Raw genomic sequence first — 72,089 nt, 5'->3', positions numbered from 1 at the left:
ATGAGTTGTAATTAGTTAACTCAGTTTATTGAGTTAAGTCCATTAAATTAGTTCCAATTAGTTTCAAGAACTAATAGTGAGTAAACAATCAGTTGGGACACTAGTGACCTAATTAGTGCTACTCTATTCAACTGAAGATTCCACCATCAGAAACTCATGCATGTTGATTATGAGAAAGACCTAGTTGAAAATAGAGTGTAGGGACAATGTACTATTTGTTTTAGATTTTTCTTAGTTGCACTGATAGTGCATGCATTCAGGAACTGATCCTTGAGGGAGTGTGCTATTTTTAGAGGCTTTATTTCCCTTTAAATACAAGCTATCCTTCATGTGAATTAAACATTCAAATAGAGACTCGGAGAGCTTGTGAATTGGCTAAGCTTTGGCCTTGAGCTTTCTTATAAGTTGGAGATTGAATTTGCTGAGTGTTGGGATTGTTCTTGAGAGAACAAGCATTGTAATTTCATCTTGATTTTCCCGATTAATACAAAACAGATAGTGGGGTTTGGAGTTGTGGCTTTCCTTGGATATTTATTGTGTTATGCACCTTTGATTCTCTTCCTCTATTGATTATTGTTTTCTTGATCCTTATGGGCTTCTATTGTAAAGTGTAGAAGTAGATTCTTGTCTCTTGCTTTAGCAAATTGCATTAGCTTGTGAATCTATAGGTTTTTCTACATGGTATCAGAGAAAGATTGTTTTTTAGGCCAAGAGTTTGCAGAGAAGATATGAGAATTTCTCTACAAAAGTTTTAGAAAAAAATTGTACATTTGGATACCTTGGGAAAAGATACCCAAATTCAAAAAAAAAAAATCAGCAGAATCAGAGTTCAGATGAGGGAGATATCACTGATTTAAAATAATCTCTCTAGAGGAGATTTCGAAGTTTTGAGTTTCTGGGTTATAGGTGAAAGTTGAATTTTCATACATACTTCAAGATCAGCAGATGGCGTTCCATGGGTTGAGGCTTTAGTATGCCTTGGAAGGAAGCTCGAACTTTATAGCCTAGAGGGATAGGATGGAGGTTATGCTAGAAGATAATAACTTGAAGGAATTCATTGATCAAGAAGTCCCCAAGCCAGCAGCTATGGATGCACAGAACTTGGCCAAATGGAAGAAGTGTGTGGTGAAGGCAAGGCGATAATCCTTAAGGGAGTTCGAAACCACATTGTCTCGAGTCTCCATGGCAAGGAAACTCCGCATACTATGTGGAAAACATTGACAGAATTGTATCAGAATAACAGTGATCAAAGGAAGTTGGCATTGAAGGATAAACTTCATAAAATCAATGCGGAGAAAGGCAAGATGATTCCAAAGTGCTTGAAAAAGTTCACTCAATGTCTGGATGAACTTGGAAGTGTTGGAATCACAGTTTCCGAGTAGGATATGGTGAGCCTTTCTCTTCTTGGACTCCCAAAGAGTTGGCATAGTTATTAGGACTTTGTTAATAGTCAGGAAATGCTGCCAGATTCAGAACGACTATGGTTGGATTTGATGCAGGATGAGATCAGTAAGAACACTAGGGATGGATCTTCATGAAAGACTGACGATGAAGAGAATTATTCTTTAGAAATTAAGGAAAGGAAGGGGTCGAAAGGTAAAATTTCTCATTCCAAATCAAATTCTTATCATGTAGGTAAGAAGAAGGACATGAGGAAAGTTAAATGATTTAATTGTCATAATATGGGTCACTTTGCTACAAATTGTCCATTCAAGAAGTCCAAGGACAAGTCCTCAGGAGGAGCAACAAGTGAGGCTTTGGCCTCCCAATTCGAATTGGACTTTTCCCTTATTGCATGCATGGTGTCTTCAATGATGGGAAGTGTCTGGTACTTAGTCAGTGGAGCTTATTTCCACCTGACTGGTGATAAAGAGTTATTCAGTGAACTGGAGGAGAAAGATCTCAAGATGCATATCGAGATGGGTGATAATGGTAAGTATAATGTTACTGGTGTGGGAACTATTAATTTTTAGAGGGAGCCTTGAAGAATGTTATGCATGTACCAAGACTGGCGAAGAAATTGGTATCCATTGCCATGCTTGAGGATAGAGGCTATGATGTGTTATTTTCGAAAGAAAAGGTGTTCCTTCGACACGTAGCCATGAGTCAAGTAAATAACATAGGGATTCAAGTTCAGGACCTCTATAAGATAGAGGTAAAGGATTGTGCTGCTTTGAGTTCAACAATGGAAAAGATGTTGAGTCGAGATGTCAGCAAGTTGTGGCACAGGCGATTGGGTCACTTGCATCATGGGGCTTTGAAGATATTGCAACAAATCTCTATCGGTCTTCCAAAAGGTACACTTGATCAAGTAGCTACATGCAAGGGTTGTACTTTGGGAAAATACACTTGGAAATAGAGACAGTTGAGCAGAGTCTATTCTGGAGAGAGTCCATTCAGATGTGTGTGGACCATTCTTGACAGTATCCACTGCCAAACACAGGTACTATGTTATATTTGTAGATGACTAATCTCTTAAATGATGCATATTTTTCATGCAGAGAAAGGATTAGACATTCACAAAGTTTTTTGAATTCAAAGCATTGGTCGAGAAAGAGTCAAGCAAGAAGGTTAAAGCTCTACGAAGTGATAACGGTGGAGAACAAGTCTCCAATGAGTTTAAGAACTTCTATGCAACAAAAGGGATTAAACGAGACTTGATGACACCTCATAGCCCTCAGCAGAATGGGGTTTCCGAGAGGAAGAACAGGAGCATAGTAGGGGCAGCAAGGGTGATGTTGCATGATCAGGGCCTACCACTACCCTTGTGGGCTGAGGCATGCAACACAACAGTTTATGTTTAGAACCGTAGTCCACATTGGATACTTGAGAGTCAAACACTAGAGGAAGCTTATTCCGGTAAGAGGCCAGATGTTGGTCACTTTAGGATTTTTGGGTCATCGGTTTATTGCCATGTGACCAAAGATGTACTAAACAATCTTGAGCCAACATAAGAGTTGGGGATGTTTGTGAGGTACACTGATACTCCCGACAACTATCAGGTGTACATGCAAACTAGTCGAATGACATTGGTTCGCAGGGATGTCAAGTTTGATGAGGAGAAGGTCATGCGAGTATCCCTTAAGAGGGAACTTGAGCTACATGCGGAGGAGGAAATTTTAGTTCCTAAGCTTGAGGAGCCTCAGATTGATGTGGAGCAACCACATCCAGAGGTTTTGGGAGTGGAGACATCCACTCAAGCAAAGTATTCCAGAGAGGGAAGCAATCACGCTAGAGAGGCTGATAGATTGTTGGATGATGCACTAGAGAATGTGGGAGCACCATCTTCTCATCGGAGACAGATGAGGTCACCAGAGAGGTACACTTAATACATGGCACTTATGGGTGCATGTGTTGTGATAGAGCCATCTTCCTTTCAGGAAGTAGTGCAACAGCCAGTTTGGGTTGATGAGATGGTGGAGGAGTATGACTCCATAGTTAGAAACAGTGTTTGGGATGTGGTCCAAAGATCGAAGGACAAGTGAGTTGTGAGCTCTTGTTTCCTTTACAAGGTAAAGAAAGCTGCAGATGGTAGTGTGGAGAAGCATAAGGCCATATTTGTGGCCTATGGCTTTTCACAGGTACAAGGGATTGAATATGATGAGACCTTTGCTCCTACTGCAAGGTACTCATCTATTAGGTCTATTTTGGCATTATTTGCATAGATGGGTTGGAAGATACATTAGAAGGATGTGAATTCTACCTTCCTCAATGGCATAATTGAGGAAGAGGTGTACATAAAGCATCCCGAAGGTTTTGAAAACTTTGACCATGATGCGCATGTGTACTGACTCAAGAGAGAATTGTATGGGCTGAAGCAGGCACCCCGTGCTTGGTACACTAGGATAGATAGCTACTTCATTGGGTTGGGCTTCACGAAGAGTGAAGCAGATGTGAACTTGTATCACATAGTGGTTGAAGGTAATATTTTGATCATTGTACTTTATGTAGGTGATCTCATACTGGCAGGTGATGAGAAGATCATCAAATATTGCAAGGAGGACCTTGCAATAGAGTTTGAGATGAAGGACATGGGGCTCATGCATTAATTTCTTGGCATGGAGGTATGGAAGGAAGATTAGGAGTTGTTTGTTTCTTAAGGAAAGTATGCCAATGAGATACTCAGGAGATTCCACATGGAGAGCAGTAAACCCATGGAGACTCCTCTAGCTGGTAACTGGAGGAAGGAGGATGCTACTTCAGGAGAAGTAGTGTAAGCTATTGTTTATAGGTAGCTTGTGGGTTCACTCATGTATTTTGTGAACACACAACCAGATATGTGTTATGCAATTAACTAGCTCAGCCAAGAGATGGTTAGGCCTACCAAGTTGTATTGGAAGGTGGCAAAGCATGTATTGAGATACCTCAGAGGCACTACTTAGGTTGGGTTTTGGTATAGACAGATAGAGGGAGTGAGCTTCAAGGCTTCATCGATGCAGACTGGGCGGGGAGTCCATCTAACAGGAAGAGCACATCAGGAGGGATATTTAGTATTAGGTCAGCTGTAGTTTCTTGGTATAGTAGGAAGCAGATATCAATTGCACTCAGTTCAGCGAAGGCAAAGTACATGGTTGCAAGTCAAGTAACATGTGAGGCTATATGGATGAGGAAGATCCTGGTTGGTTTGTTTGGTTAGCAGATGGATCTGACAATGATTTATTGTGATAATCAGAGTCATATCAAACTATCTAAAAGTCCAGTTTTTCATGATTGGTCCAAGAATATAGATATCCAGTATCATCATCTCAAAGATTGTGTATTGAGGTGAATCATGTTGTTAGATTACATTCCAATAGTGGAGCAAGATGCTAACATTTTGACAAAGGCATTGCCGAGATGTAAATTCGAGTTTCACAGAGACAAGATCGGGGTAGTGGATAATCCCTTTCTTGTGGAGAGGGAGTGTTAAGAAATGGCAATAAAAAATTCCAATTTAATTTTTCCTTGAACTAAACTGTGAATGAAAATAGAATTCTTTTCTCATAGAAATTTGAAAATAATTAATTAAGTTTAATTAACTTAATTAATTTTAGAAATTCAAATTGGAATTCCTTTAGAAGACATGTATATGTTCTCCATAACTTATAGGAGTTAAGGATGAGTAATGAATGAGTTGTAATTAGTTAACTCAATTTATTGAGTTGAGTCCAATTAAATTAGTTCCAATTAGTTTTGGGAACTAATAGTCAGTAAACAGTTAGTTAGGACACTAGTTACCTAATTAGTGCTGCTTTAGTTAACTGAAGATTCCACCATTGGAAACTCATGCATGTTGATTCTAAGAAAGACCCAGTTGAGACTAGAGCGCAGGGATAATGTACTATTTGTTTTACATTTTTATGAGTTGCACTGATAGTGCATGCATTTAGGAATTGATCCTTGAGGGATTGCGCTATTTTTAGAGGCTTCATTTCCCTTTAAATACAAGCTATCCTTCATAGGAATTACGCATCGGAATAGAGACTTGGAGAGCTTTTGAATTGGCTAAGATTTGGCCTTGAGCTTGCTTATCAGTTGGAGATTGAACTTGTTGAGTGCTGGGATTGTTCTTGAGAGAGAAAGCATTGTAATTTCACCTTGATTTTCCAGATTAATACAAAACAGATAGTGGGGTTTTGAGTTGTGGCTTTCCCCAGATATTTTGTAGAAAAATTATATATTGCAGAGCAATGGAACACATAAAATATATTGCAGAAATATAAACATAGAAAACACATAAAACAAGAGAGACACAGATATACATGGTTCACCCAATTTGGGCTACGTCCACAGAGAAACATCTAGTCCTTCCTTTTATATTATCCAGCAAAATGAAGAGGTACAACCTACAACAGATCCACTTTAATTCCCTCTTTGCTCCCACACAGTCTCCTCTCTCTGTCTCGCTTAGAATATAGATCTACATAGATGTAATAAAATTACCTCATATGTAGCAAGGGGTTTCCTTCTAGGGAAAAAAACCCAAAGTTAAACATAACTTCTGTCGTTAGATCTCCGCCTAATGAACGACCTAGTTTGTCTATGAAATTACAACATTTTACAATGAAATTTTACATCTATTTTTAGCTTCGGTGGCACTACCCCTGATCCCCCACCAGGAGGGGCCTCCAAATAATCATCATCACCCCCCCTGGACCCCCCTGGAAGCGCACATTTTATGGGCAGTGTTGGCGCCACATTACGAACTATGGTCCAATGTGGTGATACCTCTAAATAAAGAAGATAATCATCCTCCACACCCAACAATCTCCCACTTGGAGACTAATTATAACAAATCCACTGCTGCTTAATTTGCTAGGAAATGACTCCACTTTGGATTGGATTATTTCTCATCTTCTTCATCATACTTGAAGACCAATTGAAACTGAGAAGAATCTCATTTTCTCCCTGGTTACAACATTTGTTAACATATCTACAAGATTTTGGCTAGTGTGTATATTTTCCAGCTTCAATTATCCATCTTCCAACACTGACCGTATGAAATGGTACTTGAGCTGTATATGCTTAGTCTTGGAATGAAATGAAAATTTCTTTGCAAGATGTATGGCACTCTGGCTGTCACTGTATAACCTACAAAAATCCTTCTTCTTGCCCAATTCATCCAAAAATCTTTGTAACCAAATGATTTCTTTACTAGCCTCTGTAGCAGCAACATACTTTGCTTCCACTGTTTAGAGTGAAATAAAACTTTGCAGTTTTGAAACCCAACTGACATTTGTTCCACCTACAGTAAACACATACCCTGTTGTGCTCCTCCTGTTATCTTTATCATCTCCCATAGATGCATCACCATATCCCTATAGAGCAATGTTTGAACCACCAAAGCATAATGCTTGATTTTTGGTACCTCTCAAATACCTGAGAATCCACTTCACTGCTATCCAATGTTCTTTTCCTAGATTATTCATGTACCTTCTTACAACTCCCACTGCATGTGAAATATTAGGCCTTGTTCAGAGCATTGCATACATTAAGCTTCCAACTGTTGATGCATATGGAACTTTAGACATATAAGCCATTTCTTTTTTATCCTTGGGACACACCTCCTTAGTTTGAAATGGCTAGGAAAAGGTATACTAACTGGTTTTCATTCAGCATATTAAATCTTTTCAACACCTTTTCTATGTACTCACTCTTAGACAATGTGAATTTTTTATTCTTCCTGTCTTTAGTTATTCTCATACTAGGGATTTGTTTTGCAGCACCCAAATCCTTCATTGCAAATGAGTTCACTAATTTTATTTTGATCACATTTATTTCTTGCATGTTAGAACCTACAACAAGCATGTCAACTACATACAATAACAATATGTTGGGAATGGGTCCCTTGGGGTCATTTTTAGGACTAAAAGCCTAAGTTTGGGGCAGAAAGCCTGAATTTTGTACAAATGAATGTAAAGTTTCCGCATTTTGTGGCCGCGGAGCACAAAGATAGCAAGAGTCAAAAAGCGTTTATGCCCTTAGATTAGATAGCTTGCGTTGGTTTTAGAGATCTGCCCTTGGTTCGTGGACCATGGGATTGTATAAAAAGGGAGTATTAGAAGTAGAGTTCTAAGGAAGTTTAAGTGCTTAAGGAGTCTGTGAAGAGCTAAGGGAGAAATTCTTAGCATAGGAAGAGGCTCTGCAGGTAAGTGTGTGGACCCCTGCAGCTGTGTGCACAGGGCAGTTAGAGAATGTATTGGAAATCTAAACCATCAATAAAGAGAAGTATTCTGAAATTATTGTGTATTTTGCCTCCGTGGATCGCATGCGATTATGTTATGTTAAGTTCTGGGCTTATGTTATAATACTGATTTGATGCGCGAATTTATAAGTTTCTATATATTATACGAATGCAAATAATGATATATGTTTACGTGAAGATAATATTAATTACATGATAAAATTGGAGAACACTTAAGATACCTCGAGAAATTATACAATAACGCAGTAACAAAGGGACGTAAGTACCTAAGCCATTGGTTAGGGTTATGTGAAGTACGATCGTATACCTTCGCAGAGGTTCTAATAGATGGAAGAAAAAGTACATTGATAAGCCCTAAAGGTTTATCGATCTGCACGAAGGAAGGGTTTAAGGTATAAAACGACATCACAACCATCTCAGGGTGCAGAAAATTGGTTCCTACATCCCCCCATACTGCTTCGAGTGAGACTTCAGTCCGCACTCTGCGAACTCATGCCGAAAGGGCTAGTAGTATAGGGATTTCCTTGGCTAACTAACGCTAAACTTGGTTCAGGGCTCATCAAGCCAACAAATGGTTCTGTTGCCGAGATTGGGATCTGCATAACAAGATGTGTGATGTCGCATCATTGGAATCCAACTAAGAAGGAGATTGAAGACTGGTTGGATAGGAAGATCCACGAATTCATGGCGCAAGAAAATAAGAATCTGTGATTGACAAAGGAACAGTGGTTGGACATATATCTATACACAAAAATTCACGAAATCTTCTTCTGTTCTTTCCTGGTTGAATTATATGAGTGGATCACGAAATTGGTAGATGGACAGGGAAGGTGGAGGCTTGAAAATCTAATTGTTTGAAACCCGGAGTTAGTGCAGAGATTGGAAGCCTCTAAAGATAAGATTGCACATGCTATCAATCACTGGCTCGACCATATCATAGGAGGGTTTGTGACAGAGTTCGTGGTTGATACTTCGGTCAGCTACAATGAAGCAGAGTGCTGCTTCTTCAAAGGGCTGCGAGGTAAGTATTTGAAATCACTAAATACTCAGATTAAGATGATCTTGTGTTAAAAGTGGGTCATGCAATTACCTTGATGTTTGGAGCTACGGGAGGTGGAAGGTCTTCTAGGGACAGAGGAAGAATAGGTCCTGAGTATAGCCCGCTAATTGAGCCTCCTTTGAGTAACGATGAAGGAGCAACGCAGGCTTCCCCACTAAGCGCTATTCAATTGATAAGACAAGTGTTCCCATGAATACCTACACTACCTCCATCCTCATCTCATCCATCCACACTGCCTCCATCCTCACCTCCACCACTTACTCCATCACCCACACCACTGCCACCTCCACCACTATTCAATATGGAAAACTTTGTAAAGCTACATGTATTCAAGGGTGTAGGAAATGAAGATCGGGACCAGTTTTGGTTCGTCGCGAAGGCTGTATGAGAAGCTCAAGGTATCACAGACGATCAAATGAAGAAAGCAATGCTAGTTAGTGCTTTTTAGGACCGCGCACTAACGTGGTATATTAAGTATAGTATTGATAACCCAACGTCTGCATGGACAGATATCCAGATTGTGCTGAATAGGGAATTCAGTAGATCTAAGTCTCAAGTGCAATCAATTTTGGGATTCAAGGAGATCATGATGAAGCTCGGGGAGATTCCCTGGGATTTGGATCAAAGATTGAAGTGTACGATCCATGAAGCCAACATGAACCTAACTGATGGGCATCACCGCGAATGGTTCATGGCCTTGCTCCTACCCCACCTAAGGGTTGCGTTATCACAAAAGAAGATTGGGACCTAGGAAGAAGCTCTGTAAATTGTGATGAGACTACCTGAGACACTAATGTAGCATGCTAATCTAGGGGTTTAGTGGATACATGCATAGTTGCAAAACCTTTGCCTCGAAATGCAAAGTCTGAAGAAAGACAGAACAGCTTGGCTAGAGACGCGTGAAGAAGTCTGGTGCCTGAAATGCAAAGGTCAGGGCATGACAAGGATCACTATCCAGTCTTTACGAACTATGTTGCAGTAGGGGGACCAATGCCTCTAAGTCCGAAGGTTGCTTTAGGGCCAAGTATAGGGCCCACGCTATGGTGTGATATATGTCAGGTAGTTGGGAAACATGCGACTAACAATTTCCATTTGCTACAAAAATTCATAAAGACACTGCAACGACTCTTCTATAATTTCTGTCAATTAGTAGGTCATGATGAGTGCAATTGTCATAGTTACGAATTAATGATGGATGGGACACCTACATACAGGGTGCAGGCAGAAATGTGGCCTTCGGACCAAGGCACTAGGGGAGCGTGAGGTGAGTATCAGCGGTGTGGCCAAGGTTGAGGTGGAGGGGGGCCTGGTAGAGGCCGAGGGCAACTTATTTTTTACAATTGTGGAGGACCAGGGCACTATGCGAGAGACTGCATGAATCTGACGCGACTGTCATGCCGCTACTGCACTCAGTTTTACCATGCAACTGAGGATTGCCCTATATTGTTGGCTAAGATTCGCGGAAAGTGGGCACAGCCTCCGTAGCTAACGTAGAACCTCTAGATGATGAGGGTTGAGCCTTGCAAGGAAGACCCTAAGTTAAAAATTATGCTGCAGAGTGGAACGATGACTGGCAAGGATAAAGGGAAGCAGCCTGCAGAAGGTGAGTGGGTCTGCAAAGCACCAGAAAGGGAGACTGGGTTTGATCAGGAACGCACAAAAGAAACATTTATGGAAGCAAAGAAAAGCTTCACTAAGGCCTATACCTCAAGAATTCAGGAGAAGCGAATTGAAGAAATGGACCCATCATTGATTACCACGTTCTTAGAGACTTGCATGAAACTACTTCGTGATAGTAAGGCTGTGAAGGGATTGCAGGAACTAATCAATCAGTGCACTGGCAAGGACAACGCTACTAGTGAATTGCACATAGTCAGAAATCTTGGTAAGAATAAGGCGAGGATTGCACGTGAGATGAGACTCACTGTGCAGATAGGGGAATGCGAAATGGACCAAGTTATCTTGGGTCTATGGTCTGACGCGAATGCTTTACCAAAAAAAACATGGGAAAAAATGGGGAGACCTGTGCTCGAGTGGTCTCCGATCTAGTTAAGGATGACGAATCAACAGAAAATCATCACAATGGGGAGGCTGCAGGGGATAATAGTTGAAATCAAAGGTGCGAGTGCACTGGTGGATTTTGAGGTAATAGAGATTGTGGATGATAGATTCCCTACCCTGCTCTCCTTGGGATCGATTGGGCCACTGACATGAATGGGGTAATCAACCTGAAGAAGCAAAAGATGATATTTGAAAAGAAATCACTCCGCATAGTGGTGCCACTGGATCCTACAAAAGGACCACACTATACAGAACCGGTCTATGATTATGAAAGGGATGATGATTTGGACCAGATTTACAAGATAACGGTGCGAGAGAAATATTGGGTGAGTCTGACAACAGACGGGCGTATTGCATGGGACCGTGAGAGCTCCCGCACATTAGATTCAGATGAAGAACCAGAGCACTAGCAGAACTAGTTGCATGAATTATCTACGCTACACTATAATATGATGACCAAGTCATTGCGCTGCGTATCATCAGAGGTAAGGAATCTGTCTCACTATGATGGGTTAACTGACATTGATCACTTTTTGGATGCATTCTAAAGGGAAGTGCCTGAGAAGCATCACTTCTAGGCATTAGATTGGGTGCTACGTGCTACACTTGCAAGATGGTGGGGTATGCACAAGGGTAGTTTTGATGATTGGCGTGAATATATGAGGATGATGAGGATATGCTTTGGCCACCCGAAGGTACGACTAACAGAAAAATATGATGGGAGGAATGATCCGTGCGATCACTAATCCAAATGGACTAAAGCATATGGAGTAAAACCTTAGCTAGAGTGGGTTCATGTGTTTTTTCATACCTTGGAGGTTATACCAATGAATTGGTACTTGGAGACAGAATTTCGTCATGGCACTGAAGAATGGGATGTTTTACACCAAGAATTTCTGATGACATTCAATTTTGAAGATGGATTTGAGTCCATCGATGAAGAATTACCGGAGGTTAAGATAGCCATCTTTAGGATACCACAGGATCCTCTAGACCTCATTCAATCTGATGGGACTACCCAGTCGAGCCACACGCTGGAATGTTACAATGTAACAACAGAAGAAGAAGACAAAGACCCAAGAAAGGTTAATATCCTGGAGATTGAAGGTCACCACGAAGTTGAAGGACCATAGCTAGAGAACCCAGACATAATTGAGCCGCTCAAGCCCAGGCAAGTGAACATTGGCACGAAGGTACAACCAAAGTTTTCAAAGATTAGGGACTATTGGGACGAGATGACATTAGATAAGGTCACCGAACTACTCCAGGAATATCAGGACTGAAAGGGATAATAGGAGACCTAGGTGTCATGAAGATCACCCTAAAGCCATATGTGAAACCTATGAAGCAAAGATCGTACTGCCTCAACTCAAAGTATAAGGAAAGGATCCACGTTGAGTTAGATAAGATGCTCATGGAGAGTATTATTGAACCGGTGGAAGAATCTGATTGGGTAAGCCCAAAAGTGGTTTAGGAAAATAAATAGAAGGAAGAAATAAGGATATGCATAGATCTCAGGAAATTGAATGACTCTTGTGTGCATGATCCTTTCCCGACCCCATTCACTGATGAGGTCCTGGATAATGTAGGCGGCCAAGCAACATACTCTTTCACTGATGGGTTCTCTGGGTACCATCAGATCAAAATCGCACCTGAGGATAGAAGTAAGACGACATTCGTGACTAAATGGGGATGTTTCAGTACACCGTAATGCATTTTGGTCTGAAGAATGGACTAGTGATCTTTTCACGTGTATTCATTGCATCATTCAAAGACTTCATTCATAAATTTATGGAGGTATACTTTGACAATTGGACAGTGTTTGGATTGTTCAAGTGCCATGTGGAAAGTCTACGCTTGATGCTAGATACATTTAGGAGATATCAGATCATGCTCAATCTAAAGAAGTGTCTATTTTTTGTCCCTTTTAGGATCTTGCTGGGTCATGTGGTATGCAGACAAAGATTGATGGTAGACCCCACAAAGATCACAGTGATAATCAACTTGGAGGCACCAAGGAGTGTGAAATAGTTGCATGCAACTCTAGGGCATACCAGATACTATAGAAATTTCATCAAGAGCTATGCCCAGATCACTATGCCTATGGAGAAATTGTTGAAAAAGGATGCTACGTTCCGTTGGAATGATGAATGTTAGAAGAGCTTGGATGTGCTAAAAGAGAAAATGGTCAACGCACCAATCCTAGTTTCCCAGATTGGAAGAAGGAATTTTATGTGCATGTGGATGCATCATGTATTGCATGGGGGGATGTACTAACATAGACCGGTGAGGGATAACTGGATCATCCTATAGCGTTCACAAGTAGGAAGCTGTCTAAAGAAGAGAAAAATTATTCCATGACAGAGCACGAAGGATTAGCTATAGTGTATGCACTCCAGAAGTTTAGGCAGTATTTGTTGGGTGGACACTTTAAGATGTATACATATCATTACGCATTGAAGTACCCGGTCAACAAGCCTATGTTGGGGGAAAATTATGTAGGTGGTTGCTATTGTTCCAAGAGTACAACTTTGAGGTTATTGTGAAGCCAAGATGATTGAATGTGGGACCTAATCATCTATCACACATTAAAACTAGAGAGGAACCTATTAATTTAGAGGAAGGATTGCCTGATGCCCAACACTTTGCAGTGCGCATCACAGACAGTCACTTTAGAGATATTATCCACCTCCTGATGATAGGATCAGCTCTAGAAGGTTATAAAAGTCAACAAAAGAAGGAACTGGTAGTATGTGTGGCAAACTTTTCTATCATTGCAGGGCACTTGTACAAAATGGGGTTAGAAGAAATATTGTGACATTATGTGCCTAACTTTGAACAAAGCAGCATCCTCGCTGAGGCTCATGGAGGAGTTGCAGGAGGAAATTATGCAGGGAAAGAAACAATGCAGAAGATTGTACGCACTGGGTTGTGGTGGCCATCCATGCATAAGGATTCGAAAGCATATTGTAGGGTGTTGGGCATGGGATCCCCTGTAGCATGTTTTTGGGGCACAAAACCCAAGTTTTGGTCAATTGGATTGTAAGACTATGTGAATTGCGGGTGCGAAGCATGAAATCTAGGATGAGTCATAGGGCTGTCTGACCTAAAATATTGTAATTTAATGTAAATTTGTGTCATCCTATTGTATAAATAGAGTGAGGCTCTAAGTTGTAAGGGGAGTCGATGAAGAATAGAATAGTGAAGGCATGGTTCGAGGTTAGAGTTGGATCTGAAGTCTATTGGGTCATAGTAGTAGGAAGAGGCTCTGGAGCTAAGTGCACAGAGGCATATTAGAGTCCGCAGCTGAGTGTGCAGACCCCTACAGCTAAGTGCGCAGGGTGGAGTCAGGTCTGTACTTGGGATTGAAAGTTAATAAAGAGAAGCTTATTCTATGCATCTATTCCCTAATCTGTCTTTTGATGTTATACATTACTCTTACTCTGTTTATTTACTGCGTGCAATTGGTGAATACTTGTATGAATGCGTATATATGAAAATAATCTAAGTAATCAGCTAACAGAGCCTAATTAAGGAAGACTTGGGTAAATAACACAGGTCGTGCTGCAGCTAGAACTGCACGAAGACTATATCATAGGGCGTGGGGTGCCCACTGTTGCACGTAGCATGGTAAGTGCGAAGGTTGGACAACATACCAATCACCTCATATTAGAAATCCCCAAGGTGCAGAAACCTAGTTCTAGCACCCTCCCATACTACTTTAGGTGGGACCTCAGTTCGCGCTCCGTGGACTGTTGCCGAAAGGGCCCATAATACCTGGATTTGCTTGGCTAAATCACTTTTGAACCTGGGTCAGGCCCCAATAAGCCAGCAAATGGTTCCATTGCTGGGATCGGGATCTGTATAAGGGATGTCTGATGTCGTGCCACTAGAACCCAACAAAGAAGGAAATTAAAGAGCAGTTGGACAAGAAGATTAACGAGTTTGCAACAAAGGAAAACAAAACTCCACAAGTATCTAAGGAAAAGTGGTTGGAGTGTTACGTGTATACGGAAATCCACAAGATTTTCTTTGCATCCTTTCCTTCTAAGCTATATGAGTGGATCACGAAGTTAGCCGATAGCCAGGGAAGGTGTAGGCTCGACAAACCAATAGTGTGGACTCTGGAATTAGTGCGCAGACTAGAAGCATCAGAGGATAAGATCGTGCGAGATGTGGACCATTGGCTCAACTGGATAATAGGGGTATTTATTACTAATTTTGCGGTAGACACGACCGTGAGCTACAGCGAGGCAGAATGACGCTTTCTCAAAGGACCATGAGGTAAGTATATTAAATCTTTGAATACTTTGATTAAGATGCTATTGTGTGAAAAAAGGGTCATGCAAGTACATTAATGTTTGGGACTACGCAGAGTGGAAAGATCTGCAAAAGCAGCGAATAATTACAAAACAGTCCCCTAATTTCACCATCACGAGAGAGTGAAGAAGAGTTCACTAAAGTCTCTCTAAGAAGTGTGGCCAGTTTGATAAGGCAATGCATTCCGTGGTTTGTAGGTTTTAACCCCGTACAGAAATTACCTACATACGAATTCTAAAACATAGAAAATAAACAATGCGAGATCATAACACATAAAACACATATACATAGATATTTTCCCCTGGATCCCAAAACTGGGACTACCAGCTTGATTTTTAATTATGTTCCTTTCAATGTTACAATACATAGTTATACATGATGAAGCATCCAATACCATGGACAAAAAACCATCGCGTCCAAAAAACATGTGCGAAAATCACAAAACCATAGCTGGGTCCGCCCAACCTAACATAGGGTCCAAAACAAAATTTTATGGGGCGCTGCCCTGGACCCCATAAAGTGGGGTTATGGGTGCCCTTCAAACCCCCTATTAACTACATGGAAAGAATATAACAGAACCCAAAATTCTCCCACTTGTTTTCTTTCCACAGGGGGCCACAAGAGAGCTTAGTCATTTTCCTAGCCCTAAAATACCCATTGTCTCTCTACACCAAGAGAACTTCTCAGAGCTCACAGATTTTGTCAATGCATCTGCAGTATTCTTCAACGTGTCCACTTTTACCAGCAACACCTTTTTTTCTTCTATCATATCCCTGACAAAGATACTTAACATCAATGTGCTTTGTCTTTGAATGATATGCAAGGTTCTTTGCCAAGAAAATTGCACTTTGGTTGTCACAGTCTATCCTTATAGCTTCCTGTACTAACCCCATACTTGAACACAATCTCTGCAACCAAACTGCTTCCTTCCTTGCATGAGTGGCTACCATGTATTCTGCCTCTGTAATTGATAGTGCCACTACAGATTGTTTCTTACTCATCCAACTAACTACACCTCCAAATAGGTTAAACACATACCCACATGTAGATCTTCTCTGATCCAGATCTCTAGCCCAATCTGCATCAACAAAGCCACGAATATCCAACACTCTATCCAATCCTGGTCTTCCTTGGTAGCACAAACCATAGTCACTAGTGCCATGCAAATACCTAAAAACCCGCTTCACTGCTGCCCAATGCTCCTTACCTGGTTTTGACATAAACCTGCTCAATACTCCCACTGCATGTGCAATGTCTGGTCTAATATAGACCATTGTATACATTAGGCTACCAACTACACTTGCATATGGAACATGGGACATGTCCTCTTCCTCTTCTTGTGTCTTGGGACACTGCTCAGTAGACAACCTCACACCTACAGAAATAGGGACCTTCACCAGTTTACTATCCTGCATATTAAACCTCTGTAATATTGTCTCAACATACTTCCTTTGGTTTAACCAGAGCTTCCTCTTTCCCTGATCTCTTTTAATTTCCATGCCCAAAATATAGTATACAACACCAAGATCTTTCATGTCGAATTTGGAGGACAAATGGGTCTTCAAATCCAGGATAATTTCTTTGTCATTTCCAACCACAACATATCATCCACATACAAGACCAGATAAATAACACGGTCACCAATTAATTTAAAATACAAACAGTGATCTACTTTACTTCTAGTAAAGCCAAGTCCCCATATAAATGTATCAAATTTCTGATACCACATCCTTGGTGACTGTTTTAACCCATACAGAGACTTCTTTAACTTGCATACCAGTTCTTTCTTACCCTTCACTGCAAAGCCTTCAGGTTGCTTCATGTAGATTTCCTCTTCCAGATCCCCATGAAGAAATTTTGTCTTCACATCCATCTGTTCTACCTCAACATCAAAAGAAGCAGCAACAGATAAAAGTAATCTAATAGAAGTTACCTTGGCAACAGGAGAAAAAATATCACCAAAATCAATTCTCGGCACCTAGGAATAACCTTTTGCTACCAATCGAGCTTTGTATTTCTCCACTTTTCCTTTTGTATTTGTCTTCTTTTTGAACACCCATTTGCAGCCAATGGTTTTCCTTCGAGCCAGCAACTCCACCAGATCACAAGCCTCATTAATGCCATTTCATCAACCATGGCCTCTTTCTAGAGTTTTCCATCCTTTGAATCTACTGCGTCCTTCATAGTTCTGGGATCATCGTCAGTAATAGATAAAGAAAAATTTTAACAGAAAGCATATGGACTATACCTTTTAGGCTTCCTTCTTTCTCAAACTGATCTTCTCACAGCTAGAGTTTGTGGCTCTTCATCTTCTGATTCCTCCTCTGTTGTAGAGTCTGATTCTTCCTCCTTTAGCTCAAACTCTATCTTCTCAGGTTCCTTTTGTTGGAATTCATGTTAAATAACATCTTTCCCCTCTCTAAACCCCACATCTCGGCTATACACAACCTTCCATGTGACTGGGTTCCAAAGCTTATAACCCTTTAAACCATCCTTATACCCAATAAAGATGCACTTTTCAGATTTACTATCCAACTTGGTTCGTTTCTCCTTTGGAACATGTACATATGCATCACATCCAAATACCCTCAGATGTGAAAGAGAGGGTTTCTTACCAGTCCATATCTCTTGTGGAGTCTTATCCTCCAACGTTGATGAAGGTGACCTGTTGACCAGGTAACATGCAGTATCCACTGCCTCTGCCCAGAATTCATGTCCTAACCTGGCACCATTGAGCATTCTTCTTTCCCTTTCCATCAACGTCTTATTCATTCTTTCTGAAACTCCATTTTGCTAAGGTGTATATGGAGTAATCTTCTGCCATGTTATACCACACTTCTTACAAAATTCTTCAAATTCCTTACTGCAAAACTCTCCACCGTTATTTGTCCTCGACACCTTTATCTTATTCTCTCTCTGGTTTTCCACTAGAGCCTTAAATTCTTTAAACCTGTCAAAGTCTTCAAATTTCTTCTTAAGGAAATATATCCATGTATTCCTTAAGAACTCATCTATAAATGATACATAGTACATAGACTTACCCAGTAATGGAACCTTCCCAGGTCCAAACACATCACTGTGCACAAGTTCTAATATCTATTTCGCCCTCTTACTACCAGAGGGGAAACTCAACCGATTCTTCTTCCCATATACACAATTTTCATAGAAATCAAAATCCAGAGAGCTATTACTCATACCTTCTACCATACCTCTACCATGAAGTATCTGAAGTCCCTCTTCTCCAATATGTCCAAGCCTTTGATGGCACAGCATGGTCTTCTCTCCAGAGACCACTAGATTTTCTGCTCCATTTTTAGGAACCACAGAACTATTGCACCCATCAATAATAGTGCTACCTTGCAGCTTGTACAGAGTTCCAATCCAAACTCCCTGCATCAATACCAGTGCTCCTCAAACCATCTTGCATGTATCCTTCTCGAACACTATTTTTACACCTGCATCATCCAGCTTGCTAACAGAAATCAGATTTCTGGCTAATGCAGGAATATGTAGAACACCTGGAAGCGTTCTAACCCTTCCACCTTGCAATTTCAACTTTACTTTTCCGTGACCAACGATTCTAGCCTTCCTGTCATCCCCCAAGAAGACATCAACACCATCATATTTCTCATACTCATAGAGCCACTCTCTACGGGGAGTGAAGTTAAAGGATGCATCTGAGTCAATCAACCATGCCTCGTGATCTACATGTGTACTTGAAGAAGCCAAGTACACGTCCCCACCTTCATCTGAGGTGGTTTTCACCTCTACAAAAGGAGCCTCATCAGATCCCTTTCCTTTGTCAAGATCTTTATATTTACAGTCCCTTTTGTAGTGCCCTTCCTTTCTACATTTCTAGCACACCACATTTACAGGTTTTCCTAGAGATTTAGATCTCCCACTCGATGACTTATTTTTGCTTCTGTTCTGGGTTTGCCTTCGTACAGACAAGGCTTCACCATTTTGGCTCTCTATAGTTTTCCGTCTCATCTCCTCCATCAGCAAGGATGAGACTATTTCATCAAAATGCAAGGCAGTTGCATTGCTACCTATTGCAATAACCAAACTATCCCACGAATCTGGTAGAGAACACAACAAACTAATGCACTTATCTTCATCTGAGATTTTAATATCAATAGATGCTAACTGACTTACCACAATATTAAATGCATTCAGATGCTCTGTCACCTAGTCTCCATCTTTCATCCTCAGGTTATACAGCTTTTTCTGCAGGAACAATTTATTCACCAGAGACTTAGATTGGTAGAAAGTCCCTAACTTGTCCCACAAAGCCTTCGTCGTAGCTTCCCTTGATACATTCAACAATACTGAATCTGAGACACACAATCATATTGTTCTCTTTGCCTTCCTATCCAACTTCTTCCATTCTTCATCGGACACTCCCATTGGTTTAGTACCCGGATCTACCGTGATCCATTGATCTTTATCCACCAACAAATCCTCCATCTTGAGTTTCCACAACTCAAAACTCTGACCATTAAATTTCTTGATCTCTATCTTTCCATTGCTCGCCATCTTCTTTCACCACCAGAATCGATCTCGCAGATCTCCCACTGAACAAGGTCTACAATAGGCCCGAGTGAAACCCCTCAGCAACAAAGGCGTCCCCTTGAAGCCAAAACAACTTTGATACCAAATGTAGGTTTTAACCCCATACAGAGATTACCTGCATATGAATTCTAAAACACAACAAATAAACAATGCGAGATCATAACACATAAAACACATATACATAGAGATTTTCCCCTGGATCCCAAAACCGGGACTACCAGCTTGATTTTTCATTATGTTCCTTTCAATGTTACAATACATATTTATACATGCTGAAGCATCCAATACCATGGATCGAAAACCATCGCGTCCAGTGCCATGGACCAAAAAGCATCACATCCAAAAAACATGTGCAAAAATCATGCACAAAACCATAGGTGGGTCCACCCAACCTAACATAGGGTCCAAAACCAAAATTTTCTGGGGCACTGCCCTAGACACCATAAAGTGCGGTTACGAGTGCCCTTCAAACCCCCTGTTAACTACGTGGAAAGAATATAACACAACCCAACATGGTTACCACTTCCACCCTCACCGCTACCTGCTTCACCTCCCTCACCTCCATCTCTGCCCACTCCACCTCCACCACCTCCATGGTTCAGTATGGTGAGCACGATCAAACTACCAGTATTCAGAGGAGTAGGGAATGAAGATCCAGACCAATTTTGGTTTGTGGTAAGAGCAGTATGGGAAGCACAAGGTGTCATGGAAGACAATATTAAGAAGGCTACATTGGTGAATGCGCTGCAGGATCTGCCTTAACATGGTATATCAAGCACTCTAACAACCACCCAAACGCAGGGATAGCAGAGATCCATAATGCGTTGAATAGGGAATATAGCAAGCCAAAATCAAAAACACAATCAATCATCAGGTTTAAAGAAATCGCGATGCTCTCAGGAAAGACTCCCTGTGATATGGATCAATGACTGAAGAGTACGATCCATAAAGACAATATGACGTTGACAGATGGACAACATTACGCATGGTTTGTAGTATCTCTGACACCGCACTTGAGGATGGTGCTATCACAACAAAAACTTTCTACCCAGGCTGAAGTGTTGGAAATGGAAATGAGATTACATGAGACCCCTACACAAGACCCTGGGTTGGGAGTTCAACAAATCCACACATAACTACAAAATTTGTGTTTGGAAATGCAAAGTTTAAAGCAGGATAGGGCACTGCGGCCAGAGGTGCATGAGGAAGTATGGTGCATAAAATGCAAAGGCCAGGGCCATGACAAGGATCATTGTCCAGTGTTCGCGAACTGCTTGGGAGGAGGAGAGCCAATGCCATTGAGACCAAAAGAACAAGCAAGGACGAGTGCAACACCCGCTTTATGGTGCGCAATTTGTCAGATAGGAGGGAAACACACAATGGATAATTGTCATTTGTTGCAGAAGTATACACAGACACCCCAACAATTGTTTTGTAATTTCTGCAGGTCGGTAGGCCACGATGAGTGCACTTGCCGTAGTTATGAGCTAATGATGGAGCGAACCCCTGCCTATAGGATGCAGACCAAAAAGCGAGCCCTTGACCTAGATGTGGGGATGGTGCATGCTGAATTTCAGGGGTGAGGTTGAGGACAAGGAGGAATGGGGCCAGGAAGGGGCTGCGAACAATTAATTTGTTTCAATTGTGGAGGACCAGGCCACTATGCTCACGATTGTACCAACCAAACGAGGATATCCTGTTCGTATTGTGCTCAGTTTGATCATGAAAAAATAAACTGTCCTACGTTGATCACAAGGATGCGCGAAAAAGGGGTATTCCAGCCTCCCCCAACTCGGAATATACAAATGATGAGGTCTAAGCCACGTGGAGAGGACCCGAATGTAAACATGATGCTCAAAATCAGTACGACCATGGGATATGATATGGGGAAGCAGTCAGAGGAAAGTGCATGGGTTCCCAAGGCTCCTACAAAGGAACCTAAGTTTGACATAGAACGCGCAAAGGATACATTCATGGAAGCTAAGAAGAGCTTCGCGGAGGCATACACTTCAGGGGGTAAGGATCAATGAGAGCTTGGAATGGATCCTTCAATGCTTACTACCTTCCTGGAGACATGCATGAAACTGTTGCATGACAGCAAGGCAGTTAAAGGACCACAGGAGCTGATCACCAGGTGCGTGGGGTCAGGAGAACCATGCGTAGTCTAGAAATTGGGGAAGTATGCATTGCACACTAGAAGGGAAATGAGGTTGGCTGCACAGATTGGTGAGTATGAAATGGATCAGGTCATCCTAGATTTGGGTTCAGACGTGAATTCATTACCGAAGCAAACATGGGAACGCATGGGCAGGTCCACGTTACAATGGTCCCCTATTCAATTATGAATGCTGAACCAACATAATATTTTTCCCATGGGGAGGTTTCAAGGGGTAACAGTTGATATTGAAGGCAAGCGTGCAGGTGGATTTTGAAGTAATAGAGATTTTCGATGACAACAATCCCTATCCCACTCTGTTAGGAATAGACTGGGCCTGTTACACTAAAAAATGTCACCATGACTATTTGCAGTTAGTATGGCTCCATCCACTGTCATACTATCCTCCTTGGAAAGTCTCATGCCTCTGCTCTTCATGTCAAACTTCAAGAAAAAGAGAAAAGTCATTTAAAGTCAATTATCTCTAGTACGCAGTTTCTCTTAGCCTTACCTGCGTGTACGCAACCCAAGTTCACAATACCTGCGTACTTGCACGCCCTGTATGTAAAGAGGTGGGTGATATTCAGGTGCTATTTAATCGTTTGATTGTTAGTGAATGCAGGTTTCGAAGGGAAGGAGGAGCTCATCCGGATCAACGAAGCTGGACTACTACAACAGCGTTGGGTTACAGGTAGGATCTAAACACTTGATTTCTCATATTGTAAAAGCATATTTAGAGAAGGATTGCTCTTATTTGTCTTGTTTGTCACTAGAAAGTCTTAGGCTTCTAGGGAGGTCGGTTGTGTCCGCACTAACGACTCTTTCCGCATGACAAAATGGCAACTCCGCTGGGGATCCATTAATGTGAATGTTTTTTCCTTTGTATGAACTTTTGATCTGAGAAAAGTTATTTGTTTTCTGGTTTTTGGCTGTCTAACTGTGTATTTGGGTGGGCTAGCTTAGGGTTAAATAAGATTTTAGTTTTTCTTTGTTTTGCTAGAAGTACGCAGCCTCTGAGTTGAGCATAGTGCGTACCTGTACACACTGTCGCTTTGTGCACAGAGCGTACCCGCACCTGTGCAAACAGGTCACCTGCGTACCCCTGTCAAAACTAAGAAAATATCAATTTTCTTCTTTTTGCCTTTTAGATTTTGTTTTTAATTTGTTTTTACTGCCCAGATCCACTGTTCACCTGTCAGAAGCTTTCACCTTGGTTAATTTCATTGGCATTCCTACTCTCAGCTTTTATCAATTGGGTGTTTTGAGTCTCTTTTTGAGAAATTCTTGATTTGTTTTCCTTTGGTCATTACTTGGAGGTTTGTCTCAGTCTTTTCACAATTTTGCATCTTTTTTCTTTTGTTTTTGCAAAAAAATTTCCCCCTCATTCGCCGGGCGGGGGCTAAATTGTGTATGAGTATTAATCGCCTTTGAGTGTTTTTATTTTTTGATCTTTGGAACTCTCACCCAATTTTCTCAAATTGCACTTGATTGGTTCTTAGATTACATTAGAATTGTCTTGTGTTTGAGAATTCTCTTGCATAGATCACATTTGCATAATTATAATTCTCATTTTCAGAATATGAATGAAAAATGTGCATAGATTACATTTGCATACTTTTCAAGTGAATTGTGCTTAGATTACCATTGCATAGTTTACATTCTAAAAAATCAATCGTAGATTTAGATCAGCTTTCTTTGATTTGAATTTACACAAAAATAAAAAATAAAAAAATGGTTTGGAATTGATTTGCATTAGTTTTTCTTGATGAAATTAGTGCATTAGAGAATTTGTTATATTTTCTCTTAATGATCAATTTTTTGCATTGTTGGAAGTGAATGGAAACTCTCTCCTTACTTTAGTTAGGATTCATCGAATTGAAAGGATTACATTATCATATTCGATTGCATTTAGTTGAGTCGGGTCATAACACCATTGGTTTCGTATCCATTTACCCCTTTGAGTAATAACAGCCTTAATAACACAGCACTTAATTAAAATTCATCTAGTAATTTTTAAATTTCTAGGGCTCTGATACACCAACATAGCTTAGGCTAGTGTCTTGGAGTAGGAGAGTAATTAACTCTCCAAGACAGCAAAATCAAACAAGTAGCTCATCTTGTGGTAGGATAAATCCAACTATTACATTTATGCTCTGGGAAAGCTCCTCTTAAAGGAGAAGCACGAGACCGTGTCCGAACCAGTGAGGGGATCAATCCTCCTTCATTGGGAAAGACGCCAGATACGCACGTACTACAAACGGTAAACCTCAGATTATTGTCGAGGAGCCTGGGGTCACTTGTCGGTAAACCTTGGATTATTGTCAAGGAGCCAGCAAGGGGATTGAGCTTGTTACTCTGCCCTTACGTGCTATCGGGTCGTAGACTGTTCCCCCAGGTGTATTTGTTGCTGTTGGTGACCTTAGTGACCATTATCTTTAGGGTGCTACCCAAGGTGACGGTGGAGGGAAGATCCCACTGTACCTAGAGCAGACGTCGGCTAGACTCACTTGGATTTTCTGGGGGGTTCACTTCACTCGAGACGGTTAAAGTGGAGGAACTTGGTTCAGTCTATTCATTAAGCAGGTTGCCGGGGTAACTGTTCCACCCGCCACTTCTGTACTGAATTCGGCGATGTTGGATTTCATTACCAACTAGTGTTTTCGGTCTATAAGGTTACTGTTTGTGTATGGTTTGACTCCTAGATTTGATAGCGCGTGTTAATTTGTTTGTTTTTACTTTTAGAGACCATAGGTGTGAATTGTGAATTTTAATTGTTAGGTGTGAATTGTGAATTGTTAATTTTAGTTATAAATTGTTAATAAAATTCACTGAAGTTGAATATAATGGAAAACGTTCCGGAATTTACCAACCTAGGAACCCCTCCTAACGAAAATCCTAGTACTTTTCCTTACTTTGGAAATGTTGGTCCTCCTTATATGGCTACTTTGTCATTACCTAGATTTACAATAGGATTACCGATATGGTTATTTTCAACTTCGTTGGCCCAAAGTACTCCAATTGTTCCACCTCAACCGAATGCTTCACCTCAACAAGTTCACCATCTCAACATCACCAACCTTTTGTTGACCCTTTACCTTCTTCGCCTAATTTTTCTTCCTCCATTTCTTCCTCTTCGCCTGGTAAAAGCCTTGATGCTAGTAACCAGGAGGCTAAGAAGAAGAAGAAAGGGAAGAAGAAGAAGAAGAAGAAGAAGCAAGATAAGAAAGAAGTCAACCAACCAACCACGATTGTAAGTGTTAGTTGTGTTGAGGAAAACTCCAACATGCATCGTAAACCCAAATACCCTTGCAGGCTTTGTAAGGGTGACCACTTCCTTGTCAATTGTCCTAGTATCCCAAAGGTCTTGGAAGTATGGTCAGAAAAATCTCATCAACTTTCCATTGATCCATCAACCAGTGATAGTCAGGTTCCTGGGAAAAAGGGTAAAGTTAGGTTTCCTTGTAAGATATGCAAAGGGAGTCATCAAACTCACATTTTCCCTCACATGGATGAAGCCTAAACATTGTTGGAAAACCTTACTGTTCCACAGCAAGAATTTCCAACTGGTTACCGTAAACTTTCTCCCAACCTACCGTCAACTGACGGAGTGATTGATCTAAATTCAAGTACAGTCGATCACACTCTCCCATTGGAGAGTGAAACTCATGTCACTCAGGTTGATGATCCATTAGTTGATCAAGTGGTCGATTCAATTTCACATTCGGTCGATCCCACTTTCCCTTTAGAGAGTGAACTTCATACCGCTCAGGTTCTTCTTGTTACATCAGATTCTTCTATGCCGGGGGGCATTTCACCTGTTTCTACAGAACCCCCTCCAAGTACTGAGGTCTTTTCCTTTGATTGGAATAGACTGACAGAACCTCGTCTTCCTTCCTCCATCCCTTTCCAAATCATTGTCAAGGCTGGTGGTAGGGACATACATCATACTCGGGTAGATGAAGGTGCTTCTGTTAGTATTTTATCCTCAACTGTTTGGAAAGCTTTGGGTTCCCCTCAGCTTGCGCCTATTATGCAGAATCTGAAAGCTTTTAACAGAACCATTAGTGAACCTTTAGGGATCCTTCCTAAGTTTTCTATTACCTTGGAAGGTAAAATTGTCTGTATTGATCTTATGGTAGTTCGAGGTCCCTTGGATTTCAATTTACTCCTTGGGCGAGACTATGTTTATGCAATGAAAGTTGTCGTATCGACACTCTTTCGCGTGATGTCTTTCCCTCACAATGGCAGTATTGTGACTGTAGACCAGCTTTCGTTCCCTAGTATTGTTTCAACTACCAATAATATGACATCCCTAAATGTTCCTGATTCTAAAGTGGTATCTACCCTGCCACGGGTTAATTATGTGGCCACTGGTCCCATGTTTTCAGTTACCGATGTACGTGAGCCTCCCACTGTTTTCTCATCTTCCTTTGATTTAGATCTGGTAATTGACATGGAAAACTCTATGGGATTACTTGAACACGATGTTCTTATCCCTTTTGAGTCCCTTGACATGTCGTCCTTCCAGAGAAGTATTCTTCCTTCTGATGAAGACCTCTTGGAAGCCATGATCAAGGTGTGTCCATTGACATGTCTTTCTTCCAGTTGGAAGCCATGATCAGTGTTGCGAGGACAGTTCCTTTTCCTGTGCCAACCTCATTAAAAAATGAAACAGGTGTCCATGAGGAAAGTTCCTTTTACTGTGTCAACCTCGTTAAAAAATGAATCAGTGTGAATGAGAATAGTTTGTTCCCGTCTCAACCTCGTTAAAAAATGAAACTGGATGAAACGAGGATAGTTTTTTCCTGTATAAACCTCGTTAAAAAATGAAACAGGATAGCATGAGGATAGTTCTTTTACTGAGTCAACCTCATTAAAAAATGAATCAAGTAGATTTTAGGATATGTAGGTAGATTGTAGAAAGTAGAGTTTTGAGGGCAGTTCCTATTACTGAGTCAACCTCGTTAAAAAATGAATTAGGTACGAGGAAAGTTCCTGTTACTGAGTCAACCTCGTTAAAAAATGAATCAGGTATGAGGATAGTTATTTTCTTGTGTCAACCTCCTTAAAATTGAAACAACTCCCTTTTCAAGTTAAATATTGAAAGTAAACCTTCATTCCATCCATCTGGTTCAATGCAATGAAGCTTGGGGGGCATGTACCTCGCTTTGCATCATTATCCTGAGGGCATGCGAACTTCTTGAGCATAATTCCTTGTCTTGTGTCAAGCTTGTTAAAAAATGAAACAAGGAGTTTTGAGCATAGTTCCTTGTCTTGTGTCAAGCTCGTTAAAAAATGAAACAAGGGTAGGTTAAGTAGGTAGATTGTAGAGAGTAGTCATGAGCATAGTTCCTTGTCTTGTGTCAAGCTCATTAAAAAATGAATCAAGGATTTTAGAGCATAGTTCTTTGTCTTGTGTCAAGCTTGTTAAAACATGAATCAAGGTTTTTAGAGTAGAGTTTTTTGTTAGGTAGATTGTAGAGAGTACTTACGAGCATAGTTCCTTATCTTGTTTCAAGCTCGTTTAAAAATGAAACAAGAGTTTTGAGGATAGTTCTTTTCCTATGTCAACCTCACTAAAAAATGAAACAACTCCCACAAGTCTTTCCAAGATCTTGAAAGTAAAGCTTCATTCCATCCACCTCATTGAATGCAATGAAGCTTGGGGGGCATGTACCTCGTTTTGCGTCATTATGATGGGGGCATGTGAACTTATAACAAGCATAGTTTTTCGTTTCAAGCTTGCGTAAACATGAAACCGAATCCGAGCATAGTTCTTTTCCTGTGTCAAGCTCGTTAAAAAATGAAACAAATCCTCCTCTACTTGAGTCGATATCTCATAAATGTTAAGTTGTATATTTAGGTTAGTTATTTCAGTTTTTTGCATAATTTTCTTACAGTTTTAGGTCGAGTCTTTCAAATGATCTCGTAACTCAACCTTCATTTCATCCAACTGGTTGAACGAAATGAAGCTGGGGGGCATGCGCTCTAGCAGCTACGCTTAGGGGGCATCAAGCATAGTTTTCTCTCTGTTTCAAGCTTGTGTAAAAATGAAACTACTTTGAAGCATAGTTTTTATCTGTTTCAAGCTTTTGTAAAAATGAAACCTATCTCGAGTCAATTTCAGTTATTTTCAAGACTCGTTAAACTCATGAAAATCCCGAGATTATTTTGCCATCTTTCATTCTCGTAAAACAAATGAAAATGCCGAGTTCTTTCCATCTTTTCCTGCTCGTAAATTAAATTGAAAGTCGGCCATATGAGTACATTTTATCATTTTTTCGAACTCATTAAAACTTATGAAAAAATGAAAACCATGAGTACATTTTTATCATTTTTTCGAACTCGTTAAAACTTACGAAAAATTGAAACAGAGTCATCTTTTAAGCCCTTTTCTGACTCCTAAAACATGAAAAGATTGCAGAGCGTTTCTTTTACACTCGTTAAAATGAAATTAAAAGACGGTCCCCTTATAGCTCTTTTCTGACCGTAAAAACAGGAAAAGATTGCCGGGTTTTTGTCGTTTCAAACTCGATACTGGAAATAAAACGACGTGTCCTTGATCGCTTTTTACTTTTCAGGTCAGAGGCACTAATCATGAAAGTACTCCTTGGTCGCAAGACTAAGCGGTTCTCTCAAGTATTATTTTATACTTTTTCGGGCTTGGGAGACACAAATTTACGAAAAAGTTCAACCATGGAGTCTTCTTAAGTTTTTTCAGACTCTCTAAAATTGAAAAACGCCGAGTTTCTCCTATACTGGACTCATTAAAATTTCACAGTAAAGGACCTGTTTGATTACAAACAGGAATGGACCACTCCTTCTTAGGGTCCGAATCTAAACTAAGTTGGACTCATCCGAAGGATGAGCTTATAATCAAGCATATGTTATCCTCCTCAAGCTTGTAAAAAATAAAGAGGTACTTGCCAGAAATGGTGGGGGAAAAGAGAGAAGAATGAACCTATTTGTTATCCTTTGTTACAGAAGAACCTTATCACCACTCTTGAACACGACATGTTTCATTCACCTGGGTTGGGAAATCCTTTGCCTTAAAGCTGATAAAACCACTCTGAAAGTCTTCAACCATTTCTGGGTATTAACTTTGGGTCAATCGTCACCAAGCCATCTGTCGTGTCGTTATGTGTTCAAGAGGTCTCTGCAAATAAACCATTCATATGAAAAATACTTGTCATCCATTTGACCATCCCTGAGTCAGTCCTTACAGCAACATTTCTTCAACTTGAACAATGATTTCGTGTTGTGGGCTTGCCTGCGACGGGTCGCTTTTTATCGACATCAGCACATTATCTAGAAAGATGACTTAGAAATCGTCAGTACCTTGAAGTCTGCATGCATCAATGGCAGGTTTCTCTCCTTTGACGACAGTTTACATCATTGACTTTCGATCAAAGGATTCCGTGACGTGTTCGACATCAACCCGTTCATTCACATTTCATGGATTGTACTGGGTACTTTGAGAACCATTGACATCACTGGTGGTCTCTCTCACACTTGTTAACAGTTTACATCATCGACTGGTAATCAAGTGGTTTCTACCATGTTCGACATCAACTCATTTATTCGCATGGATAGAATCGTACCAATTCAAGAAGTAGAGATGAAGACCCTGGATCTAGTTTCCACCATCCAGGCTGCGAGGAGTTTTTTATTCATTATATAGTATACTAACCATAAACAGATGGTTGCGTCCATACTGTGTCTACAAAAGTCTACGATTGTGATGTACTGAAAAATCATTCTTGTATCAGAGCAGTAGTTAGATTGTTAGTTAAAGTTTTCAATCTGAGTATGGGAATGCCTACCTCAACGATGATATCATCTTATATATGTATTTTGTGTTGAATATTTGCAGGTTCTGACCGGGCTCTCCGCAAGATACTCCCTGAAATGATAAAGTACTTCACCCTTCCTAGATCATATAAAACCCTAATCTACTACAGGCTTCGCACTTTAGGGGGCAATCTGTTACACTAAAAAATGTCACCATGACTATTTGCAGTTAGTATGGCTCCATCCACTGTCATACTATCCTCCTTGGCAAGTATCATGCCTCTGCTCTTCATGTCAAACTTCAAGAAAAAGAGAAAAGTCATTTAAAGTCAATTATCTCTGGTACGCAGTTTCTCTTAGCCTTACCTGTGTGTACGCAACCCAAGTTCACAATACCTGTGTACTTGTACGCTCTGTATGTAAAGAGGTGGGTGCGTACCCCTGTAAAGGTCAAAAGGCACGAGTTTCATCTTAAAAAAGTTACTTGTGGTCATTTATAGAGTCTTCTAGAAGCTTGTTTGACGTGTATGAAGCGCCTCCAGATGGTTCATGTATCCCTACCAAAGAGGAACTTATCCCATCAAGAGGGGAGCTATCCCATCCAAAGAGGGGCTTATCCCATTGATGGTGGACCTGAATAACTTCCTCTAGAGCACTATAAATACAGGCATTGGGCCAAAGGGAGGGGAGGTTGAAAGCTGAACATTCCTAAGGGTAGATGTTGCTGGAATTAGGACTTCCTTGTAGAAGCTTGTGAAGAGAGATTACCATCTTTTCTTGTTCTATTTGGAAGTGGGTGAGCTGATCAGAGTAAAGGATAACTCTTGTGGACCCTGGGAGGGACTTGCACAACACCAAGGCTCAGGTTGTAATGGTTCCTTTTGTTACCTTTTAATAGAAATTAGTCCATTCTTCTCAACAATTTGTTATTTATGAGTTGTTTCATATACTCCTTGGTCTATATGTTAAATATGTTTTATTTTATGTGATATTCAGGTGCTATTTAATCGTTTGATTGTTAGTGAATGCAGGTTTCGAAGGGAAGGAGGAGCTCATCCGGATCAACAAAGCTGGACTACTACAACAACGTTGGGTTACAGGTAGGATCTAAACACTTGATTTCTCATATTGTAAAAGCATAGTTAGAGAAGGATTGCTCTTATTTGTCTTGTTTGTCACTAGAAAGTCTTAGGCTTCTAGGGAGGTCGGTTGTGTCCGCACTAACGACTCTTTCTGCATGACAGGGCCACCGATATGAACAAAATCATCAACCTAAAGAAGTGCAAAATGATCTTTGAGAAAAAGTCATTACACGTAGTAGTTCCACTGGACCCAGCCGAAGGAGTGCACTACACTGAACCAGTGCGCAATGATGATAGTGATGATGATCTTGATTGTATTTACAAGATAACTACATGAGACCAGAATTGGGTGAATCCAACTACAAATGGGAGGATCTCGTGGGAGCATGAAATCTCTTGCACTTCGGATTCAGACGAAGAAGTAGAGCGATGGCCGAATCAGTTGCATGAAGTGACGACACTAAATTGCAACATGATGATTAGATCATTGTGTTGCATGACAACAGAGGCAAGAGAGTTGCCAACATATGATGGATTGATGGTGGTGGATGAAGTGTTGAGAAAATTTGAAAGTGTAGTACCAGAACAATAGCGATTCGATGCGTTGAAGTGGGCACTTTTCACAACACCTACATGATGGTGGGGTACACATCAAGGAAATTTTGAGGACTAGCGCGAATGTAGAAGGATGATGCACCTCTGGTTTGGAATCCCCCAGATTCGAACAAGCACTGGTCAACAAGGGTGGAGCAACTTGCGCGCCCACCTGTATCGATGGTACAGACATGTGCACACCCCAAACTCAGGATTGAAAATCAGAACGGGACACAGCAGTAGGAAAGGTGATGCGCACCACAAACATTCCACATATAAGCATTGAATAAGGTGTGTGGGTTCCTGAACAGGGTTCATCAGGTGAGAAAAACTGATTGGGACCTGCACGTGCCAGTGGTTCGATGGGCCTATATGGTCATGTGCAAAACCCTGAGCACAGAGATGATTCCAAAGTTGAGGAGCAAAGTCAAGACCATAAGTTTGGAGGAAAGGAGTCCTCATGCAATAGATCCCATAATTGGGACAGTATGTGAGGACCAGGATGAAGGAATTATGCATCTACGCGAGAGCGAACATATGTGAATTCAGGAAGCCATTCGGTGAGGGAACCTTAAACTTCATGAACCCGAAGAAGATCGGGTACGACTAAGGAAGAAAAGCATGTTAATAGACATGGAAATCAAAAAATTGGAAAACGAAAACACGCAAGCATGTCTCAATGATAAACTAAGAATGACAAGACAAGATACGAATAACCATGCTATACATTAGAAGATTGTCGCCGAGAATTTGTTACCCTGCTACCATGGCTGCGACTACACATTAACAAACAAAGTAACCAGGGGAGTGCACCGCATAAAGAAGAACGCGCGGCGCTAACTATTGTGAGGGTAATTGAGGAGTGCCCGTGGACTACACTGGAATGTGAATTGAAGTCTCGCACAGGTGGTGCGACCATCTAACTAACCGTAAGGATCCCAGTCTCAGTGCTTCAAGCAGTTGAAAGAGAGCGTGGGACTATAAAAGAGTCTATGAGGGAGCTACGCATTAAGGAGGTTGTGTAAGATCAGCATATCACAAGGGTTGCGCCCACGCAGAGGGGGCTACGTTGCCACACGTGTAGGCTAGGAAGTGACCGTTGGTGTCGCTGTTCATGACAAGATTTCCAATTTAAGAAAACGAGGAGTGGGTGGCGTGCAATTAAGACATGAATTAAGAGCTAGATCTGGGATGATTTACCACCAAGAAGGAATTAATGACTCAAAAGTCAGGGGAATGGTTGAATTCAAATTCAAAAGATTCTATAAAACCCCCAGGACTAACCACAAGACAACACTTGGTTGTTTGAGATTTGAGCAGTTACAGAGCATTGAGCGCCGACCACTCTTACCACCTGTGAGTACACGATAGAACATATCCTGGGTAAACATGATGACTGCTACCAGAATAGGATTGCGATTCGCCGAAGACAGTGCTGGTGAGGTTGCGGAGCCCCATATGGTCCATGAGGAGCCTAGAGATGTGGCGGTTGCACCAGAAGTTCCAAAATCGCCATGGACGCTGCGGCCAAAGAAAGATAAGCAGACTATGGGACCAGTCCACATGTCCCCAAGAAACCCACGGTTCAGCAAATTGTCAAGAAGAAAAAGGCAAAGCTGTCACCATTGAATCCGATGAAGAGGAGGAAGACTTGCAGGCTCTAATTGATCAAATAGAGGTGCAAGATGATGAGGAGGAGGATGTCCCACCAATGCCTTTCACAACAAAGTTACCCACGTACATCCCTCCATGGAAAGGGAAAGTTAGGGCGACCAAAGACCTTGAGGCCATGAAGAGTGTGCTCCAGACCCCACTCCTCCCCAACGGCATTACTTTTGAAGGACCGCCCCTTGGCCAGGTGCCTACCCTGAAGTTCGAAGTCTGGGACCTCACAAATAGCGAGAATTTCCCACACCTGACGATGGAAAGCTTGATGAGATAGAAGTTTGAGGGGCCATTGATCACGTTGGAGCCATGAAAATGGCTGCACAGTGTGGAGAAGGCCAGGTTACTTCATCTATGATGGATACCCAACTTTCACCGAGCGCCGATCACCATTTTTGTCATCAGGAAGTTGTTGTGCATGGTGCACGATGGGTCTCTATGGCTGGAGGAGCCTATTCCCATCACGACGAAACTTATTCATAGTATTTCTCGGCTTCCCTGTAAGGGAAGGGACCCCATGGAAATAGCTGGTAAAATTAGCGATTTGGCTCTTGCGGAAGCCATGAAAATCGAATACAAGTTACAAAAGAAGAAGCATGGCTATGCAATTGAGAGTACCAAGGAAAAAGGTGTGCGCGTTGCCACCCATCTCCTGGCCGAAAGATTAATGTGGAAGTGTCGTGTTGATGAAGTACCAGCGCCTATGGTTGCACTAGCTGAGTAGTGCGTGGAGGGGGTCCAGTTCAATTGGGTTGAGTTCCTCTATGAAGAATTTTTGATAAATTGCAAGGAGGCCCAAGAGCAAGGTAATACCTTCCACTACGCGTGGTTGCTCTTGTCCATTGTGCTGGTAGTAGGCGAACTACTGAAAGATAGCCAGTTCTCACCTATTGACCAAGACCTTCCTGAGGCCACGAAGTACGCTTCGCTCTGGGCCACAAAGGACTCAAAGTAGATTCACGCGATCAAGGTTTTTTGGGTGTTGATGGAGGCAAGCATCTAGATGTGGATCAATCAAAGATCACAATTGTCTCCCACAGTGTACACCACTCTGTAGAGATTTGCGAAGTTTAAAGTGGACATGCACAACATTCATGTCCGGGTGCGGAAGGATCCAACAAAGGAATGGACAAAGCTTCCATTTATTACTACTGATGACACCATCTTCACAGCATTGGAAACATGGCCTCTGGAGTGGCGCACCCTAGACTTGGCAGGAATAGAGAAGGTCATAGCCCAATAAAGGAAGAAGGAGATGTATAGCTGGCCAAAAAGAGGCGCCAAGGAAAAGCACCAGCCACACAGCAGAAGATGGCCGGTGTAGTAGCAATGGCTCAAATGGTAGAAACAACAACAACACCAATAAAAGAGGCTGAGGGGGGTCATGAAATGTCCACAGGGCAGGGGGTGGAGGACATCGACCTGGACGAAGAGCACGGGGGTCTATAAACTACCTCACAATAGTTGAAACAGTAACGCATCCCTGAGAAACTGGTCCCTAGAAAGAAGATGAAGGCATCCAAGACATCCATTGACCCAATCACGCTTACAGAAGGTGATCTTTTTGACATTAGCGAAATATTTCGCGATGTCACTAAGGATATGTTGCAAGAAGTGATGGTGGGTTAGAACACTGTGTTGGGGGTGTTACAAATGCAGTTACAGGGACTACAAGTGTAACCCCCTCAAATAGGAATGATGGCCCCATATGCCGCAGCGAGTACATCAGAGACGGAACAGATGCTGCGTGCCCACATGACCAACACTTTCGTGTTCCCCAAGGGCATGTTAGCCGCAACAAACAAAGTTGACCGTGCTACAGTGGGAAAGATTAAGGGGTTGAGCATAAACTTGGCTACCCTTCTACGAGAAACCCTGTACCAGTTACAGGATGGGGTCATAGCTGAGCTCCGCACTAGAGAAGGTCATGCACCATAGGTATTGAGCGAATAAAAGATCAATCTGGAACAACTTAGCCGGAAGTGTGATGAACTCATTGCACAGACTCAAGGATTGGTGCAGGCAGTGGATGATGCTTATAGAACTGTCTTGGAATTGGCTGTCCCAGGAAATCTACTAGTGGGAGAGCAAATTCACAGATTGGCCAGTGGATTCCATGAGGAAAAGGAGGAAGCAACGAGGATACAGCTAGACCTCAACCTTCAGATTGTTGATCTATGATTAAATGCACAATCATCAATGCCCCCAGAAGTTAGGGAATAGCGTGCTAGTGTTATCCAAAAAGCACTGGAGGAAATAGGATAGGAAGTGTAGACCTGTACTACTATGTTCTAAGAATCCTTCACGATCCTCACTTCCTTACAGGAGGACCCCAACATACAGCGACTGGAAATAGATGCACAGGAGCTTCAAGTGCAATATGATAGTGTGCGTGGAATGATGCAGACTGTTGCCCTAGATTAGCGATTTGCGAAGCTACAACAAGCGAAGGCATTGAAGGAACAAGTGGATGTCGTGCGATAGAAATAGGTGGTACTTAAAGCACATGTCTAGCCTTGGATTGATGAGGCCTTCCTCATCACTACTGACATCAAAGGAAAGCTCACACAAATGAAAGTGATGCATGCCTTAAGATAGGGATTTGCCCCTGATAGTGAGCATTCAGCCAAAAGAGCAGAGCAGATCCAGCAGATGGCAGAACAGTGCACTACGGACCTTTGCGCAGCACAGGCACAGTTGGAGGGGCTCTGTGCCAAGATCGCTACACCAACAGAGTGACTTGGGACGAGTCACGATGATTGTGTTGGGGGCTTGTTGCACATGGGATCCCCCATGGCATGTTTTTGGGGCTCAAAGCCCAAGTTTTGGTCAATTGGATTATAAGACTCCACGAATTGTGGGCATGGAGTGTGAAATATAGGATGAGTCATAGGGTTGTCCACCCTAAAATATTGTAATTTAATGTAAAGTTGTGTCAGCCTACCAATGGTCCGCGGACCATGGGATTGTATAAATAGAGCAAGGCTCTAAGTTGTAAGGGGAGTTGATGAAGAATAGAATAGCGAAGGCATAATTTGAGGTTAAAGTTGGATCTGAAGTGTATTGGATCATAGTAGTAGGAAGAGGCTCTATAGCTGAGTGTGCAGAGGCCTAGTAGAGTCCGCAGCTGAGTGCATGGACCCATACAGCTGAGTGTGCAGGGTAGAGTTAGGTCTGTACTTGGGATTGAAAGTTAATAAAGAGAAGTTTATTCTGTGCATCTGTTCTTGAATCTATCTTTTGATGTTATACATTACTTTTACTCTGTTTATTTACTGCGCGCAATTGGTGAATACTTGTATGAATGCGTATATATGAAAATAATATAAGTAATTAGCTAACAAAGCGTAATTAAGGAAGACTTGGGTAAATAACATGAGTTGTGTTATGGCTAGAACTACACGAAGACTGTATCACGGGGAGCGGGGTGTCCGCTGGTGCGTGTAGTGTGGTAAGTGTGAGGGTTGGACCACATACCAATCACCTCATATCAAACATCCCCAAGGTGTGGAAACCTGGTTCTAGCACCCTCCCATACTACTTCGGGTGAGACCTCAGTCTACGCTATGCGGACTATTGTCGAAGGGGCCAGTAGTACCGGAATTTGGTTGGCTAAATCACGTCTGAACCTAGGTTAGGCCCCACTAAGCCAACATAGGGCATGTGATGCATGTCAAAGGATTGGCAGGCCATTGCAGAGGGATGAGCTATCTTTGATGCTGCTTGTGAAGTTACAACCATTCGAAAAATGGGAAATTGACTTTGTGGGACCAATTTAGCCTCAAGGAAAGAAGACGGGTGCGCGGTACATCATCATCACGACTGAGTATTTGACCAGATGGGCGGAGGCATAGCCTGTGAAGGACTACATAGGCATGAAAATAGAAAAATTTATTTTTGAGTATGTCCTAATGAGATTCAAGTGTCTAAATATCTTGATGAGCGATCACGGTATGCACTTTCTTAACGAAACAATCAGCACATTGATAGAGGAATTTCAGGCATATCATAAAAAAAGTATGCCTTATCATCCAAAGGCTAAGGATAAGCACCCTAGAGAAGGATGCACGCATCACCTAGAAAGCACCCAGAGAAGGATAAGCCCACTGCACATGAAAAGGCCAAGGTGAATAACTTAGAGCTGGAAGAAGAGGTCGAAGAAATCCCCATGGATGATGAGGATATTGCGATGGAAACTGAGGATATTGAGGTTGAGGGGTCTGACCCCATTTCTAAGCTACTTGAGTACATTCCTCTGCACAGGGGTAAAACAAAGGTGCCGAAGGATATTGATGAGAGTAAGGTCACCCTACACACACCCCTACTTCTAGAGAAAATTGTCTTTGATGGACCACGCTTGGGGCATGTCCCCCTTTTAAAATTGGAAGACTGGGATTTAGCTGACACAGAGCATTTCCCTCATTTAGCGATAGACCAACTTATGCACTGTGTCTTCCACAAAAACACTAGAGTGACCGCTTTGGAGCTGAGGAAGTGGCTGAAAGGCGTGGAGAAGGTAGGCCTACTAAAGCTATTATGGGTGCCGCATTACAACCATGAGCCCATCATGATGATCGTTATTAATCAGTTGCTATGTTTGGTGCACGATGGGTGTCTATGGTTGGATGAGCTGATACCCATCACTGACATGCTGATCCATAGGATCACGTGGCTACCGCACTCAGGAGAAAATCCAGCCATGGCGTTTGGTGTAAAGACCGGTGAGCATGGCCTTGCTGAGGCAATGAAGGAAAAATTCAAGCTAGTAAAAAAGTCACGTGGTTATGCCATCATGAGTATCTGGGACCCAGCGATCAACGTGGTGACACAAATCTTGGTAGGAAAGTTCATGAGGAAGTGTTGCACAAATGAAGTACCGACACCAGTGATAGCCTTGGTGGCCCAGTGCACGGAGGGCATGCAACTTAATTGGGCGTGCTACCTCTATGGTGATTTCCTTATGAACTATCGTGACGTGCAAGATCATAATAAGAAATTCCACTATACATGGCTACTACTGTCGATAGTGTTGGTTATGTGGGAACTACCCGAGGATAGCCAGTTTCCTGCAGTCGCACCAGACCTACCAAAAGCAGTGAACTTCACTTCATTGTGGGCTACGAAGGATCCTCAACAGATCAAGGACAACAAGATCTTCTGGATATTGATGGAGATGAGCATCCATATGGCCATCAACTGCAAGCCACAGTTATCACCAAAAAATTTTGATAGGCTACAGGAGTACGTGGAATTGAAGGCTGACTTCTACCATGTCTCAATATGTGTGTGAAAGGACCCTAAATAGAAGTGGCATGACCTGCCATACTTGGCCATAGATGACACGATTGCAGCGGTCCTTGATCGCTGGCCAGTAGATTGGCGCACTGCCACGGACTTGACAGTAGTATCTAGAAAGTCTGTCGCATAGTGAAAAGAGGAAGAAGCCAAGATGAAGATGGAATAGTTGGATGTGAAGAAAAGAAAGGAGGCCGAGGATAAGGCCAAGGTAGAGTGTGTTTCCGCAAAGCAGACAGGTGGGTAAGGGGAGGAAGAGGAGCGTGGCTCTAACTGGAGTCAGAAGTCGCCTTCCCTAGAGCTAGAAGAAGAGGATGAACAAACATAGCAAGGAGGAGTGGACCCAGAGATGACTCCATTCTGCAGTAAGCACACCAGAGATCCAGAGAAAGTAGTGCTGTGGAAGAAGTCCAAGGCTAGCAAGATGTCTCTCGACCCAATCACCCTCACGGAGGGGGACTTGAATGACATAGGTGATACGGTGAGGGATGCAACCGTGGAACTGCTGCAGCAGTTCGAACAACAACTTTAACAGGTTTTGGGTGTTATCTAGATGGGTCTGTGTGAGTTGCAGATCCATGCATCACATGTACAAACTAATGCAACGTCAACCAGTTTCGCACCTAGCACCTCGAAAGCCACAGGGATGTTGCACACACGGGATCCTCGAGCAATAGTGCTAGCAGATGGAGCACTGACTACAGAGATAGAAGCTGACAGGCCTGCTATCAGAACCCTCAGGGGAATTTGACTTAACTTGGCCACGCTTCCTAGTGAGGCACTTCACCTTTTGCAGGATGGCATGATCGTAGAACCGTGTGCCTGTGAATAGCACGTGTTACGGTCATCAGTGAGAAGAAGATCAACAACGCCCAGATGGTTGTACAAAGAGACTCCGCCACTGACCTTTTGAAAGACCTTATGGACAAGAGTCAGCGCATGGCTAAGGTCATGGGTGAGGCATGCAGATTTTTCCCGGAGATAGACATTCCTGAGGCTGAGCCAATAGATGTGCAGGTTCGGAAGCTCATTGCTGGAGTACACGATGCACACACAAAATTGGCAAAGGTCCAGTTCGAAATGAACCTAAAAATCACAGATTTGTAGTTGAAGGCCCAACATTTGACTCTGCCAAAAATCAAAGAACAACGTGAGTTAGTTGTGAAAGACGCCGTAGTAGTAGTAGAAATTGTAGTAAAGGACTGTATGACACTCTTTAAGTAGTCGCTAGAGGTGGTCACCAGCCTGCAAGAAGACCCCACTATGCAGAGGCTAGAAATAGAAGCATGGGAGTTGCAGCAACACTATGACGAAGTTAAAGTGACGACGCACACTGTCACCATCACGCAGTGACTGGAAAAGCTGCAGGAGGCCAAGGCTTTGAAAGAGCAGGTAGATGTATCTTAGCACAAGGAAGTAGTGTTGAAGGCTCACTTACAGCCTTGGTTGGACGAGGCCTATTTGATCACAACTACAATTGAAGGCAAGCTAGCTAGTCTACAAAAGACTCAACAGAAGATTCAGTCAGACGGCGTAGGGCCAGTAATGGAGCAGCTGGTCGAAGAGATGAAGTAGGAAGCAACACAGTGTACCTTCGAAGTTGCGGTAGTCCAAGTCGAGCTAGGAGGTCTTCGGGACAAGATCTTTGTGCCAGCTGAGTGACTCGAGGGTGAGTCGCCATGTTCGTGTTGGGAGCCTGTTGGGAATGGGTCCCCTGGGGTCATTTTTGGGACTAAAAGCCTAAGTTTGGGGTAGAAAGCCTAAATTTTGTACAAAGGAATGTAAATTATCTACATTTTGTGGCCACGGAGTGCGAAGATAGCAAGAGTCAAAAATGGTTTCTGCCCTTAGATTGGATAGCTTATGTCGGCTTTAGAGATCTGCCCTTGGTCCACGGACCATGGGATTATATAAAAAGGGAGTCTTAGAGGTAGATTTCTAAGGAAGTTTAAGTGCTTAAGGAGTCTATGAAGAGTTATGGGCGAGAGTCTTAGCATAGTAAGAGGCTTTGTAGCTGAGCGCACAGAGGCCTAGGGTAGAAGTCTGTCGCTGAGTGCGCAGACCCCTATAGTTATGTGCATAGGGTAGATAGAGTCTGTATTGGAAATCTGAATCATCAATAAAGAGAAGTATTTTGAAATTACTATGTATTTTTCCTCTGTGCATCACATGCGATTTTGTTATGTTAAGTTCTAGGCTTATGTTATAATGCTGATTTGATGTGTGAATGTATAAGCTTCTATCTATTATATGAACACAAATAAGGATATATGCTTACACGAAGATAATCTTAGTTGCATGATAAAATTGGCGAACACTTAAGATAACTCATGAAATTATACCATAACACAGTAACAAAGTCGCATAAGTAGCTAAGCCGCTGGTTAGGGTTACGCGAAGTACGATCGTATACCTTCGTGGAGGTTCTAAGAGAGGGAAGGGAAAGTACATCGATAAGCCCTAAAGTCTTATCGATCTGCGTGAAGGAAGGGTTTAAGGTATGAAACCAACATCACAACCATCTCAGGGTGAGGAAACTTGGTTCGTGTATCCCCCCATACTGCTTCGGGTAAGACTTCAGTCTGCACTCCATGGACTGATGCCAAAAGGGACATTAGTGTAGGGATTTGCTTGGCTGACTAACGCTGAACCTAAGTCAGGGCCCATTAAGCCAACACAATATAATATAGCTTCCATCATTTTTCCTTTTGAGAAAAACACAATGATCAGAGTGACATCTAGTATAACCTTGTTTAGACATAAACCTATCAAATTTTAGATACCACTGCCTTGGAGCATGCTTTAAGCCATACAAGATCTTCTTCAACCTACACACTAGTTTCTCCTTCCCTTTGACCTCATATCCTTGTGGCTATTGCATATATATCTCTTCCTCCAAATCCCCATGGAGAAAGGTTGTCTTTACATCTAACAACTCAAGATGAAAATCTCCAGCTGCTACTAGACTTAAAATAGTTCTGATTGAAGTCATTTTAACAACAAGAGAAAATATCTCATCAAAGTCTATACCCTTTTTCTATGCAAACCCCTTCACCAAAAGTCTAGATTTATACCTTTTTCTACCTCCATCCTTTTCCTTCAACCTATAAACCCATTTATTTTGCAATGTTATTTTACCTGCAGGCAACCTGACTAAGTCCCAAGTCTATTTATGTGCTAAGGAGTCCATCTCTTCTTTCATGTCTTTCTCCCACTTCTTCCTGGTTTCTACCTGCATTGCTTCTTCATAACATTCTATTTCACTAGAATCATTCAACAATACATAATATAATGAAGGAGAGTATTGTTCAGGGGGTCTACTTATCCTGGTAGATCTTCTAACACTACTTTTAGGTGTTTGAGGTGCCTGTTGTTGTTGTGGTTGTTTTTGTTGTTCTGGTTGTTGATCATTATGATTTTTAGGCACCATCACTTTTTCTGTGATCTCATCAAACACTGTGTATTCTCTGTTTTCTTTTTCCCATTTCTTTTCCTGCAACTTATCCTTATACAAAACCTTTTCATTGAATATGACATCTCTTCCTCTAATGATTTTGTGTTTTTCATAATCATAAAAGCGATAACCAAAATCATTAACACCATATTCAACAAAGGTACATTTCTTTGATTTTTCCTCAAGCTTTGTTCTATTTTCTTTGTTAATGTGGACAAATTCTTCACAACCAAAAGTCTTTAAAAATGAGTAGTTTAATTTTTTACCTGTCCATGCCTCCTATGGAATACCACCATCCAAGGAATTTAAAGGCCCTCTATTTATTAGATAAACAGTAGTATCTACAGCATCTGCCCAAAATTGTAAAGGCAATCCTGCATGCAATCCCATGCACCTTGCACACTCCACGATTTTCCTATTCATCCTTTATGACACACCATTTTATTGTGGTGTTCATGGAGCTGTCTTCTCTCTACGAATTCCATTCTTTGAACAATACCTATCAAACTCTTTGATTCAATATTCACCTCCATTGTCTGATCTGATACACTTCAACCATTTTCCTGTCTCATTTTTAACCAAATGTTTCCATTTCTTGAAAGTATCAAATACATTAGATTTATTTCGAATACAACAAATCTAGGTTTTTTTGGTTGCATCATCAATAAAAGTAACATAATAATGAGAGCCACTGAGAGATGATACCTGAGCAGGTCCCCATACATCTTTATGCACAAGCTCTAATTTTTTGCTCTTATTTTCTTTCCCAACTCTGAGGAATTTGATTCTCTTATGTTTTCCATAAACACAATTCTCACATAATTTTAAATCAACATGCTTCAAACCTGGCAACAAATTTTTGGAGTGAAGAACTTGCATCCCCTTCTCACTCATGTGCTTGAGCCTATGATGCCACAATGGCATATCTTCTCCTATATAGGTTAAAGCATTAACAAAATTAGAACTACCATTGCATAAATACAATGTACCAACCTTTTCTCCGTTTGCTATTACCAGGGCTCCTTTAGTGACCTTCTAGGTTTTATTTGTAAAAGTAGTTACAAAACCTTCACCTCCCAACTACCCTATTGAAATTAGATTTTTCTTCAGATCTTGAGCATGCCTTACCCCCTACAACAACCATTGATTCCATTTTGGTGTTCTATGAAAAATCCCAATAATTTTACAGGGTTTATCATCACCCAATCGAACCTGTCCAAAATCTCATTGAACATAATCATGAAAATGTGTCCTATCGGGTGTGGCATGGAATGAGGCCCCTGAATATACCACCCAGGCATCAATAATATTTTCTAATGAAAGAATCAAAGAATCTTGCAACACATCACCTGCCACATTTGTTTCACGATTGTTTTCTTGTTGCGTGTCTCCTTCTTTTCCCTTCTCAGACTTTCAGTATTTCATCAGGTGTCGTTTCTTCCCACATTTCCAACACACTATCCCCAATCTGGACTTGGATATGCCTTTCCATGATTTACTGTGATATCCTTGGCTCTTTCCTCTTTCCATTTTTCTTCCCCTAGTATCTGCAGTCAAAGCATTACCTGATGTCTCACCAGAGCTTTTCCGTCACATCTCCTCACTAAGGATTTCATCGACAACATCATCAAACTTTAAAGTACTAGTGTTATAGAAATTTTTGTGCCTTGCATCACTGAGCATGAAATGTCAATAATCAAGGGATCCAAAGTCCCTAAACATGTTGTTCCTACCCCTAGAGGAACAAGGCCAGCAAACCACAGCAATTCACAAAAGTTCTCCACCTGAAAACACTCAAAAACAAGGCAATTCTGGATCATGTCAACTGCTCCACTGAGCATCTGCGCTGAATGTCAACTGCTCCACTGTCTACCTGCGTTGAATGTCAACTGCAAAGAAGGCTACCTGTGCTGAGCGAGTTTGGACAAGTGGCAGAGTCATTCCTCAAGGTGTCAATGCCCAGGAAGCTTCCAAAATGACACTTGGATCAGGGAATTCGACTGGTGATGAGTAAGAGGGTCCAAATCTCCAAGTGGAAGCAAGGACCTCCAAGTGGACTCAAGAACTGAAGTGGGAGAGGACACTAGTCAGTCTCAGGCCAGTCTCAGGCTGACTCATCCTCTCTCCAATATCCCTATATATAGATGTCTTCTACATGAGATCAGGGAGGCTGGAATTTGGTATTTGCAAAGAATTGTTGTTGGTTTGTGGCTAGAAATATTGGGTGTGTTATGCTTTGAAAGGAGCTGAAGAAGGAATTCCATTCTGTTGGGAAGGAGATGCTGGGTTGGAGCCCTATGGGTTGTATCTCTTCCTGAACCCTGTTACTTTCAATAAAGCTATCTTGATTCTTTCCTATATGCTGGTGTATTTTGTATGATTGCATTGGTATATTTGATTTACTTCTAATCCTGAATCATTTATGAATATGTATATTTGCCTTTGTATTGTGTTCTTCTCTTGTTGCAAGTAGCTGTTCTCTTGTCACAGGTAGCTGTTCTCTTGTGATCTCGTGGGATTCAAGTAGCTGTTCTCTTGATCAAGCGAAGAAGCAAGTGGCTGTGGACACACAAAGAGAAGAGGATTTAGTTCGAGGGACAACCGAAAGACAATGGTAAGCCTGCCGATCTCCTCTCTTTCATATTTCATAAAGGAAGAAATCGTGATAGCTGTATTCGTTTGTTGCTAAGGCACTGTCACACCTTAGGTGGATAGGATCGTCCTAAATAGGCATTTTTCCCCACAAAAAATTGGCGACTCCGCTGGGAAAGAACTTGTTTATTCATTTCATTTGTGTTTCCGTCATTTGTTTACTTCATAGACTTGACAGCAACTCTTGAACTGCATCTTTCCCGGATGCAAAGTAAAAGTTGCTGCTTTGATCCAGTATGTTGGACTTGTCTATGATTTAAACTAGATCCACAAATGATTTGATTGATCCTTGTGATAGTCTTTAGTACCCTATCAAAGCATCCCTATGTTTATACCTTGCTTGTGTTTCTGATTTGGCCTGAAACAGTTGATTTTTGAGCATTTTGTGACCCAGAAACCAAGGGAAACGAGAGTTTCTCTCTTCAGCGCAGGCACTGTGAAGGCAGTCTGCATTTCAACGCAGGTCTCGAAGGGGCTACCTACGCTGAATGTCAAACTGACAGTGTTAGACCTACGCTGAACCAGTGTGGCCTTGTGCAACTGGGGTTCTTTGTCCTTTTTGCCTTGTTTTGGTCTCTGTTTTTGCAGCCTTTAACCAAGTATAGGTGCTAGCCTGATAACCCTTTTCTTTGCCTGAATTCCGCCCCAATTTTTGTACAAAAAGATTGTGAATGTTTTTATGTGTTTGTGGCATCATTTACAGTCTTCCTTTGCATGAGTAAAGTAGTCTTTCTGTAGCCTTTGATTCAGATCTGATTGAAAGTGATCTTAGAAGAGAGTTCATTGGCTGTTTGTTCAGATTGATTATAGTTTTACTTTTGCTTATTGGTTTGAATTTGTTCTTTTCAAAATATCAAAATGAGTCTTTATTTCGAAAATCGCAAAGTGATTGTAATCTCTTCTACCCTTGTTGATTTCAGAGAAAGTGAACTTGTTTTTTTTTATCATTGTAAAAGCAAATTCAAAGTTGTGCAAAAAGCTTTCTTGTAGGCATTTATACTAAGAAAGTGAAAACAAACACCTGCATTGTGCATTTTGCATTTGATAAGTTTGCATGTTGGATTTAGGGAAAGTGCATTAGAGTGTGCTGATTGCTCTTTGAGAAAATATAGTCGCTCTCTTTTCCCTTAATAGCTAGGATTTTCAAAGTTGAAAGATTGTAAAGTTTGCTTATCATCTTAGACTGCATTTAGGAAGTTGTATCATACATCTCGTGGTGAACCTTGAAAGGCAAACTTTAAAAAGATCAACCTAAAATAAACTGAATGAACCTAACAACGCTTTGTAACATAACGCACAACATAGAGGTCTAGGCTAGAGACGTGTTCCGGCGTCGTTAAACATAGTGACTGTCGATCTCGAAGAAGGTGGGTGATTCCTCCTGAGAGTCGGTAGCGCTAATACGGATTGTGCTCCCACGTACCGTCGCGTATATATTGGGAGACCCCTATAGGCATATATCTTTTATCCTTAGGAAGCCATGTCGGCCACCCTACTGATCGCAATGCAGTGAACACAGCATTCACGAAGATCGACCACCCGTACCGTAAAAAGTATTCTGTGGTTTTGCGAAAAGTTTGGCACACCCTCTGCCTAGATCTCCAGAGCAGTTCCTTTTGGCCTTTTTCAGACCCTATAACAGAAAAAGTCCATCCGAGCATTTGTCACTTCGGGCTCGTTAAAACATCGAAGGAGACTAGAGTCATCTTTAGCTTTTTCTCGACTCTTTAAAACTGAAAAAACAAGTTGTGTCTAAAGCGTCGTTAACAATTTATTTTAAACGGAACAATCACCCTTTATTCCTGCGTTGATCTTCGAAGTTAGTCTACCTTCATCACAAAGTTCTTGTAGAATCGCTAGGAAATCTTTTGGATAGACTAAATATGTCTGAACAACCGTCGACATCCAGGACTGTGTCATCGACATAGCAGCGGTAGAGCCTCCTGCTGCTACTCCAACGATGTTCACTGGTATACCATCTGTCCCGGCAAATTGTCAACAACAAGCTGGAGTCCAATCAGAGACTGTTTCGACGACATGGTTAGTTCCTGTTTCTTCATCCGGATTATCATCTGGTATTTCTTATGTTGAAACTAAACAACTTGATCCAATGTGTCTTCAAAGGCCAATCTACCCTTTAAGCACTGGATTGCCACCATATGGAGGGCAGTATGCTTTTTCATTGTTCCCCCCCGGAGAACAACCATATGGGAGTTTACAACAAAGTTCAGGTCAAACTGGAATTACATCCAGCGGATGGGTACCAATACTGCCTCAGCAACCAAGGGTTGCATATTCAATGCAACCAGTCCACCCTGCGTCGAATGTTGCCACTATACCTGGTATGTTGATTGTGTCGCAAGTACAAGTGCTAGCTGTTGTATGTCAACCCCAAGTTTCTCAGGTTGCCATACAACAGCCTCTTGTCTCGACAACTCAATCACAACCTCCGATTAGTGCCTCCTTATCTAGAGCGACTCAGGCTCAAACAAGTACTATGACTCCTCATCTTGGTCAATCATCCAGTATTGGACGACAGCAAATGGTCCAACAACCGGAGCTGGTTCAAACTCAACAACCGCAATTCCAGCAATCATATCAAAGACCCGAGCAACAAGTCTTTGTAAGTAATGGGCAACCGTATAATAACGGTTATGCCCATCAAACTTGTCAAAGTTGCCAGCATCAAATACATTATGCTGGTATGCAAAGACCCACTGCTCAGGCGATTCCATCTTATCCTGGGTATGCTCCACCTAACCTGAATCAACAGTTGCCCTTTGTAGCAACTATAGAATTACCAGATCTAAACCGGCTGACGAATGATCCAATTGCTTATGCCCCTTGGTGGCCAGCGATTCCGCATAAACTTCCATCGGACATTCCTAAATTCAATGGAAATCCAGGTGAAGACCCATCGAATCACGTCATGACTTTTCATCTGTGGTGTTCGTCGAACACCCTGAACGATGATTCGATAAGGCTTCGCCTTTTTTAGAGGACATTGACGGGTCCAGCGGCTAAATGGTATATTGAATTACCTAGAGCCTCTTTCGACAATTTCAGTTCCCTAGCCACGACTTTCTTAACCCATTTTCAATTACCGATAAGGTATGAAACTGGAACGGAAATCTTAACCAACTTCAAGCAGACGACGGCCACACATATATCCAATCATATACATGAGTGGCGTTGTCGTCGCAGGATGGTAAAGACTTACGTTCCAGATCAACTGTTAGCTGAATGGTTTATAAAGTCGTTACTTCCTGCCATAACGGAAGATGTGGCCAAGGGGGGAGTCGTAACGGAGGAGCAAGTTATTGCTCGTGCACAATATCTAGACTTAGTATATACCCAGTCCGGCACGCTCTATGATAAAATACCTGACGCCCCTAGACCAGAATTTTCAATTCCTCCTCCTCCTAAATCAAATAGTGACTCTCATGCCGACGATGGCGTGATTGGCGCAACAGACATGAAATCGACAAAGGCTATATCTAAAAAGGCCCGTATGATTTCCAGTCAAAATGCAAATGAGGAACTTCTTGCCTCGGAAGTAAGTGCCATGTCGGACGACAAGGGAAAACGACTGAAGCAACCAGGGGGCAAGAAGAAAAAGAAAGGGAGAAAAAGGAAACCCCCTATGGGGTGTCATATATGCGATGAGGATCATTGGACAGCAGATTTTCCATACAAAGCTGAGCTTAAAAGATTCTTTAAGAGTTCGAAAACCTCAGCTGTGTTGACTGATCCGTTTCCAAGCCCGAGAACCGAACTCGTTGCTAATCAAAATGCTTCCCGATCCCAAGTGCTTATGTTGTCTGTATCAAAGCAGCAAAATGATGCTTTGATGAGGAATAAGGATTACAGGAATCCAAAGCCGTCGAACAACAAGGCTAATGAACAACCTAGTAGTTCGACAACAACTTTGACCGAAGTTGTGCCACCCATCGTCCGTGAGCCAATGATAAAGTCGCAAAAGGGAGCAGTACGCAAATCGACATTTAATCCTTGTGCGAAAATAGCACAGATAGAGGACCTGGCCCAATCGCTGTCCGTTATGTCGACACTTGAGGTACTGCAAAATTGCTTCTCCCAAGAGCAAGCTTTATTATCAGCAATAGGTGGAATTGACCCAATGGATTCCAATCTTGTGGCCTTTGATCATAAAGGATATGACCCTCAGTTACCACCTCAACTAGCTTTCCTTATTCAAGTGAAAGCCCTCAACAAAACTGTTCATCGAACAATTATTGATGAGGGGGCATCTACATGCATTATGTCGATGAGTTGCTGGAAAACTTTAGGATCTCCAACCTTGTCGAGGTCTGCGACGACGTTAAAAGCATTCGACGGAAGGACATATACCCCATATGGTATACTAAATAACTTGAAAGTTGAACTAGAGGGAAAAATGGTAGAAATAGATGTTGAAGTCATCGATGGGAATCTTGATTACAACATCCTACTAGGAAGACCATGGATATATGCCATGGCAGCTGTTGTGTCGACCCATTTTAGGAAGATTTCATTTCCCTTCCAAGGAGGAATTACAATTGTTGACCAACAAAATTTTCTCCCCAACAGTTCGCAAGTTACGGGAAGCATTCCAATGATCCATGGAAGGAATCATTCGCTCCAAGATATCAGAGTAGGTCTCCTAAAAGACCCTGCCTTAATGGGTACTTTTGCCCTACCGCCTCCGAGTAATCTGGCGGAAGTTGCCACAGTGGAATATGAGACCTTCTACATCTAATGGATTTGGACGCCGAGGATGGTTCTTATCTTATGTCAACCTCGTTAAAAAATGAAACAAGGAATCATGAGGATAGTTCTTTTACTGTGTCAACCTCATTAAAAAAAATGAAACAATCCCCTTTCAAAATCTCAAAGGTAAACCTTCATTCCAACCACCGAGTTGAATGCAATGAAGCTTGGGGGCATGCACCGCGTTTTTCGTTGTTATGCTGGGGGCATGCAAACTTATCGAGCAGTTTTAGCATAAAGTTCATGCTCGTTAAAAAATAAACGCAAGATCCGAGCAGTTTTAACGCGGTCTTCATGCTCGTTAAAAAATAAATATAAGCAGTGAGCAATGTTTCCTCCAGAGTTTAAGCTCATTTTTAAATAAAAAATGAACCTATCCCGGTAAATAACCGTTGTGATCGTAAATTTATGAGCCATAAAAGCCTTGGTCGTGTTTGCACCTGCCACCTCCACTTTCATTTGGCCGATCGTTCACCTCCATATGATTGTTTACCCATTTTGAGGAACAACTGCGAAGAGTGATTTCACCTAGCCATCCTTGTGACACTTCCGTGATTGGAAAATTCCAACCTGTACCTGGAATCAGTTGCTATCCCTGTTTATCACTCATTCCTCAAAAGACGAGTCTTCTTTAAGCTCTTTTCAGCTGACTCGTAAAATATGAAAAGATTGCCGAGTTTTGGCCTTCCAGTTCGTTAAAGGACAGGAAGAGCTATCCCTCCTCTAGATTTTAATCTTTTTGGACCTGAGGGATTGTTGCACAAAAAGGTCGAGCGCTTGTTTTATTTGGCTCGTTAAAGTTATCGAAAACTCATCCCTTCTGTATTGTTTTATACTTTTTCGGACTTAAGGGATTAGATGACGAAAAATGAATTTTGGAGTTAACTTTATGTACCTTTTCAGACTCTCTAAAAATGAAAAGGACCGAGTTATCCTTGTCGTTAGACTCGTTAAAATTATTAAATAGCGACAAACTTGTCTTTAGACGAGAACGAGTTTCACTATCGCTAAGCTCGTTAAAACATAGCGATAGGCTTGCCCGAAGGGCAGGTTATAGAACAATCATATGTTATCCTCCTCAACCTTGACAAAAATAAAGAGGTACTGGTTAGCAATGACTAGGGAAAAATTGGGAAAAATCAAGAAAACTTTGATGGTAGTAGGTCGCTCTTGAACATGACACTTTTCCTCCGTATCACATTCGGGTTGGGTTGTTTCATTCACCGGTCACATCACCATGGTCTTGCCATACCATCCATATTTGGGGTAATGCTACCGATCCATCGCATCAGTGTCACCATATGTTCAAGAGAAGTCGTTCAGAAAGAGTCAACTGGGTCCCATCCACTGCCATACATTATCCTTCATCCATTCATGACCGCCACCCTGAATCATATGTCACAGATCGTTTTCACCTCCATTAAAATCATTAGCTCCATTCCGTGTCACTGATGTGGGATTCATTAAGGCCCTCCTTTGACAGGTCACTCCTTGTCGACATCAGCTCATTATCCAAGGAGTTGATCTAGGAACAACCCCTTCAGTACTTTGAAGCTTGCATGCCTCAATGGCAAGTTTCTCACTTCCGGCGACAGGTATACGTCAATGACCTTCGACCAGAAGATTTTGTGTGGTGTTCGACGCCAAGTCCTTTATTCACACCACGTGAATTGTACTGCAGTACCTTGAGGGTCATTATCATTATCGGTGATTCCTCTCGCACTTGTTAACGGTTTACATTATTGACCGGTAATCAAGCGATGTCTTTCCATGTTCGACTTCAGCGCAATTCTCACATGGATCGACTTGTACTTAGAGTGAAGATCGAACGAGTTTGAAGACCCCGGATCTAGTTTCATCCATCCGGGCTGCGATATATATTCAGGAAAAATAAAGACATTTGACATGTACATCATTGCAGCAGCTGATCATCCTACTCAAAGGATGATAATTTCACTAAAATTATCAGTCTACCATCAGACGATCGTCTGTTCTATGTACAAAAATGAATTTATAAAGCTGAGCATGGGAATGCCCGCCTCAGCTAGATCATGAAAGCAGTATGAATCATAATGTATTGTATTGTATTTTATTACAGGTCTCCTCCCAGCAGATGGATGAACTTCGGACCCTCCTGGATAAAGCATTTCACCCGATAAACGGCCTCATACTTTAGGGGAAAACTGTTATAGACATTTTTGTGCCTTGCATCACTGAGCATGAAATGTCAATAATCAAGGGATCCAAAGTCCCTAAACATGTTGTTCCTACCCCTAGAGGAACAAGGCCAGCAAACCACAGCAATTCACAAAAGTTCTCCACCTGAAAACACTCAAAAACAAGGCAATTCTGGATCATGTCAACTGCTCCACTGAGCATCTGCGCTGAATGTCAACTGCTCCACTGTCTACCTACGTTGAATGTCAACTGCAAAGAAGGCTACCTACGCTGAGTGATTTTGGACAAGTGGCAGAGTCATTCCTCAAGGTGTCAATGCCCAGGAAGCTTCCAAAATGACACTTGGATCAGGGAATTCGACTGGTGATGAGTAAGAGGGTCCAAATCTCCAAGTGGAAGCAAGGACCTCCAAGTGGACTCAAGAACTGAAGTGGGAGAGGACACTAGTCAGTCTCAGGCCAGTCTCAAGCTGACTCATACTCTCTCCAATATCCCTATATATAGATCTCTTCTACATGAGATCAGGGAGGGTGGAATTTGGTATTTGCAAAGAATTGCTGTTGGTTTGTGGCTAGAAATATTGGGTGTGTTATGCTTTGAAAGGAGCTGAAGAAGGAATTCCATTCTGCTGGGAAGGAGATGCTGGGTTGGAGCCCTATGGGTTGTATCTCTTCCTGAACCCTGTTACTTTCAATAAAGCTATCTTGATTCTTTCCTATATGCTGGTGTATTTTGTATGATTGCATTGGTATATTTGATTTACTTCTAATCCTGAATCATTTATGAATATGTATATTTGCCTTTGTATTGTGTTCTTCTCTTGTTGCAAGTAGCTGTTCTCTTGTCACAGGTAGCTGTTCTCTTGTGATCTCGTGGGATTCAAGTAGCTGTTCTCTTGATCAAGCGAAGAAGCAAGTGGCTGTGGACACACAAAGAGAAGAGGATTTAGTTCGAGGGACAACCGAAAGACAACGGTAAGTCTGCCGATCTCCTCTCTTTTGTATTTCATAAAGGAAGAAATCGTGATAGCTATATTCGTTTGTTGCTAAGGCACTGTCACACCTTAGGTGGATAGGATCGTCCTAAATAGGCATTTTTCCCCACAACAACTAGATCCAAAGATGGAGTTACTAATGGCCATAACTAAACCATTCCAACTTTTTGGCAACAAGCACAGAAATAACTGAGCCCTAACTTCATCATCAAAAGTTACCCATACAGAACTTAACTCGCTGGTAATTGTATTAAATTCATTTAAATGATTAGCAACAGATCCATCCTCTGACATCTTCATGTTAAATAAATGCTTCATAAGAAATACCTTATTTGAGGCCGAGGGTTTTTCATATAGTTTGGCCAATGCCAACATTAAACCCTCTGTTGTCATTTCCTTTGAAATATTAAAGGCTACTGACGCCACTAGGCACAACCGTATTGTTCCAAGTGCATTTCTGTCAAGAATATCCCATTCTGTGTTTGTCATACTCATCAGCTTCTTTGGATTCCACTCAATGGTAGGTATAGATATTTTTGATATAGATAATCTTCCATCTGCATCTTCCACAGCTGGTAATTTTGGCCGTTAAATTTTTCGACCTTAAACCTACCATCTTTTGTAATTGCTCCAACTCGAACCAGGAACCCTTCTCTCCTGTGAGTTTATCAACCAAATAGAACTTTGGCTCTGATACTTGTTAGAAAAATTATATATTATAGAGCAATGGGACACATAAAATATATTGCAGAAATATAAACACAGAAAATGCATAAAACAAGAGAAACATAGATATATGTGGTTCACCCAATTTGGGCTATGTCCACAGAGAAAAAAATAGTCCTTCCTTTTATATTATCCAGCAAAATAAAGAGATACAACCTATAATAGATCCGTTGTAATTCCCTCTTTTCTCTCACACAATCTCCTCTCTCTTTCTCACTCAAAATAAAGATCTACAAAGACGCAATAAAATTCCATCATATGTAGCGAGGGGTTGCCTTATAGGGAAAAAGCCCTAAATTAAACATAACTTCTACCATCAGATCTTCACCTAATGAATGACCTAGATTGACTATGAAATTACAACATTTTACAAGGAAATTTTACATCTATTTTTAGCTTTGGGGGTGCTACCCTTGATTCCCCACCAGGGGGGGCTCCAAATAATTGTTGTTTCCCTCCCCTGAACCCCCCGGGTGGTGCACATTTTACGGGTAGCGTTTCTGCCACATTACGAACTGGGGTCCAATGTGGCAATACCACTGAATAAAGAAGATAATCAGGCTCCACACCCAGCATATTTTTTGTGTTATGTGCCTTTGATTCTCTTCCTCTATTGATTATTGTTTGCTTGATGTTTATAGGCTTTCACTATAAAGAGTAGAAGTAGATTCTTGTCTCTTGCTTTAGCAAATTGCATTAGCTTGTGAATCTATAGGATTTTCTACAGCTACCCTGGAAAATGGGCCTATAACTTGGTGCTTTTCTTCCAGTCAAAGTATCCTTCTCCTCTAAGCTGATGATGAGGTAATTTTGTGTATAACAACCATGAGGGTGGAGATAGGAAAATCCCTAAAGGTATTGGTGAATAAATATGGAGGCATCCAAGCTTGTTTAGAGCCTAGTGATCCCTTTACCAGTTTGGCGAGATTGCGGTAAATCTTGATGGTGTATGTTTCTTGTTTGGTCCTAGGAATCCCATGACCAGTAATGGAAGGAATGCAATAAAGCCTGGTTTTGTAGGTGCTTGTATCGGGCCTAGCAGTCCATTGACGAATTTTGGTAGGATTATGATAAAGCCTGAGAAATCCATGGTTGTTTTTGTTGTAAGTCCCACATTCATGCTTGGAATCTAGCATGGGAGTAATTAGTTGAAAGAAGGATTTGGTTCAGCCCAATCTATGGTTAGGTGGTATGTGCAAGTCCCTGACTTGGTTGTATTTTCATATGTTAATAAGAGCTCTTTTTCCTCTTGTATTTCATCAGTATTTATACTTGTTATTATGTGGCTTTTATTGTTGTCCTATCATTGTTACTATCTTGGTTACATACTAGTTATAAGCATGGTTTTATGAAAAACTTAGTTATGGAAATCATCATGTTATGATTAGTAAATGAATGGTTAATGAATGTATGGTTGAATAGATAATAATGTAGCTATGGTGAGAGGTAATCAGATCTTCTTGACGATTCTCAGATAAGTATGAGTCCCCTATGTTCAAATATGTAATTATGACCTATAAACTACATGTTGATAATGTGTTTGAAGAATTGTCTAACATGGTTAAGCCTGGTTACTTCAATTTATTGACTAAATTTTTCATCCATGTATTTTTCCTTGTGTTATTCATCATTTTGTAAGGTTATTTCAAGTTCTAGGCAAAGGTTTGGATCCTAGCCCTGAAAAAATGGCTTCGATCTCGAGGTCGCATGCAGAGAACTAGGTAATTTAGTCTACAGTTGTTGGGATGAAGGGTTTAGAATCACCAGATTGCCCTATTATGCAAGTGATTGGGAGTCCACGTCAGCGAAAAAGCATGTTAACTCAGGGTCTAGGCACCTGGGGTGGTTTTCTAGCTCCCGGTGGTCCTGTAGATCCAAAGGGAGGTCACAAAAGTTTCGGTTTTTTTATTCCACTTGCTTAACTATACCTAGGAGGGTAAGCCACCCCATAGTAACTCTTCATCACACATTTACCCCAGTGGACCAGTGAAGTTAGGTAAGTGTGGGAGGAGGGTGTTACATATTGGTATTAGAGCATGGTTCAATACTTGAATTGGATGAGAAAACTGTGTTTGTCATGAATGCATGTCATTTGTATATGTGTTTGTTATGTTTCTTATGCATGAATTGTTATAGTTATTTTTATCGTGCATGAGGTCATGGCATGCAGTTGGTATTTTCATGCATGATGTCAGTACATTGATGTGATTATGTATATACATTTATCATGCTAATTTGTTGATTTTGTAGACAAGATATCCTCCCCTAAACTATACGGGGGTATGTTGGTTATGTTTATGTTTGGTTTATCTAACATGGTATACTTGCAGGAAGAAGAAGATCAAAATGACTAGGAAAATAGTGTATTACAATTCATGAGACTCTCCCTATAAATTAGATGAGCAACATGATGATGGGTACTCTCCTGACATAGTAGAAACTTTGAGAATTTTGAAGGCAGAGATAAGAAGTTACAAAGTAGATAATGACAGAATCATTTGGTCACAAGCAAGACTTTCCAGGGCATAAAAGAAACAAACAGAGGTCAATGCAGTTATCCTTCAGATTTTTTCAAACTTGTAGAGATAGGTACCACTTAGGATCAACCATGGAAAGGAGGACATGACTAATGGAGCATATGGTAGCAAGTCTCATGGTGGGCATAGGTCGGATAGAGATGCCATGGTCATATATGGAAAATTTTTGGATACACCAAATAGGAGATGTAGTGAACGTGGGATTTACACTAGTTCTGGTTAAGACATACATCATTGTCATCATCGATATCATCCTTATAAAAGGAGTGACAGGGAATATTTACCACGTGAGTTCAAGAAAGCCAAGATACATACATTCGATGGAAATTTGAAAAAGCCAGAAGATGCATAGGCATGGTTGCTTGCGATGAAGAAATTCTTTGAGATGCATGATTACACAAAGAATATGAAGGCCATGATATCTATTTTTAGCCTCAAAGGGAAAGAAAACATATGGTGGGAAGATGTGAAGTGGGTTAGAGACATTAGGATGGAGGAGCTGATTTGGCATGAAATCAAGGGACTCTTTGGGAAGAAGTACTTATCAAAGTGGTACTATGAAAGTAAATCCAAGGAGTTTTATTTTTTGAAGATGGGATCAATGATAGATGAGGCACATGGATAAGTTCTTGAAATTGTTGAGTTATGTGTCATATCTTAAGGATGAGAAAGGAAAACTTTAGATATTTGTGAGTGGACTTGTTGGGCGCAGCCCAACTTGGCCCACTTTTGGTCAAAGACTCTGCATTTTTAGGAGCAGAGTGCGTGGAGTTCATGAAGTTATATTTATTGCGTGATGTTTAGGGGCTTTAGGGTGGGTCAAATACCATCATTTTGTAACAGGTATTGGCTGTTAATTCATTGTTTTGTCGGATCCATGGTATGTGGACCATGGCCTTGTAGTAATCAAATCTATATAAGGATATGTAATAATTTGTCGAGTAGAAGAGAATTCATAGATGAATCATTAATACTTTCTATCTTTAGTTTCTATTTTTGGGTCTTAAGGAAAGGCTCCGTAGCTAAGTGCACGGAGGCTTGGAAGAGTCTGCAGCTGAGTGCGTAGGTCAAAGAAGTTGTATGTATTGAAGATATATCTTAATAAACAAGAAGAAGTTTTTGAAAAATATTGTGTATTTATGTCATTCTCTGTGTTTATACATACTGTTATGCATGACTTTTACTATATTATGTGAAATAATACCTGTTATATTATTTTTTGATATGTTTATGCAATAAGTAAAATATTTTTAAGTAAATCATTAACGCGAGGTCTGTAATATTCTTGTACTACACATGTAGATTGGGTGACAACCATGGCGGTTGGTTGATCAACATACGCAACTCTGAATCAAACAACACCCAGAACATTTTGTTTTCAATAATATGGTTAGGGTCCTTCATTTCCCACATCGAGGTGAATTTTTTTGACTCGCATAAGTCTAGATTTTCTGGTGGGAACTTAGAATCCTTAGGCGTCCTCAAAGCTACTAGCATGACCAGTAATAGTAGCCACATGTAGTGGAATTCTTTTCCATCCTCCTAGGCTTCGCGAAAATCCTCCAAGAATTCTTGGTAGAGGTACTTTCTCCAATTGAATTGGATAGCCTAGTTTCACTACGGAGCTAAGGATACTACAAGGGCTGACACTTCATTAGCACGACACTTTCTCATTATTTTTCCTACCAAGATTTGTGTAGAAAATCAAAAAACTTCATCCAATATAGAGCTAATGGCATAGCCTTGTGACTTATTCACCAACCTCAATTCGCTCTTCATCTGATCCATGAGCTTTTTCTCCCGCAACTTCCCCACAAATGCATCTACAGGGTTCGTGCCTTGATAAGAAAGAGTTGTGATTCTAAGGACCATCATATTGTCAATTAGGATGGGCCCTCCCTGCCAAAGGCACCCCTCATGAACCAATGCCAAAAATTGATGCACATAGATGATATTAATGATGATGTGACTAAAATGTGGTACATACAAGATATTGAGAAACCCTACATGCTCAATGTTAGCTGCCCATTTCATTTCTTCAAGCCTTGTGATGGCCACCTCTTCATAGTAGATCAATTTCAAGAATTTACAGGGTTCTCACTATGGAAACTCCGCATGATCACCCAAATCCCAATCCTCCATCTTCAAAAATGGTACCCAGGCCAAAAAGTCACCCTCAATAGGTACTTCCTCTAGCAAAAATGGTGTGAATACCTTGTATTTCAATGATTCAGGGTCCTTAGTCACTTTGGTAGTTGATTTCCTAGGGTGAATATATGGTGGTAGCCGAGTAATTGGCTCTACATCCTCTGCACTGATATTTTTAACCACCATAGTCAACTATTCTTCATCCAAATCCCAGGGTTTCATCGACTACTTATTTTTATCCATATGACCCTTCCGTATAACCTCAGCTAGGATTTTGGGCAATGATTGCCAAACCAAAGCTTGTTGTGGCTTCTTCTACTTTTTCTCTCCTGTCGCGACCTAGGAACTGTGGTAGGGACTAGTGGTGTTGCAGTCATCTTGTCAAGGCTCTCCCAAAATAGTTTCTTCTTCCACTCGGGAAAATCTGCCTCAAAACCAAGCCCCTTCTGCGAAAACTCCCTCTCTACTACTTGCCAATCTCGCCCAAACATACAATAATCATTTATGCTCAAACTTAGGCACAAAATCTCAAGACAATCTCTCTGAAAGAAAAGTGTTTGAATGTGGGGAAGGATGTTGTATTTATAACCCTTTTTGAATTCAAATCCGTCGATTCCCTCAAGATCTCCCTCATTAATGCTCTTTTGGCAACAGATTTCCAAAGATATGATCCTTCAATGCTTTCACCCTGCTCCCTTTAACGGAAAAATAGCCATCTAACCATCTAAAGTGCTTCCACGGTCACTTTTTGGCTAGGTTGTTCGGGACCTACCTTGATAACGCAGCTCCTTTATCACTGCTCCCATCTACGCCTTTCTCCTAACCATCATGCAACCCAATATCTTTGCCAAACGTTTCTCCTAGTAGAGTAGTTTATAGTCCCGCACTTCCTTCCAACTGCCTGAAGTACTAAGAGTGTCCTGAATCCATGTAGTCATTGCACAGGGGTGGGATCACCCCTCTTCAACTTCAACCAGCTGCCATTGATTCTTCTTGGAAATAGCTCCTCATTCAGCTTCATGCGCTAAACTGCACCCCCATTCGTAATTTCCTTGATGATGTATGGTCCCAGCCAATGCATTTGAAACTTGCCTATGAACTTAGTAAACTTTCTATCATACAACATTACTAAATCTCCATTTTTAAAGGTTCACTGCTTGATGTGGTGATCATGCTACACCTTTTCTCTAGACTTCTAAACTTGTTGATGAAAACCTTCCAAGAATTGATCTTCTTCTAACTTAAGTATCTGCACGAGGTGTTTTTCCATTATATCCCAACCTACCATCTCCGTGACCACAACAATCCTCAAACTTGGCATTATGTATTCCATTGGCACCATTTCTTCTTGTCCATAAACCAATCGAAAATGTGTATGTCCAGTCAACTTCTTACAGGTAGTTCTCTATGCCTAAAGAAAAGCTAGTATGTGCACATCCCAATCATTCCTATTTACATTATAGATCTTCATTAGAGAATTCTCCATGATCTTAAAGCTTCAACTATTCCATTAGCTTGAGGATGGTATGGCATGATTTTCTAATGACACATTTGGAATTATTCTAGTAAAGTAGCAATCATTTCACTCTGTTGGCATGTTGGGACCTAACCCAGGTTTATAGGTGATTTAGCCAAAAAATCCTGTTACTACTGGCCCTTTTGGCAACAGTCCGTGGAGTGTGGACTAAGGTCTCACCCGAACTAGTATGGGAGGGTGCTAGAACTAGGTTTCTGTACCCTGGAGATGTCTGATACGTTCAAGTGGTCTGCGGTCCGACCCTGCGGGCACGTCGCTACGCGCACTTACTTGTACATCGCAGCCTGAGATGTTGCCTTCGCACAACCCTACTCAGGGGCCGAACACTATTATTACCCAAGTTCTTACTAGTGTTCCACTATTAGTTGATTTAACTTAGCCTTCTTGTATGTGTTAAGTTATACTTAGCAATATAAATCATTTATACAAGTGCACGCAGTAAATAAACAATATATTTGAAATTGATATCAAACATGTAATAACTCAATAATAGATACACAAAATTTGGATGAAACATCTCTTTATTATTCTCTTCTTTGGTTACAGATTCGACTCTACCTTGTGCACTCAGCTGCGGACAACTAGGCCTCTGTGCACTCAGCTGCAAAGCCTTTTCCTACTCTACTACCCAAGACACACTTAGACACTTAGACTCTTGCTCTTTGCTTCTTCCTTACTCTTTATCTTTTACACTTAGAAATTACATCGAAAACTAGTGCAGACAACCCTATGACTCTAACATACTTCTGTGCACACAATCTACGGGGCTTTACAACATCCTTCGGTCAAAACATGGGCTTTGAGCCCCAAAACATGCTTTCGGGGATTCCATACCCAACAGGCCCCCAACATAAACATCGTGACTCACCCTCGAGTCACTCTGTCGGTGCGATGATCTTGGCATGGAGTTCCTCCAACCGTCCTCGAATTGGGCTGATGTCGGCAGTGCACTGAGCTGTTGCTTGCTGAATTTGTTGCATCCTCTATTATGAGAACTCCATGTTTGGGGCACTTCTCTACATTAACATGTGCATCCCCTATATGTGCGTGAGCTTTCCTTCGATGTTTGTCATGATAGTGAAAGCCTCATCGATCCACAGTTGGATGCACACTTTGAGATTTTCCTCCTTATGTCGTGTTGCATCCACCTGCTCCTTCAGTGCCTTAGCTTGTTGCATCCTCGCAAGCTGCTAAGTGAGGACTATTGTCTGCGTAATTCATCGGACATTGTCGTATTACTACTGAGGTTCTCGCGCCTCTGTCTCCAGGCGTTGGATGTTGGGGTCCTCCTGCAGAGTTGTGAGGACCTCAAGTGCTTGCTCCAACAAAGTGGTACAGTTGTGAACTGCACCTCCAATTTCTTCCAATCCCACTACGATAGCACTCCTGCATTTCTCTCAGACCTCCGTGGGAGTGGAAGGCTACTCCTTTAACTGTAGCTCAGTGATTTGAAGATTTAGCTCCAGCTGAACCTTGGTCATTTCTTCTCTAACCTCGTGGACTCTGGTTGCAAACCTGTGGATCTGCACCTCTACTAGTATATTTTCTGGGATTGCCAGCTCTAGGACACGATGGCAAGCATCGTCTACCACCTACACCAACTATTGATCTTGTGACACCAATTCGTCGCACTGCAAGCTGAGTTGTTCCATGTTTATCTTCTTCTCGCTGAGAACTTGGATCGTGTGGCTCTCCCTAGCACACATCTCTGCCATTATCCCATCTTGTAGTAGATACAGTGTCTCTCATGGAAGGGCAGCTAAATTAAGGCCAAGGCCTTTAATCATGTGAACAAAAAATCTGCCGGTCTCATTCATTGTGACTAGGGCCCCTTCCGGCAACACTATTGTGTTTTCCATCCATGTGCGTAGCATCTGCTGTGCTGCCGATGATCCTGCTGCGAGGTGGTTCGAAAGGGTACCCACCTGAGGGGCATGCTACTATAGGATAAAATGCATGGTGTATGGAGAATGGAAATACCCTCAAGGGTCTTCCTGGGACCCTTGGTACACTATAAGATTATCTACAATCGTCACAAAGTTACATGCATGTTCATAAACAATAACTAACTATCAAAGTAGGACAAATGGATTACCTCAAGCCTCCATGTAGATTTTTTGGAGAGCACAATGCAGCTAGGTGGAAGTCCCCTAAGTCGGCTCCAGATCAAGTTCTGCACATAGAAGAGACAAGCATAATCACAGTATACAACTCTGATTACTAATACATGAATACATAAAAGAACATATAGTTACACATAACTAAGCTAATCATGCTAAAAGGTATTGGACAAACAAATAAATGAATGATAGTACCAACACCATAAAGTAGACAATACAACTACAGTTCTATATTAATGTCGTAAGAGTGATTACAACCATCTTTTGCATCAGCCTTCCCTTGCCCCTCTAGCTTCTCTCTCTCTCTCTCTCCCTTACCAACTTCTTATAATTTGAGACAATGCTAGACAATCAAGTAAGCTATCCTTTCAAATGATCTGACCTCCATCACCATAGCCCTATCTTTTATTATGTAGCAATTGAGTTAGGGTTGCCAATTTCCTCCATGAGTTCCTTAGGGTAAAAGAAATGAAGTTGCCATGCTTTTCATCTCTTTCCCATTTGCCTCCCTCATTAGGATTAGAAATCCCCAAATAGGTCGAACTTGAGATGTTTCCTTGCTTTTATTGAGTAGATTTAGGAGCAAATATCTAGATATTTATGAGTCAGTTTGCTCCTTTGACCCTTAGAACTTCATTAGGGTCCACTAACGTTGTTCCTAAACTAGAAATTAGAGTTATTTGTGTCACTAATGCACCCTTACACTTGCAAAGAAGCTTTATAAAGCAGGTTGTTAGTGCATAGCCAGCGTTAGTGTGGAAACAAGCCATGTGATCTTGGTCTTTGCTTCAGCTATCATGTCTTTCCCCTATGAGTTGATGATGGGGTCAATTTGTTGTATAATAGATGCCCTCTAAAGTGTGAGATCAGAGGCTGTGATGATGGCTGAAATACTTTACTTAACAGTAATTTTCCTTCTTCAACAAAAGGAGAGAGAGGATCAGAGCTTTCAGGTGGTACGGGAAACCTAATACAACACATATATATATAACTACTAAAATCATCTCCTGTGTCGGGCATTCCCATGCTTAGTAGCTACGTTAGAGTGATTTTCTCCGAAGAGATATGACGATGCTGGCCGCCGATAAGCACAATGCGGATCCAGTGTCATAATAGAATCATCCTGATAAGTTGTCTCCAAAAAAAAATATACGCAACTTGGGAGAGGAAACAAGGCTAAGTGATGCAAGCCTCTACCCAAGGTCTTGATTTCTGATTCACCGAACAACATAGATTGATACATGTGAATATATGCATTGATGTCAAACATGCATGAAATCATCTGATTACCAGTCAATAATCGAGACCATTAACAGACGCGAGGAAGGCCACCAATAATGCTGATGGTCTCCAAGATGCACAGTACAATCTAACGAGTGTGAAAGATTACAAAAGATTTTTCAGCGAAGATCACATGAGACATCATTTGTTGATGCATTTCGAACCAACCAGTGTGGTTCATCGTCAAGAACCACACTGGCTGGTTCGAAACGCGTCGACAAATGATGTCTCATGTGATCTTCGCCAAAAAATCTTTTGTAAACTTGATATGGATCATAGAAGCCTAAACTCTATTATTGAGTGTGAAAGATGTTTTTGTCATCAAACACCCGTAGAATCGCTTAACCAGGAGCCAATAATGAGAACCCTAGATCAAACACAAGGTGACCTGCCATTGATGTCTGCAAGTACTAAGGCACTGAATGTGTTTCTAGGTTGTCTTCCTAGATAGAGTGTTGAAGTCGATAGGAAGATACCTGTCAAAAGGTAGGCAATAATGTGTCCTACATCAATTGACATGAAACGGGACAATAATGATTTGTTTTTTGAGGAATCTTTGAGCATTGGGTCTAAACAACAGAGGGCATGATGAAAGGATATGCTTGATGGGTTGATGGAGGAAACAAAAGGTTAACCCTTGAACAATAGAAGGCACGAAAATGGTTTTAACCATGTAGCACTAGACTCATGAACACCAAAGAGTGTGAGGATACAAAGATTCATGAACATCGGGGTATTTAGGCTAAACTCATAGGATGGTAGGATTCATATTGAGAGGTTGTCACAAGGAAGGTTTATCTGAGGGAGTGCCATGTTCAAGGGAGCAACTATTGCCAAACCAGGATTTCTAATACTGAATGTAGTTGTTTTGTCTACTTTCCCCATCTGATTAGTTTAGTGTGTCCAGATGGGTAAACTCATTGATCTTTTCATTTTTTAAGAGTTTGAAAAGGATTGTGAAAAGAGCGACTCTATGCCCTATCTAATTAGTTTAATGAGTCCATATAGGCAAACTCGTCAATCTTTTCATGTTTTGAGAGTCTGAAAAGGATCATAAAAAGAGTGACTCTATATCTTGTTTGTGTAATTTAATGAGTCTAGACTAGAGAACTCGATGGTCTTTTTATATTTAGAGAGTCTCAAAAGATCGTAAGGAATGACTCCACGGTGGTCCCTTTGTCAGAGTTGTTAACTCGGTGCGAGAAAAGGTTAATAGTATACCCGGATTGGTTACTTTTCCATAAGTTAATCTATTGAATTCGGATAAAGAGAAACCTATGTTCAATAGATGTCGACCTCATTTTGTTATGAGTACGAGGAGACAGACTAAACTCGTTTTTCATCATGAATTTTTAATGAAACTTCATCAAATTTTAATGAGTCAAATGAAGAAAACTCAAGGTATCTTTTTCAGTTTATTGAGCAAGGAAAAATAGGTAAATGAACTGCTCATTCCTTCTTCATAGATTTAACGAGCATGAAGAAGGGGAAAAACTCAGGGATTTTTCGATTTAAGAGTGAGAAATGGTCCCAAAAAAGCAAGTGCTCTTGTTGCTGCTATAGATTTTTAACGAGCCCAGTGACAAAAACTCAAGATTTTTCAGCTTAACAAGCGAGAAAAGTACCTAAAAGAATGCTTGGTTCATCTTTATAAATGTTTAACGAGCCTAAAGAAAAACTCGGGATTTTTTTAGTTTAATGAGTGAAAAAAAGAACCTAAAAAGAATGCTCTAATGGTCTTTTTCAATTTAATGAGCTAGAAAAAGAGTGAAAAAGAGTTTCTTAGACCATTGTCATATGTGTTTAATGAATCCAACGATGACAAACTTGAGGTTTTTCGGATTAATGAGCAAGAAAAATACCATAGAAAGAATGCTCGCTCTTCTTCGTGGTAGTTTAACGAGCCCGAAGGAGACTCAAGGTTTTTTTGGATTAACGAGCAAGAAAAATACCGTAAAAAGAATGCTCAACACTTATTGATCTCATGATGGACAATAGAAGGGTCTATGCCATCAATTTCCTCATAAGACCAAGGGAAAACATCCTGAAAGTCCTTAAAAGGGTAGGTGAAGCTCGCAATTTCCTTAGGATTGCAATTGGCTCCAATCTATATGTTTTCTACAATGCCTGTCTTGACTGAAATATCAATGGGAATTGTATTTGAAATATTACCCATGTTTCCCTCTAAGTCCAAAGTTTGGATAGTTTTATATGGTGAGGAAACTATTTCAAGTGCGTCAGATGACAGGATTTGTAGAGGCATCGTGTCCAAATCAGATATTGAAACACAATGGTGCGAGTCCTCCCAAGGTCGCTCTTCTAAACTCATGATTTCTCGAATAGCTTCATCTATAGGTAGGACTTGATCGAGTGGATCAAAAGAAGGATCGTTTATGAGAGGGGCAATGGTACTGTTGGCCGTAACCAAAGTGACTGGAGATGCGGATGCAGATTGAATGGCTTGGTAGGCCAATTCAGCTGGCAACAACAGCATTTGTTCTTCGTATATGTCAATGTCTGAAGGAGCCGGTAGGATCCATGGATCGGTCTGTTCATGAGGAATAGATGAAAGCGAGTTGACCGTCTGTGAAACCTTGGGCAGTTAAAGAGGGAAAAAACCCATGAGGGAAGAAGCCTTCAGTAGACTGGTACCAATACTGACGTAAGAGTCATGTACACCACCTACTAGGGGTACAGAGCTGCTTGGTAACAGGGAGTAATCAACAATGCAGAAAGATAGCTGATATACTGTAACTACCTTTCCATCCAATGGAAATAGGATGATGTGAAAGACAGTAGATACAATGGCCATCATGGCATATGTCCAATTGTGACCCAACAAGAGATTATAATCGAGTTTTTTATCTATGACTTCTATGTCCACCATTACCGTTTTCCCATACAAAGTGATGGGGTAGCTAGCTAGGTAATATTTTGAGATGAAAGTGTGGTCATCGAAAGCTTTAAGGGAATTCGATGGCAGGGATAGGGTTGGAGAAACCAGAGCGAGCCAACATGAAGCTGACATGATGCAGGTAGAAGCACCTTCGTCGATGACAGTTTTGTGTATACCTTTACCTTTCGAAAAAATTTGCACCTAAAATGCAAGCTAGTGGGAAAGGGGAGGTCTACATTTTTCCATGTTGAAAACTGTAAGCATGGAATCGTGTGGGTCGATACCACCAATAGCCGAAAGCAAAGATTTCCTTTGTTCTGGGCATGTTTTTAATACTTCGAGCGCCAACATAGCTGACGATGCTTTCACCATGTATTCGACAATGCTATAGTTTTGGGTGGCATGTGCAGATGTATTGTGCTTTGTGCGTCGAAGTGCCCCTTTGGGGGGGCGAATTACAAGGTCAACAACCGACCTTTCGATATGAAAATCATTGGGCGGTAGTGGGTTTTGACTAGAGGAAGGTTCCTCTGCATGAGCGATAGGAGCTCCATAGGATTTGACTCTTGTTTGTATATCTACCATTTCGAAGATGTAAATGGTAGAATATCCTTCACCAGCTGAAGGATGTTGCGAACCACCGTTTCCCCCTTGCGGGGGTTGGGGTTGGTTTGCAATAAGGTTTTGATGCTGCTGAGTGGGGAAAGGATTATTAAGGATAGCGGGGGTCCTAACAATATCCTTCTTATCAATGTGTTTTGTGCATTCCTAAAGATGCGGGCAACGATAGGTCATGTGGTCTTCAACACAGATTTTGCAAGGGAATCTAGTGAGTTTATCCTTTCCATCATCATGAGGCACAACAACCTTCTGTTTTTGGTTTTGCTACTTTGTTGACCACTCCTCAGAAGGAGTGGTATTTTTCTTATTCTTCTTGTTCTTACCTATTATCGGGAAAACTAGTGTCCATTCAGAGCTGCTAGTCAAACTAAGATGGTTAGCTATCTTAGAAACAAACAATTTAAAGTTACTTATGTTTTCCTTTATGGGGGATAGATGAGAGAGAAGAAGATAGTACCAACCTCAGTCTTTCGCTTGGCTCCTTACTTGTTTCCTTTCTCCTTTGATAGAGCTTTCGCCACTCTTTTCTCACTTGTCCCGCTTCAAAGAACACCTGTAGAGTCAAGGAAGAATAATACCATCAAAGCATAGAGATTTATAGCCATAAAAAATGTAGGATCAGATATACATTAACCATACAAATGCATACACAAATACAAGATTTAGAAATATACAAGTATATGGAGGAAAACTTGAATAGCTTTATTGATAGAAGTAGTACAAGAGAGGATTACAACCAAGCTGTCTGATCCAGCTCCATCCTCCCAGCATGAAATCCCTCTTCACCTCATGAAAAGCTTAGATCGCCCAACAATACAATGTTTCACAGAGAAAATAACAGCACTTCCTTACAAAATACAAAATTCCAGCCTCTGGATCTCTAGGATGAGGGATCCATATATAGATATTTGCAGGTGGGTGAGTCAGCGTCTGGGATTTTGATTAGTGTCATTTCTCTGATAGTTCTTGGTTCCACTTGGAGATTTCATGATCTCTTACTCACCCCTGGGTGAATTCAAAGAGGCAAGTGTCAAATGGGCAGTTTCTAGAAGATTCTCTGGGTTTCCACCTAGCCAACTACCTCTGCCATTTGTCTTATCTCACTCATCGCACCCTATAGAAGGGATTTTTAGTATGCATCACATTTTTTGCATGTAGCGGGTGAGATGCATCGCACCCTTAGCACTAAGCAGTCTGTATGGTCAAGTTTTGACTATTTCTGAGTAGTTTTTCAGGGAGAACTTCTGGGAGATGATGTAATCAACTGACCTTGTTCCTTTAGGGTATGAAACAACACTTTTAGGGGCTTAGAAGCCCTTTGTTTATGGACATATGAGATTGGGGTTGTAGTGCCCAAATATGTCTATAACAGTTTCCCCCTAAAGCATGAGGTCGTAAATCTTCTGATGTCAGGTGAAATACTTTATCATGAGGATCCGAGGTTTTTCGCACTGGAAGGTGACATGTAATAAGATACAATACAATACATTATCTTCATAATATTTTCATGATCTAGCTGAGGCGGGCATTCCCATGTACAACTTTATAAATTCATTTTCATGTACACTAGACAGACAATCATCTGTGTGGCAGACTGATGATTCTAGTAGAACCATCATCCCTTGGCTTTGATGATTATCTGTGCAGCTATGATGTACATTTGATGTCTTTATTTTCCTAAATATATCGTAGCCCGGATGGATGAAACTAGATCCGGGGTCTTCAAAATCGTTCAATCTTTGCCTGATGTACAAGTCGATCCATGTGAAAAGATGTTTTGATGTCGAACATGGAAGGACATCGCCTGATTACCAGCCAATGATGTAAGCTGTTAACAGGCACGAGAGGAATCACTGATAATGATAATGACCCTCAAGGTACTGCAGTAAAATTCACATGATGCGAATACATGAGTTCATGTCGAACACCACGCAAAGTCTTCCGGTGGAAGGCCATTGATGTAAACCTGTCGCCGGAAGTGAGAAACTTGTCATTGAGGCATGCAAGATTCAAAGTACTAAAAGGGTTGTTCCTAAGTCAACTTCTTGGATAATGAGCTGATGTTGACAAGAAGTGACCCGTCATAGGAGGCCCTTAATGAATCCCACATCCACGACATGAAACGGAGCAAATGATTTTGTGGAGGTGAAAAAGATCTGATGATACAAGGTTCAGGGTGGCATTCATGAAAGAATGAAGCGTGAAGGTATTGTAGTGGATGAGATGCTAGCTGGGTTGGTGAATTCTCTGAGTGACTTCTCTTGAACATATCAGCGACATTGAAATGGATTGGTAGTGTAAACCCCAACAATGGATGGTACGGAATACCAATGGTGATATGACCAGTGAATGGAATAACCCAACCCGACTCAATCATGGTGATGGAGTGAAAGTGTCATGTTCAAGAGCGACCTGCTACCAATAAAGTTCTTCAAGATTTCTTCCCAATTTTTCCCCAGTCATTTCTGACTAGTACCTCTTTATTTTTGTCAAGCTTGAGGAGGATAACATATGCTTGTTCTATAATTTTCCCTTCGGGCAAACCTGTCGCTATGTTTTAGCAAGCCTAGTGATAGTGAAACTCACTCTTGTCTGTAACGGACAAGTTTGTCGCTATTGTTTTAATGAGTTTAATGACAAAGATAACTCAGTCCTTTTCAATTTTAGAGAGTCTAAAAAGAGACAAAAAGGCAACTCCAGTAGTCCTTTTTCCTAGTATAATCCCTTAAGTCCGAAAAAGTATAAAATAATACGAAAGGGATGAGTTTTGATAGTTTTAATGAGCCGAACAAGACAAATGCTTGATCTTTTTGTGTAATGATCCCTTAGGTCCAAAAATATTAAAATATAGAGGAGGTATGGCACTTCCAATGACTTTAACGAGCTGGAGAGGCTAATTGCTCAGAAATATTTTCATATTTTACGAGTTAGATGAAAAGAGCTTAAAGGAGACTTGTCTTTGAGGAACAAGTGATATTTTCGGGTAGCAGTTGGTTCCAAGTAAGGTTTGGAACTTTTCAATCATGGTAGTGTAAAGAAGATGGCTAATAGAATCACTCGTCGCAACTGTTCCTCAAAAGGGTAAACAATCAAGTGGAGGTGATGGTAAGAACACGACCAAGGCTCAAAAGCTGATAGCAATGCGATCAAAAAGGTTATTTACCGAAAGGTGGGTTCATTTTTTAATGAGCTTAAACTCTGGGGTAAACATATGCTCATTGCTAGGTTTATTTTTTAACGAGCTTGAACTTCACGTAAACCTGCTCGATTTTAGTTTCATGTTTACAGAAGCTTAAAACGAAAAACTATTCTTGTTATAAGTTTGCATGCCCCCAGCATAATGACGCAAATAGAGGTGCACGCCCCCCAAGCTTCATTGCATTCAACGCGGTGGTTGGAATGAAGGTTTACCTTCGAGATCTTTGAAAGAATTGACTTGGATTTTATGAGATCGTAATCAAAGACTCGATTTGGAAAGGGAGTTGTTTCATTTTTTTATGAAGTTGACACAATAAAAGAACTATCCTCATGCAACCTTGTATCACAACTCATAAGGGGTCATGAAGGAAAGATCTGGTTCCAATGCCACCAGTACATAATATACAACATCACTAAATTGATCGTTAGATGATGTGGGTATGGTAGGGCTTGGAGGCAATACATCGCGATGATCCACACTATTAAAATGGTCAGAGTTCTTCTTAATCTTTGATGGTGTAGAAGATATCAGATGACAGGTTTCCACTGTGGCCACTTCCGCCAAATTACTTGGAGGCCGTAGGGAAAAAGTACCCATTAGGGAAGGGTCTTTTAGGAGACCTACTCCGACATTTTCAAGCGATTGAGAGCTTCCATGGATCAATGGAATGTTTCCCATAACTTTTGAACTATTGGGGAGGAAGGTTTTTTGGTCAACGATTGTAATTCCTCCTTGGAAGGGAAATGCAATATTTCTAAAATAAGTTGACACAACAACAGACATAGCATAAATCCAGGGCCTTCCTAATAGGATGTTGTAATCGAGGTTTCCATCGATAACTTCGACATCAATTTATACTATTTTTCCCCCGAGGTCAACTTGCAAGTTACTTAAAATCCCGTACGGGGTGTATGTTCATCTATCAAATGCTTTTAATATCGTTGATGATCTTGACAAGGGTGTTGAGCCTAAATTTGTACAACAACTCATTGACATAATGCATGTAGATGCCCCCTCATCAATAATTGTTCGATGAACAGTTTTGTTGAGGGCATTCACTTGTATGAGGAAAGCAAGTTGAGCTAGTAACTAAGGTTTGTATCATTTATGATTAAAGGTGACAAGATTGGAATCCGTTGCATCAATCCCACCTATTGCTGATAATAGAGCTTGCTTTTCAGAGGGGAAATTTTGCAGTACTTCAAGTGTCAACATAGCGGATGGCAATTGGGCCAGATCTTCCACTATATTATAATTTTGTGCTTCTCTGGCACGAGGATTAAATGTCGATTTGTGTACTACTCCCTTTGGTGGCTTTATTTTTAGCTCAGGAATGATGGGTGGCACAACTTCGGTTGAAGTTGTTGTCGAACTACTAGGTTGATCTACAGCCTTGTTGTTCAACAGTTGTGGATTCCTGTAATATTATTCCTTGTCGATATCAAAGCATCATTTTTCTACTTCGAAATGGAGAACATAAGCACTTGGGACGGGGAAGCATTGTCGCTAGCAACCAGATTGGTTTCTGGGTTTGGAAACGGATCAGTCAACATCACTGAGGTATATTAACTCTTAAAGAATTTCTTAATCTCAGCTTTATGCAGAAAATCTCTCATCCAATGGTCCTCATCACATATGTGACATGGCTGACTAGGTTTCTTTTGCCCAGAAGGGTTTCCAGAAGATTTTTCAGGAGCCGAATCATCCTGTTTCTTCTTTTTGTTTTTCCCTTTCTTCTTGCCCCCTGGTTGCTTCAGTTCTTTGCGTTTGTCAATCGACACGGAATTAACCTCAAAGGCAAGAAATTTTTCATTTTCCTTTTTACTGGAAACTGCAAGGGCTTTACCAGATGGGGCCTTTGTGGTTTGCGTACTTGAGGTTCCAATCATGCCGCTAGCATGAGAGTCCCTATTCAATTTAGGAGGAGGAGGAATGGAAAACTCGGGTCTAGGAGCATCAGAAATTTTGTCATAGAGGGTGCCAGACTGAGTATAGATCAAGTCTAGATATTGTGCACGAGCAATGACTTGCTCTTCCATGACAACTCCTCCCTTGGCCACATCTTCTGTAATAGAAGGTAACAGTGACTTAATAAACCATTCAGCTAGAAGCTGATCAGGAACATATGCCTTTACCATTCGACGAATATGATGCCACTCATGAATATGATCAGATATGTGAATCGCTGTTGTCTGCTTAAAATTGGTAAGGCACTCCATTCCTATTTCGTATCTTATGGGTAACTGAAAATGGGTTAAAAAGGTGGTGGCAAGGGTGCTGAAGTTATCGAATGAAGCTCTAGGCAATTCGATGTACCATTTTGCTGCTGGACCAGTTAACGTTCGCTGAAAAAGGCCAAGCCTAATCGAATCATCATTGAGAGTGTTGGACGAACGCCATAGATGAAAGGTCATCACATGATTCGATGGATATTCACCCATATTTCCATTGAATTTAGGAATATCTAACGGAAGTTTATGAGGAATCGCTGGCCACCAAGGGGCGTAAGCAATTGGATCATTTGTTAGCTGATTCAGATCTAGTAATTCTAAATTTGCTACAAAAGGTAACTGTTGATTCAGGTTTGGAGAAGCATACCCAGGATAAGATGGGGTCACCTGAACCATGGGTCTTTGCACACCAGCATAATGTATTTGATGCTAATAAATTTGATAAGGTTGATGGGCATAACCATTATAA

The sequence above is a fragment of the Pinus tabuliformis genome, chromosome 6 (assembly GCF_031772625.1).
Source record: "Pinus tabuliformis cultivar Carrire ecotype Pingquan chromosome 6, CPIR1, whole genome shotgun sequence".
NCBI lineage: Eukaryota > Viridiplantae > Streptophyta > Pinopsida > Pinales > Pinaceae > Pinus > Pinus tabuliformis.
This window is presented reverse-complemented; position numbering follows the sequence as displayed.